Genomic DNA, 60,948 nt, shown 5'->3' with positions numbered 1-60,948 from the left:
TGTTTGTCCTTCTGGGTTTGGATTACCTCACTCAGAATGATATTTTCTAGTTCCATGTGATCCAGATCTTGAGGCAAGAAGATAACATGCTTTTGATCTGTGTCTTGAGGCTGGAAGGCACACGCCTTTAATCTGGGTCACATCTTCTACTAGAAGCCTATATAAGGACAATGGAAGAAGGAAGGATTTGTTGCCTTTGCCCATCAGCACATCTATTTCTTCTCTGGGATCCCAGAAGACCAGCTGAGACACCCAGCTCCTGGGACTGAGCAGCTACTAGAGTCTTGGACTTTTCATTCATAACTAGCCATTGTTGGACTGCAGCCTATAAGTCATTCAAAGAAGAGGTTTCCTAGTGAGAACTTACCCAGGATCTGAGAATCTGAGCTTGCTTTACCCAGCAGGGCTGCATAAGGGAATGATTTGACCACTGGTGTGGTTACCAGGTTTTTGGAAGGGTCTACACTTGGCTGTGTGGTGTGCTTTGATCTAGCAAGGGGGAGGTCTTTTGCTCCACCCCTTGGTATTGTTATAAAAAGCTCCTTTGAATGAACGGAAAAGGCTGTTGGATATTGACCCAGGTCCTCCCAAAGTTATCTTGTGTTTCTGTCTTTCTCCTCTTCACTATCTTTCTATCTAATATTTTCTTATCCCTCTCTCCTCCTCATAAGAACCCCTAAGAAGGTGGGAGCTGGCCTCCCACACATGAGAAAGATTCATTCCATAAATTCTGTGACTCTAGAGAGCCCTGACTAATACAGTGCCTTTGAGATTCTTCAGGCCTGGTTCACTCTCATCTGTGTGTGCTGATAGCAAACACAACACAGGTATGTCCCTCACATGCAATTCAAGATTCGACAGATGATATGAGATAGTCTGCCCTTGACTGTGAAGCAAGCAGGCTTTGGGTTAGCTGACTAGCCCAACTGTGATGTGGTGTAAGTCTTCTGAGCATGTTTAAGGCAGGCCAGGCTTAGTTCTCATATTGGGTACGATTGAGGTGCATTATTTTGGATTCATTGGCATTTTCAATTTAAGGTGGATTTATCACAAGGTAACCTCTAAGTAATGTCAATGGAGGAAAAGAAAAGACTCAGTTCACCCTCAAAATATTGAGTGTAAACGTTCATTGATGTGAGAGGTTGGTGTCCCCAAACTCCATGGCTCAGTATATGGGGGTCCAGGAGAATGCACCACATAGGGTCTGAGAATAGGTTTTTGTAGTTGAGAGTAGAGAGTGCAGAAGGCCTAGCTTTGGCAGGCTTAGGGACTGATTTTTTTTTTTTTTTTTGGGTGGTGGTGGTGGTGAAGTCTTTTCCAAACTCAGGCTGGGAGGCAGGTCAAACTGACTGCTTTTGCAGCCTCCATGCTCCAGAGTTCATGGTGGGGTTGACTGCTTCCCAGAATTCCATGAACAGCAGACCTTGGGTCTGTTTCATGGTCCTGGAGGTGTGTGTGTGTGTGTGTGTGTGTGTGTGTGTGTGTGTTGGGGAGCTGTGGGTTTGTCCTTTAAGCCCCATTGTAAGTCTAGCACCATCTTTACATCCCCAGGGAGTCTCAGGGTCAGATGGGATGTGATCTCTGTTCCCATCTTCACTGCCGGAGGGCTGAGCGTGAAGCTAAGCGGTGGTGCATTTGTCTGGATACGCCAAGACCTTCCTTCAACCACGAGCACTGAAAAACCAAGACTCAAAAGAAATATGCCATCTTCACTGCTGGAGAGAACAGCCAAAGCTGGCATCCCCGGTGAGCTCCTGGAGGGCCTGGGTTCTGATGCTGTTTGTCACATAGGGAACCATCTATTTATGTTTACTAATCTGTCTCATCACTCCCCTGCCATGAGGAGCTGTCCAGAATCTCCTTGCTGAAATTTCACAGTAGCTGAAACCCAAGCCAAGTTGGAGCTTTTATTGTGCAGGATCAGAAAATCCAAAAATTCTTTTCCCCCATCTCCATCTCTCCTCTCTTACAGGCAAGGAAAGACAAAACACAAATAACCCCATCCCCACCACAGGAAACAGTGTGACACCAAGTATATGCTCTCAAACTGTAGTTATATAAGTCTGGGCTCATAATTCTAGCTGTAACTGTAAAGACTTGTATGAGGGGCTGGAGAGATGGCTCAGTGGTCAAGCAAATGCACCACCCTTGGAGAGGGTTGAGTTCAGTTCCCAACACCCACATCTAGCAGCCTCAGAAGATCCAGTGCCCTCTTCTGGTCCTTGTAGTTACCCACACCCATAAGCATATATCCATACATATACAAGTATATGTAATTAAAAATAAATCTTTTTTAAAAGGTTTGTATGAGTTTACATTGATCACCTAAAATCTCTGAGCCTTAGTTTTTATCTGTAAAGTGGGGTTGATGTTGTAATATAAACATGTGCAGCGTTGTGGGTGTTATGTGGGAGAAATGTCTTAGAATTTGTCATGTGGAATGGAGTGGCTGACAGGCAGGCAGCTCTTAACAAGGTTAGCCAATATTGTATTACTATAATCATCAGAGTTATAATTTGTGTTTCTCAAGAATCAGATGACCTTGAGACAAGCACTCTTGAGTGCTTTACTTGTTGGGAGACACCGTCAGTAGATGCTGGCTTTCAGATTCTCTAGCTAATGACTGTGGCTGGGAACTGGAAGTCCAGTCCCTTTGGAATGCTGGGCCCAGTGCAGAACATTCACTCCAGTCAGCCCCTCAAGGAGCAAGGGAGCCGGAGGACTTCAGCTAAGGCCATTGCTCAAGCAATAGCTGGCCAACTGGGCCTCAGCACTCCTGCCGCATCCTTCAGACTGAGCAGGAAGTGCCCAAAAAGAGCCAGCCCTCAGGCTGAGTCTCAGAGTGACAGGATAGGCAGCCATGCTAAGACATAAGGAGTGCTGACAGGCAGTGCTTGCTTTCATTCTCTCTCTCTCTCTCTCTCTCTCTCTCTCTCTCTCTCTCTCTCTCTCTCTCTCTGTGAGCATTTGTAGTTACTTTTCTGTCACTGCAATAAAATGCCATGACCATGGCAACTTATAAAAGAAAGTTTATTTGAACTTAGGATTTCAAGGGGATAGAAATCCATCATGCCGGGGAGCATGGCGGCAAGTGGCAGCCATGGCAGCTGGAGCAGGAAGCAGCGAGTGTACGGCCTCAACCACCAGCATGAAGCAGAGAGGACAAACTGGAAGTCAGCAGGGCCTTTGTTCTTAAAGCCTCCATCAAATCACACCCCCGAAACTCCCCCAAACAGTGCCACAGCTGAGGACCAAGTGCTCACATATCTGGGCCTTTGGGGGACAGTCTCTTCCAAACCATCGCAGTATGGATAGGTGTATGGTGTAAGGACATGTTCCTGTGAGTGTGTGCATGTATGTATGTGTGTGTATGTATATGATTGCATGTATAGCTCAGATGTCAAATGTCTTCCTTAATCACTCCTCACCTTAGTTTTAGAAACAGTTTTTCTCTCTGCTTCTGCCTGCAGTTTAGGATGTAAGCTCTTAGCTACTTCTCCAGCACCAGGTCTGCCTTCCTGCTGCTAAGCACCCCATCATGATGGTCATGGACTAATACTCTGAAACTGTAAACAAGCTTTCATTTATAAACAGCCTTGGTCATGGTGTCTCTTCACAGCAGTAGAAAAACAACTGAGCCATGGTCCTTTTCACTGAATCTGGAGGGGATTGCTCTGGCCATCCTAGCTGGTCATCAAGCCCATGGGATCTGTCTCCATTCCTTAAGCACTGGGGTTATAAGCTCATTTACCATCATGCTGGGATTTCGTACAGGTGTTGCGATTTGAACTCACATCATCAGGCTTGGCAGCAAGTACCTTTACCCACTGAACCATCTTGCCAGTCCCAGGGTGAGTTTTGAGCAACACAATGCTGTCTTGGGGACACTTTGGATATCACTGCTGTGGTGGTATGAAATAAAATGGCCGCTATAGTCCCACAGAGAGCGGCTCTATAAGCAGGTGTGGCCTTGTTGAAGTGGGTGTGGCCTTGTTGAAGTGGGTGTGGCCTTGTTGGAGGAAGTGTGTCACTGTGGGGGTAGGCTTTGAGGTCTTCTAGGCTCAAGTTATGCCCAGTATGGCATAGTCTTCTGCTGCTGCCTGCGAATCAAGATGTGAAACTCTCAACTCCTTCTCCAGCACCATGTCTGTCTGCATGCCGCCATGTCCTGCCATGATGGTAATGGAATGAACCTCTGAAACTGTAATTGAGCCATCCCAATGAAATGTTTTCCTTCATAGGAGTTGCCGTGGTCACGGTGTCTCTTCACAGCAACAGAAACCCTGACTAAGACAACTACTATGATGGTGGGGGAAGGGAGGTGCTCTGCTTCCTGTAGGTGAAGGTGCTAAACATGGGTCAGTGCCCAGAAACCCTCCACAGCAGCCCAGCACGACCCAGGGAAACCTGCTCTGCCACACTCCTCCAGTTTGACAGGTAAAACCTCAGAGGTCCAACTCACCAGTCCATGATTAGCATACTCCCCTTGGCCAAGCTTTAACCTCTTGGAGCCTCAGTTTTTTCTCAGCTGCAGGATCAGGGTAAGAATCATAGCACTTACCCTATAGGGCTGTGTCAAGGTTCTAAAACTTTTAAACACAGCATCTTACCGAGGGGTGGAACACTTGGGGCTGGTGAACACACTCAGGAGCAAGGAGCAGGAGGAGCCCCATCTTGCCGTTATTCTGAACTCCTTCCTGTGTGGTTGCCCTCCCTCTCCCTGGAACATCCAGGTGTGTGTTGCCATAGAAACCTTTCAGTGCTAATGCTCTTAAGAACTTGGCTGATTTTTTTTTTCTTCCTAAAATAACCCACCTCATCAATCAAGTAACGCTTAGGCAAAGCAGTTAGATAAGTGAGATTGTTTTACCATCATTAACTTTTGAGTGTGGCACCTACTTGGGGAATTTCCATCACCTAGAAATAGGCAGTCAATAGAAACGAAACAGTAGGTGATGATGATGATTGTCTTAGGTACTTTTCTATAGTGTGACAAAACACCATGACCAAGGCAACTCATAATTGGAGGACTCATGGATCCCAAGGCCATCATGGTGGGAACATGGTATCAGGCAGGCAGGCATGGTGCTGGAGCAGTAGCTGAGAGCTTACATCTGATCCAGAAGCATAGGGTAGAGAGGGGACTTGAGGGAGAGAGGGAAAAGGAGAGGAACACACACACACACACACACACACACACACACACACACACACACACGGCCTAGTATGGGCTTTTGAAACCTCAAAGCCTGTACCCAGTGACACACCTCTTCCAACAAGGCCACACCAAATCCTTCCTAGGCAGTCCACCAACTGGGGACCCAGCATTCAAACATAGGAGCCTATGGTGGATATTCTCATTTAAACCATCACAATGATGATGATGATGATGATGTGGTGGTGGTGGTGGTGGTGTTGATGGTGATTATTGTTATGGTAATGCTGATGATGGTCATGATGGTGATGAGGATGGGGATGGCAGTGGTGTAAACCACTGTCATAAACTCTTCTGTTACATCTCACAGGATAGATACTGTGCTTACACTACCAGATGCAACCTTGACAAGGAAGTAGGAGAGGCTAGGACACTGAGATCAGAGGAATGTGTGTGGGGGTGGGCTTGAGTTTGGACGCCAGGTGCCATGTTTTAGCTACCAAGCTCTTCCACTTCTCAGGAAACCCCGGGGCGCGGGGGGAAGATGTGGGAAGAAAGCTTACTTTGTCTTTGGTCCTAGCATCCAAGCCACTGATTGGAGAGTCTTCCAGGTCACTTCTGAAATTCTACTAGCTGCATGTGAGACTTGCCTCTTTCCTGGGTGAGACCTGCAGCTCCAAACAAAATCCTTGCTTGTTTCCTGAATCCCAAGGAAGTAAGAAAAAGGCTGGACCCCATCTTATCCCTGGCAGGACTGGCCCTTCTACTCATCTTAGGCCAATGGCACAGCCAGGTATCCTGCCCACATGGCCCTTGATCTCTTGCAGACCTACAGTAGCCTTCACAGGCAACTGAAATGAAGAAGACACTGCACTTTCTCTTTCAAGATGATGGACCTTGGTTTAGACTACACACTTGCTATTTCTGGGTCCACAGCCTTGGTTGGCCCATTTAAGCCTTTGAGCCTTGGCTTACCAGCATCTAAAATGGGTGCAGAGTCTGAAGACGTGACTTAGAGGTAGTGTGTTACTGAGTAGGTATAAAGCCCTGGGTGCCAAACCCAGCACTGCCAGAAAATAAAATGGGTAATGAGTCAAGTTACCCAGATAACTGCAACTAATGGTTGGTAAATGCTTAAGATTCATGGGTGTGATCTGAATTAGGATACAGGAGTAGCGGGGTGCTAAGGGTGCTCAGAACTAGTGTTAGACAACTGTATGATATAGATCACAACAGTGCAGGCCTCTCAAGAGTCCCTGGGGTGTCAAGGTGCCAGATGTCTTTCAGATGTGCCCATTCATTCATTCATGAAGTTAGGCTGCCACCTCGTGGTGAGAACTGTTCCAGGCGCCCGTGTGAGCACTGGGTGAGGGAGTCTCCAGTCTTGGACCATAGGGGAGGAGATTCATCTCTGGGAGTCTTTCCCTGGTGATCTCCAAGGAGGGATCAAGAGCAAAGTCCAGGCTAGGACTGCAGTTCTGTTGGCTGAGGACTCGCCTGGCACCCAAGCAGCCCTGGCTTCCATCCCTACTACTACATAAACTACATGCGCCATTGGGTCTATAATCCTAGCACTCAGGAAGTGGAGGCAGGAGGATTGTAAGTTTAGATCATTCTCAGGTATATAGTGAGTTTGAGGCCAGCTTGAGCTAAAAAAACTGAGTGGGAATACATATCAAAGTCTTACTTACTTTACCAATGAAGGACTAGACAGGAAACCATGTTCACGAAGGTACATGAAAACCCAGGCGTTTTGTTAGGTCATGGGAGTGGGGGTGGAAGATGAGATACAATTGCTATGAGACATAAACCCAGTAATTGTCTTACAGGGCAAAAACATGGTTTCCATGGGGACTATCATCCCATGCAAGAAAACACCTTGCAGCTTTAGTTTTATGGCGTCATAAAACACATTCTAATCAATGGCTACAGAAACACTCTGGTCAAGGTTTTGGTCTAAGGTCACCTTGCACCTCACTTCTGGGCATTGAGTCATTCTTCTTTATGTTTCCTGGCATTATGGTATGGACAGCTGCTCAATTTACTGTGAAGTCTTGTCTCCACAGACCTGTTGTTAAGTTGAAACTATGTCAACGGAATGTACTTAGTACATCCTAATTTGCCCATTATCCTAAGAGCGTAACAAAAAAAAAAAAAAAAAAAAAATCAATAGCCCCATGGTGAAGCTGAGCCCCATGTTAGGGACTATATGTACTTATGCCAGATACCTTTTGGGTGTAGCTCCTCAGTGAGGTGTGGAAGCCTCCTCTTCCATGTCTATGTAGTTCCTAGAAAAATACCCAGCATTCACAAAGAATCTGATAGACATAGCATCAGGCTGGGAAATGAATGCAAAAGCCAGTCCCATGGGGTCTCTAAATCAGGCTGGCTTTGAACTCCCTCAGCGATGGAGGGGGAAGCCCACTGGTGGATCATTTCACATACTTCGGGACTGTACTGTGTTGAGTACAGGATATTGCAGCCTCAAACCCACCTGAGAACTGGTCTTCCAATGTCTTTCTTCAAGTCTTTCTGGAATCTCTGGGCTGAAATTGTTTTTGTTTTTCTAAATTGGCTATATAGCCATATTTCAAAAGAATGGTTAATTTGAACCACTAGTCTTGAAACTTGTCACTTGTAGAGGATTGCTTTTGAGGTGTGTGTAGTAAGTTTATTTTTATTGTATTTTTCCCTCTCCAAGACAGGGTTTCCCTGTGTGGCCCTGGCTGTTCTGGAACTCACTATTGTAGTTCAGGCTGACCTTGAACTCAGAGACCTTCCTGCTCTACCTTCCAATATTTTATCATTTTAATCAGAAAACAAAACAAGCAATAGACTCAGGAGGTTGGAATGATGGCTCAGAAGTTAAGAGCACTGGGTGCTCTTCTGGAAGACTCAGGATCAATTCCCAGCACCCACAGGGTATTTCAGAACGGTCTGTAAGTCCAGTTCCAGGGCATGGGATACTCTTCTGTCTCTGTGGGCACTGCATGCACATGGTGCTTAGCCATACATGAAGGAAAAACACTCAGACACATTAAAACAAAACTACCTCAGAAACAACACTGGCTATAACAAACTATGAGCATACAGCATGGACCCTAACATGTTACAGTTCTCCTTCCCTGGGATTAATGACACTTAGCAGTGTGGTGTGTAAGTTTCACATGTTAATAAGTTGCCATGTTGTGGTTACATCATGTGGGTAAGTTACTTGGAGTGGTGGATAGCCTGGCAAGTAAATACTCAGACTCTGGAACTCTGTGTCCTGGGTTCAAGTCCTGACTTCATGCCTAAGAATGTATATGTGACCTTGGAAGAGTTCCCCAGGCCCCTGACTATAGTTACCTCATTTACCGTTTCAGGACAGCACTCTCTGGCTCCCGTGGGCATGGTGGGCATTGAGCTTTGAATCTGAAGTCCCTAGAGCTGTTCAAATGAGACTCTGGTACCTCTTTGGTACGCTGTTTAATCTTCAGGGCATCAGGCCTGGCTGGGAGAAGCAAGTCCCTAGGAGTGAGCCTTGGAAGGTTCTGCTGGGACCCTGGCTCCTGTGCATCCTGTTTCACTGTGCACCTCCCCACCAAGGTGGGCTGAAGCCCCCGGAAACCAGGGACCAAAATGAGCCTTTTACCCCTTTAAGTTATTTCTGTTGGGCTCTGTGGTCACAGTGACTTGAAAGTAGGGACTAAAGGGAGCCATGGAGAAGGGACAATGTTATCATGATACATTGGTTCTCCAACAACATTTGTCTTTCTTCTTTTCTCTCTCTTTCTTTCTTTCTTTCTTTCTTTCTTTCTTTCTTTCTTTCTTTCTTTCTTTCTTTCTTTCTTTCTTTCTTCCTTCCTTCCTTCCTTCCTTCCTTCCTTCCTTCCTTCCTTTCTCTCTCTCTCTCTCTCTCTCTCTCTCTCTCTCTCTCTTTCTTTCTTTCTTTTTTCTTTTTTCTTTTTGAGGTCTTTCTATGTTGTGCTGGAACTCACCATGTAGACCAGGTTAACTTCAAACTCTCAGAGATCCACCTGCCTCTGCCTCCCGAGTGCTTGGATTAAAGGTGTGTGCCACCATGCCCAGCCTTTCTTTTCTTTTTTAAATTGAGATAGGGTCTGCCTCATTATGTAGCCCAGGCTGGCCTAGAGCTAACAATGTTCCTGCCTCTGCCTCCCGAGTGCTTGGATTACAGGTGTGCGCCATCATCTTTTCCAGGAGCTTCTGCCCTAGGCTGCTCTGAAGCCGTTTTCCCCTGGGTTTGGAGGTGAGGCTTGTGAGGAAACAACATGGCTGACTGCAGTGAGTTTGCGTCATGAGCACGTGTGCTCCCAAGCCTGGGTCAATACTCTCCAAGTGTGTCCTCCAAACCTACGTAATGGGGATGGGGAGGACCTTGTGTCTGCATCCTCAGCCTGCACTCACCTCTGCAGACTGAGTCTCAAAGTGACAAGCAGGTTTGCTGAACTTCAACTGATGAGGGTTTTACTGCCTACAGCAAGAAAGCTGTGTGGGTTTTTTTTTTTAATTTATTTTTATTTATGTGCACATGTGTATCTCTGTGTGTGCAGTGCCCACAGAGTCCACGAGAGGGCATTGGCTTTCTGGGAGCTGCAGTTATAGGGCATTTTGAGTTACAGATGTGGGTGCTGAAAACCTAAGTCAGGCCCTCTAGAAGAGCAGTAAGCACTCTTAACTGCTGAGTCATGTCTCCAGGCCGCTCAAGGGTGTTTTAATGCTCATAATGCTGCTGCTCAATGTCACCAGGTCCTTTCTGTGGGAAATCCATGTTGACTAGCTGGCTGTCAGTTATGCTGTTACCTTTCTGAGACATGCCTTCATGTAGCCCAGGCTGGCTTCTCTCTCTCTACATAATCAAGGACGACTTTGAATTGATCCTCCTGCCTCCATTTCCTAAGTACTGGGATTACAGGCATGCACCACTGTGCCTGGTCTATGTGATGCTGGGGCTAGAACCTGGGGCTTTGTGCATGCTAGGCAAACTCTACCAACTGCATCATCCCAGCCCCTCCTACCATAGGCTTTAATCACTGAGGGTAGCTATACCCCAGCCCCTGCTTCACATACCCCTGCCAATTACCCCACCAGTACCTTCCCACCAATGCACAAATCAGAGTCTCTGAGTATCAGCTGGGATTGACAAGAGGCTGTGTCCCCAGGTGAACCCAACTGAGTCCACATCCGCAGGTCTCAGAGTGATTTCGGAGGGCAGTACTTAGCCTAGAGGTGACTTCCCAAGTTTCTTTTGGGAAAGAGGACCAAACACAAGCTATTTCATTTAGTGAATGCTTGTCTTTTGTACAGGAAGCCATGATTCCAGACAATGAACAGCATAGACCACACAGGTGTGCCAGCCGAGAATATGCCCAAACTGACAACCACACTAGAACAGTACCTCACCCACTGAAACATCCCCAGCGTTGAAGATACTCATGGCGCCCCAGGGAAAGGAGTCTTAACTCTTCACAGGTGAATTGGAGGTTACAAGAGGCCAGGGCACTTGCCAGAGGCCACCTGGGTGGTATGCAACAGATCCAGAACTTGGAGTTAGTATGTATTGTTATTGAGCTAGGGTTTCATGTGGACTGGTCTTGAACTTGCAATATTGCAAAGGCTGGCCTTGAACTTCCAGCTTTCCTGTCCCTGTCTTCCCGATGCTGGGATTATAGGTGTGTGTGTGTGTGTGTGTGTGTGTGTGTGTGTGTGTGTGTGTAAATATTTTTTGGTGGTGGTGGTATATGTGTTCATATTCATGTGGAGGCCAGAGGTCAATATTAAGTGTTGTTCCACAGGACAACATCTACCATGTGCTTTTTTTCTTTAAATTTTATTCATTTACTTTAGAGACCGAGAGAGACAGTGTATACACATGTGCATGGCATGTATATGGAGGTCAGAGGACAACTTCCTGGAGTTGGGTTTCCTTCTACCATGTAGGTCCTTAGGGGTTGAACTAAGGGAACTCAGGTATCTTTACCTGTTAAGTCATCTCACTGGGCCCCACCTTTTTTTAAACTATTTTATTTCTATGTATACAAGTGCTTTGCCTGCATGTATGTATACATAGCATATGTGTACACTGCGTACAATGCTCACAGAAGTCAGAAGAGGGAGAGAGCACCAGATCCCCCAGAACTAGTTGTAGAAGGTTGTGAGGTGCTGGGAGTCAAACCCAGGTCCTTTGCAAGAGCAGCCAGTGACCTTAGCTGCTGAGCCATCTCTCCAGCTTTATCTTTTTTTTTTTTTTTTTTTTTTGAAATGGTCTCTCACTGGCCTGAGACTCACCACGCAGGCTAGGCTGTTTGGGCTGTGAGCTCCAAAGATCCTACCTCTGCTTCCCCAGACTTGGGATTTCAAGCACATGCCACAGTGCATTACATGGTGATGCCTGGGGACCAAACTCAGTTCCTCACGCTTACATTCTACTGACTGAGCCTTCACTGTTATCGAGACAGGATCTCAACAAGCTGGCCTCAAACTTACTATGCAGCCAAAGACGACCCAGAATTTCTGACTGTCTTCCCTCTACCTCCCAGGGCTGGAATTAAAGACATGTGCCTGGTTTTATGCAGTGCAGGAGACTGAACCCAGGGGTTTATGGATGACAGGCAAGAACTCCAGCAACTGACTCAAATCCCTAGCCCTTGAGTGTATCTATAACCAGGAATGACACATTCTAGCCTTGGTATTACCCATGTGCTCTGGACCATCATCATGGAACATATCATCGCATGTTAATTGCAGAGGGAGCCCCTATCTAGGAACCAGGTAAGAACTGATAGCACCTGGACCCCTACTAATCTAGATGTCATCATCTGAGAAGCTGGTGGGGGTGTAGAGGGATGTGGTACCATGTTTTGTTGATTGAACAAATCTTTCCTGTTCAGGCTATGGTTGAGCAGCTACACCATCTACTTGGGCCATATATTTCTCTGAAAACGTTAGAATGTGTCAAGAAAAAACTGACTCCAATGGCTTGGGTTAATTACCTACCATGTATCTCAACGGTTTGATGATTCTGAAATACCATTGCAAAAAATGCTCTCTGGAGCTGTAAGACAGAGGCTCGGCTGGGACAGGACGCCCTGGTTACACAGTAAATTACAGCCAAGAGGAATTCTGGGCTGTCAGGAGGAAGGTCTTAGGATGAGTGGCTTAGGCATAAAAGTGGCTTGCCCTCATGCGCTGGGTGAAGAAGCTGGCACTACTCTATTGCTTGGGGACAATTACACAATATGCGCTTCTCCCCAGAGAGCTAGGGAATTGTCCCTCACTGGGTCTCCTCTCTGATTTTTTCTTTGTTTTTGAGATAGGGTCTTTCTATGTAGCCCTGGCTGTCTTGGAACTATGTAGAGAAGGCTGGTCTTAAATTCACATAGATCTGTCTGCCTTTGTCTCTCAAGTGCTGGGATTAAAAGTATGTGCCACTATGCCTGGCCCTTTGTGGGGGTCATTTTGAAGAACATTTTTAGAGGGGAAGGCAGTGTGTGTGTGTGTGTGTGTGATGGCATATGGACTTGTTGGTATGGCTGTGTACTCATGCATGCAGGTGTGTGTGGAGGCCACTGGTAAATGTTGAGCATCTTTCACTGAGCCTGAAGCTTACTGCATTGGCTAGACTGGCTGGCCAATGAGCTTCAAGGTTGGCCTGAATGTTCTCCCTGGCGCCAGGCCGAGGGCATGAGTCCTCAGTGCTCTCTGTCTTGTTGAGATACGGGCTCTCACAGAGCCTGGAGCTCACTGCTTTGTCTTGGTTGCATGGCCAACGAGCTCCAGAGATCTGCCCGTCTGGCTGTCCCACTCCCCTCTGCAGAGCCAGTGTGGGGATCTGAACTCAGGTCCTCAGGCTCTGCTACAAGCGGCCATTTCACCAGACCAAGTGAACTTTTATTCTCCTGCCTCAACCTCTTGAGTGGTGGTGTAACAGACCCCGGACCTTGGCACAACTGATACCATGTTGGAAGTACCACCCAGGCCTTAGAACTCAGCATGTAGATACCAACATCTACCAAAATGAGATCAAAGACCTGATCCATCTAAGTCCATAGTGCTGAGAAAGTACTAACCTTGCCTTTTGGCTTCTGTAGTTCGCTTCTGGTTAACTGTTCTGGCTAACTGAGGCATGTCAACCCAGGATGTGGGTTTTGTGCTTTATAGCCCATCCTGAGAAGGGCTCAGGACTGCAGTTGGGTCCCAAACACTCAGTGTAGCCACCAGCTGGTCAATTAAGACCTTTATTTTTGAGACAGCCTTGGCTGTCCTGGAACTTGTTCTGTACATCAGACTGGCCTTGAACTCAGATCTGCCTGCCTCTGCTCCCAAGTGCTGGGATAAAGGCGTGTCCCACCACACTTTCTATTGGCTTGAACCCGTGTCTGAGTGGTTTCTCTGGTGGATACCTCTTAACATTGGTATTATAGCTATGTACTGCCACATCCATTTTATTCCGTGCTAGGGATGGATTCTCGGGTTCTGTGTATCTGCTAGACAACTATCCCACCAACTGAACTAACTCTCAGCTCACCTCTATATAATTTTCGATGGAACCCGGGACTTCACACACGCTGGGCAAGTGCCGAGTCCTACTAGCAGAGGACGTGTGAAAAGTGGTGACACAGTTATTGTCCCACCCCACACAAAGTTCACCACAGAAACAACCAGAGTGCAGCCACCCAGAACATTTGCCGACTTTGACCAAGAGGCTCGGGAGTGCCTGGGAGCTGTGTGACAAGCCTGACACAGCCAAGCCACCACACTCAGAGCAACAGTATTTTTGGGCGATTGCTGCAGGTGGTGATGGATCCCAGGAGGTCCCTGTGTTTAATGACAGTATCTCAGTGCACAGAGGGTTTGTTTTTATTTGAAACATATTGACAACAGTCAGGGGTCACACCTTTCAGAGGTGACTCATGCTGCTGGTTCCACTACGATCTTCCAGAGCTCCTGCAACACACAGAAATGAAAGGGTCTGAGGATTCACAGAGCAGAGACACCAGGGCAGGGACGGGGGCTCCTTCCTGTCTCCGAGGCTCTGGCCATTACACGGTGGCACAGAGGCTGTGCAGACTAAGTCTGGAACTAGCCAAAGGGATGGTCACAAGGGACTGGAGGAATGGCAGCAAGTGGCCTCAGTCTTGCCATTTTGGGGACCTTAGCCACTGTGGTCTGCAGTACTCCATTTCCTAAGGGACAAAAGGAGCGTGAGAAAGCTGGGCCCTCCCTCTGCCACCGTCCCCCCCTCTCCTGAGAACGAGGCCTGATCTCCACAGCCAAAAGGCAGAGAGAACAAGAGATGCCAGATGGGCTTCTGTGACTCCAGCTCCTAGTAATTTTCAGGGTAATTTTGAGTTTTCAAGTTTACTCTGAGTGCTGGTTTAAAAGCTGTAATAGCAGGGGCCTTGGCTCTAAGATGACTGTTCCAGGCTGGGTGCATTAGCTAAGACAGCGGACAAAAGGTGTGTGGCACGAGCACATGCTGGTTACAACTGTAGGATTATCAAGGGCCTGGTGTGAGCCTTCGTTCTTGGCCAGAGAAGCAGCAGCGTCTCCACAGAGCAGATGTAGCCATTAGCGTGACGGTTAACACTATCAATTGACAGGACCTACAATCACCTGGGAGACAAACTTCTGCACATGTCTGTGATGGACTTTCTAGATTGGGTTCATTAAGGTGCTAAGTCCCATCCTAAATGTGGGTGGCATTATACCGTGGGCTGGGTCCCTTGACTTAAAAGGGAGGAAGCCAGCTGAGCACCAGCGCTCACCTCTCTGCTTGCTGACCGGATGCATGTGACCAGCCGCCTCCCACTCCTGCCGCTGTCACTCCCCACTGAGATGGACGGTGCCCTCAAACTGTGAGCCAGAACAAACCTGCTTCCGTCTTTTGCTGTCATCAGACATCACCCAGGCCTGCCTTACAACTCCCAGATCCTTCCCACTGACCTACTGCTCCCCAGAGGACCTGCTTTGTTGTGGCTTGAGTTTGGAATGCCTCCTACAGGATCCTGTGTCTGAACACTTGGTCCCCACCTGGACACACTGGTTAGGAAGGGTGAGAAACCTTGAGCAGGTGGAGCCTTGCAGGAGGAAGAGGAAGTGGGTGACTGTGCAGGCTGGACCCACTTCCTGTTCATTGCTTCCTAAGGTGGGCGCAATGTGACCAGCTGCCATCTGCTCCTGTGGCCTCGTCTTCCTCAACGTGACTGTGCCCTCTTAAAATGTGATCCAGAATAAGCCTTCCTCCTGACGCTGCTTGGGGGAAGGAACTGATGCCTGCCCCTCTAGCTTCCTCTGGAGTCTTAACTGCCCACAGGGAAAGAACAGGAGATGACAGCCACAGAGCTCTTCTGGTCAGGTGACTACTGAGAATGGGTCGAACCCCCAGGGATCCCAGGGATAAATCTGCAGCCTCTCCTGGGCAGACTATGGATGGGATGGTAAGGCTGCCCATTGCTGTGTTTCCCACCACCCTCCTGGGGCTGCATCTACCAGTTGTCGGATGCGCTCATAGAGGAGCAGCTGCGGGAAGGAGGCCTCCACAGGCTCCACCGTGAAGCGCAACCTGCCATCAGCCAGCTTCTCCAGGGAGTCCAGGGAGGCACGGAAGTGATCATAGGCTTCACATGTGACGTCCAAGTGTCTGAGTGTGAAGTTGAACCTGTGGATTGACCAGCAGCAACACACTCATCATGACCAGGAAGGGCTGGTTCTGCTGCACCCGTCCTCACAGTCTGCTTCCCACTTAGTGCCCTTGAGTCTGGATTTAAGTGTCTCCTCTGCACCCAGCCTGTGAGCAAATTACTTCCAGAGCCTGCACAGAAGCCTGTTTCCAGAATGGCTATCGGCTCTACTCACAGCTGTAGCTTTAGGGAGCTGAGGTCACCTGCCAAGATGACACTCTGGAAAGGCAGATGCCCATCTCGAGACTTGCTGCAAATGGATTCCAGGGTAGATTTGCTGGCTGGGTGCTGTGGGTACCATCTATGGGAAGGGGGAACGAGGGGCTGTTGTGGGAGCCCATTCTCGGGTTCCTCGTGGCTTTACCCAGCAGGTCCGCATAGAGGATGATCAGGACCATGGGCCTGAGTGCAGGTGTCTGAGATGGCCTGCACTTGGCTGTGCTGGGGGAGGAGGTCTTTTGCTCCACCCCTTGGCATCTCTATAAAAACCCTGGGGCAGAGACAGTCGGGGCCCGTTGGAATAGGTTCCAGGTCCTCTCAAGGCTATCCTTTATTTTCTATCTGTTTATCTCCGCGATATTCTCCGCTATAAATCCTTCTATCTAACATTTCCTGCTGCTCACACTCAAGAAAACTCTGGGAAAAGGGAATCTGTAAAATGAATTACCTTGAATTCAGACTGTTCATCTGTCTTTTTCTTTTTGCATGTGTGTGCAGCATACATGTGTGTTCTTATGTTTGTGTGTGTTCATCATTTATAGGGTATGTGTGTGCACATCTAAGTGTGGAGGCCAGAGGCTGACATTTTCTTCTTCCTTATATGCTAAGACAAGGTCTCTCTCACTTGAACCCCGGTTTGTAATCTGGAGGCCACCCCACCTACTTGGCATTTTCCTGGGTGCTGGGGATGCTCATTGTCTAGCAAGTGCTCTACCTGTTAAACCTTCTCCACAACCCCTTCTTTTTCTTTACAAATCTTTTATTGTAGCAAACTGCCAGGAAGCCACTGGCAGCTTCCACCAGCACTGACTCAGCCACTCCGTCCCGTGTTTCCAGAGTTCCTCCTCTCACTCATCAACAAGCAAATACCTGACACCCCAGCATTTCTCCAGCAGATACGTCTGTACATATCTGGAAAAGATAATGATTCTTTCCTCAAATGAAATGAACAACCTTTCGTTTGGTTGTCTTTTTTGTTGTTGCTTTTGTTTTTTTGAGACAGGTCTGAATTCACAATGTAGCCCAGGCTGGCCTTGAGCTTCTGATTCTCCTGTTTCAATCTCCCAAGTGCTGGGATGACAGCTGTGAGCCACTATGCCCAGGCAAACAAAGACAGCTCCTGACACGTCTGTCCTTTACAGAATTCAGCGTTTCCTATCTGCTCTAAGTCTCCTGTTTACAGTCTCTGGAGTGAGGATCAAAATGAGGCCCCTGCTTCCCCTGGACACTGTGTCTGAAGGAGGAATGGGGTGTTACTGGGACAAACAATGCTGTGACAAGATCCAAGGATGTTTAGCTTGGAACCAAAATCTGGTGTGGAAGAGGCAAAGCTGAAGCAGATATTCTGCAGGGGTCCGGGCACAAAGACAATGGGAGGGGATATGTGGCTTCCAGAAAGGAATTCCTTCATTCCTATTTTTACTAACCATTCCTTTTTTTTTTTTTTTTTTTTTTTTTTTTTTTTTTTCCATTTTTAAGTTTCATTGAAGACATAGGAACAGGGTTGGGGATTTAGCTCAGTGGTAGAGTGCTTGCCTAGCAAGCACAAGGCCCTGGGTTCGGTCCTCAGCTCCCCCCCCCCCAAAAAAAAGAAGACATAGGAACAAGAAAACTTCCTTTTCATGGAAAAACAAAGTATAAGTGATACTAATGGCAGGCCTTAATGATGATGGCCTTAGCATGTGGAAGATGACAGGAAGTGGGCCAGCGGTGAGGGGCATGGTCTCAGGCAGGTCCTCATCTGGCATACCTCACTGTGTCTCTCAGCCTTGCCTGCTCCATATGAAAAATGGGGCCGGTCTGGCTGTGCCTGATAAGAGTTTAACACAGACTAAACGAAGGGATGGATGTGAGGGGGGGGGGGCCCAGCCCAGCACACAGTAGGGCGTGACAGACGCAGTGAATGCAGTGGTACCACAGTGAGGGCGCGGCTGCGGGGCAGCAGAGCTCACCTTTTCTCCACTGACAGGATGGCGGTGCAGGCATTTTTCAGTCTGTGGACGAGTCGGGAGAGCGTGTTAAACAGGGCGTCGGTTAAGTCATCGTCGTAGAACACTGGGGAGAGATGGGTATTGGGGAAAAAGTGTACCTTCGGGGAGACCTACTCAGAGGGACCCACAGAAACACCATGGAGTGGATCCTTATCACAAATAGTAGCAGCTGTGGAGGAATGTTCTAGAAGGGAGCTTCTAGGATGTCTCTAAGGGTGTAGTGAGACAGTTCTCTAAGTCCCAGCTAGAGATTCTCACAGCAAACACTGTTAGCTGTTCCACATGGCAGACCACAGCATTTCAGAGCCAGCCTCCTCACGGTTGGGCAGTGTTTGCTAAGACCTTCACAAGGACAAGGACGGAGCACCAGTGAGTATTTGACTTTCCCAGAAGTAAGTGTGTGTGTGTGTGTGTGTGTGTGTGTGTGTGTGTGTGAGCCTATAGTCACCTCCACGGCTTGGACACTGGCAATGATCTGAAGCCAGGTCTCTGCAATTCTGCTGTGGACCGACAGCCGCACGAAACAGGAGCTTGGCAAGGAGGGAGTGACCTTGGGGAAACACAGCTGGCCACTGTCCGTCCACAGCAGCTCCCATCTTACTCATCCGGATGAAGTTCAACGAGCCATTCTTAGGGCTGCTGGTGCCTTCCAGGTGCTAATTTGACATCTCTGAAGAAATCAATCAGAGCAGGTGAGGATCTGGGGTCTCTGCAAACACCAGGACTAGCAAAGTAACATCCGTGTGAGGCAAGAAGGAAATCTAGTTCAGCATGACTCAGTATCCGGTGTTGGTTCAAACTTCTAGAGTCTGACCCCAGGCAGTTTATTTTTGACATATTTAAGTTCAGCATAATTTTGGAAAAAGGTTCCCTGGTGACAATTACCACAATAAAGCTTAAGGAGTGAATACATCAAAACTCTTCTGCAAAGTACGTGTGACAAAGTACTCGTCCATGATAACGGTTCTATAGCTTAAGGGCCTAGGGGAAGATCTGGACATGGGACATCACCCTGGGAGGGTTCTACTGAGAAACAATGCTCAAGGTAAAGGTCTAGGGAGGAAGAGCCAGGGATAAACAGAACAGTCTGGGGGGTTGGGTGTGTCCTGGCTCGACAGACACACAGATAAGCAGACTGTTAACCACATCCACTCCCAGGTTTCTGGGCAGGAAACAGGTATACAGCTCCTCCGCTGAGGACAAACCCCGCGTGTTTAACATTCCTGCTTTCCCTACTGCTTATCTGTGAGCACAAGGAGCGCGTGCTCTCTGCACGAGGGATCCGGTAAGACACAGGTAATGACAAGGACGCAGGGTGACAGAGAACCACTCACCTTCAGCTGCCAACAGCACAGTGGTGTGATCATACAGGTCACGGATGTCTTCCTCGGACCAGCTGAAGGGGACTTTGGGATCTACCAAAGAAGAAAAGACTGAGTGGCCATTCCTTCCTTTGCTGGCCACCAGCTCTTACTGCAAACTGACCAAGGAAGCTTCAGGACAAGAGACAAGGCTGAGCTGGGTGTGGTGGTACACTCTGGAAATTCCAGCATTCAGGAGGCAGGCAGATCTTTGTGAGTTCGAGACCAGCCTGGTCTACATATTGAGTTTCAGGCCAGCCGCAGCTACCTAATGAGGCTTTGTTTAAAAAAAAAAAAGAGAGAGAAGGAAGGAAGGAAAGATGAGAAGAGGGGCTGGAGACAGGATGCCCTATACTAGGGACACAGTTAAGGGCACTCTTCCCACCAGTAAGGGGCAAGTGGGTTCCATCCTTCCTTGCCACTTGGCCAGGGGCCCTGTGAGAACATTATCTGTCTACCACCACCCAAACTGACTCACTGTGGGAGACCATGAAACAGGTTACATCACTCTGCGTTTACAGAAGGCCGACTAAAACCCCTCTCAGAAGATGGCTGGGAAGCCTCGGGTCAAGGTCACAGCAGAGTGCTTGGGAGGGACAGTCAGTTTCCTTACTGACAGGGAAGAAGAAAGAAGCTGCTGTATAAGTAGCAAGCATCAGGTCTAACAGTCTGTGGAAGAATTTAAACCCCGCTCCTTGAGAACTGATCCCTCAGAGACACTGGGAGGTGTGAGCAGCAGCACGCGGTTCAGGGCTCGGCATGTGCAAGAGGAAGAGAATGACTGCGGCTCAGAAGCCTGTGGAGGGAACCTCCACAAGATATGGGCTGTGGAGGGAACCCCCACAAGATGTGGGGCTGTGGAGGGAACCCCCACAAGATGTGGGCTGTGGAGGGAACCCCCACAAGATGTGGGCTGTAGAGGGAACCCCCACAAGATGTGGGCTGTGGAGGGAACCCCCCACAAGATGTGGGCTGTGGAGGGAACCCCCACAAGATGTGGGCTGTGGAGGGAACCCCCACAAGATGTGGGTTGTGGAGGGAACCCCCACAAGATGTGGGCTGTGGAGGGAACCCCCCACAAGATGTGGGGCTGTGGAGGGAACCCCCCACAAGATGTGGGGCTGTGGAGGGAACCCCCCACAAGATGTGGGCTGTGGAGGGAATCCCCACAAGATGTGGGCTGTGGAGGGAACCCCCACAAGATGTGGGCTGTGGAGGGAACCCCCACAAGATGTGGGCTGTAGAGGGGACCCCCACAAGATGTGGGTCTGTGGAGGGGACCCCCACAAGATGTGGGCTGTAGAGGGGACCCCCATAAGATGTGGGCTGTAGAGGGGACCCCCACAAGATGTGGGCTGTGGAGGGAACCCCCCACAAGATGTGGGCTGTGGAGGGAACCCCCACAAGATGTGGGCTGTGGAGGGAACCCCCACAAGATGTGGGCTGTGGAGGCAGCCGGGACTGTGGGTTCCACAGAGGAGCCACTGAACAGGTACCACTGCAGGAAGCACACACCTGTGCAGAGGTCGTCTTTCAGCCAGTCCAGTTCCTTGACCTTAATCACACCATCTGCAAAAAAGCAGGCAGAACTCCCAAACTGCACACCCCGGGGAAAAGCACCAACTCTCCCACCCATCCTCACCGTCTAACCAGCGTCTGTCTTTCCCATCCCCTTCTCTTCCCACATGTTTTCAATGCTCAGTGTCAGTGACTCTGTAGACACAGGGAATATAAACATCATCAGTCCTGGTCCCCATCCCCGGAGACTGGCCACCTTAAAGGGGCTGGCAGGTTAGCAGATGACTCAAGACTGTGACTAGGATAACACTAACAGAATGAGCAAATGCATGGAGGAGAGGACAAACTTTTCTGTCAGCCCAGGGACGTCAGGAGGGCATCACTGTGCCCAAGACAAGGTCATCTATGCTCCAAGGAAACACCTGATGCAAAGGGAAGCCACCCCAACACTGTGTCCACTGGGTGACAGTGTTGCCTGCCACCAAGCTCCCCACCCCCCAACACTGGCCCTCACCTCTAGTGGCAGCCAGGTGGCTGTTGAGGGCAACGTTTCGTTGGCACATGGCCAGGAGGTCTGTGCCGACATCTGGAATGACAGAAGGGTGCACCATGACACACGGTCTGTTAAGACACCATCTCCATCGTTTTTCATGGAGAGCCACCACCAGTAGCCAGACTGCTGGGCTACGGGCATTTAAGGTGTTAGCATCTCTGGAAGCTGGATGAAGGGTACACGACACATTCTGGATTATCTTAGGAACTTCCGAGTGAGTCTGATATAATTTCAAATTTAAATATTAAAACAGAAATCAAGTTTGCCACACAGAGGATCAGCTCATCATTATAAGGATTATCAGATGAGGTACAAAGGTGTTCATTTCTGCAATTGAAAAATGCGAGAAAGCACAGGATAATTAGAGTGCCTGGCAAGGGATGACAAAATGATAAAAATGATCTAGTTATTAAAAGTCATAGAATAATTTTTAAGGACACAGGAACATGCTCTTTTTTTTGTTTGTTTGTTTGGTTTTTTTTTTTGGTTTTTCGAGACAGGGTTTCTCTGTGTAGCTTTGCGCCTTTCCTGGAGCTCACTTGGTAGCCCAGGCTGGCCTCGAACTCACAGAGATCCGCCTGGCTCTGCCTCCCAAGTGCTGGAATTAAAGGCGTGCGCCACCAACGCCCGGCAGGAACATGCTCTTGAAGAAATACTTCTCAAGATTTTTGGCTCTCTCTCTCTCTCTGTGTGTGTGTGTGTGTGTGTGTGTGTGTGAGTGTGTGTACTCACAAAGTATATAGTAACTATTTATAGACATTTCAGTTATTCCTTAAGAGTATTACTAAAGGGTGATGGAAAGATGGCTCTGAGGTTGAGATGTCACATTGTTTTTTAAAATTTATTTATTTTATTTTATGTGTGTTGGTGTTTTCCCTACATATATGTCTGTGTGAGGGTGTCAGATCTTAGAATTATAGAAGTTGTAACCTGTCATGTGGGCGCTGGGAATTGAACCTGGGTCCTCTGGAAGAGCAGTCAGTGCTCTCAATCTCTGAGCCAACTCTCTGGCCCACCACACTGTTCCTGCAGAGGACCCAAGTTTGGTTCCCAGCACCTACATCAGATGGCTCACAATCAATTGTAATTCCAGTTTCAGGGGATCTGATGCCCTCTGAGGGCACCTGTCCTCATATGCACATACTTCAATATATACAATTTAAAAATAAGTTGGCCCACAGCAGTGTCTAACACATTGCACACTGCTGAATCACTCTGGGGACTGTAACATTAAGAGTAAATTTCATTTTATGTTTTGCACTTTATCCTAAGGAGAAGTCCTGTTTCTATCATCAGATACAAATGATAAACCAGTGTGACCCCTATGAAGAGAACTGCTTGGGGCTTCTTGGGATGTTTGCTCTTCCTTGGAGGGTGAGCCGGGAAAGGGCACCGGACACTGCATGCCCAGTGGGCTTGTGGCTCCGGGGTGACACTGGTGGCTGGGTGTTGAGGGCCATTTGGACAAAAAATGGAAGTGGGTGGAAGCTGGGGAAATCGGGAGCAGCCAGTGTCCAGCTCCTGGTGACCTTGTTCGCTTTTACAGATGGTAGACATCATGGAGCCCGCCAAGCACTCAGCTGAGCCACAGAGTTGTTACCTGTACAGTAAACGGTGTGCGCCATGGTGGCTGCCACAATGCTGGCAAGCCCTGTGCCTGCCCCAAGCTCCAGCACGGTGCGTCCCTGGAAGAGGTCCCTTCGGAACAGGATATAGTCTGCCAGGAACAGGGCGCCCCGCCACACCTGCAAGACAGAGGACATAGAGGCACAGGTGACTTGAGGCTCTGAGAGACCCTCAGGGGCCACAAGAAGTGAACAGGGCCTACCCACCTGCTTGCCAACATCCTCCAGGGGCGTGGCCATGGTATGCTCTGGACAGGACAGAAACCAAGAGAAAGGTCCATGGTGAAACAGGCAGACAGAAGACAACAGGGAGGGGCAGTGTGACAGTCTGCCAGCCTGGCTGGCTGGGCGGCAGAGCAAACGATCAAAAGAGAAGCCAAGGCTTGGACTGTGCTGCCAGATGGGAGCATCACTGAGGCCAGGTGTGTGGCCCACCAGGGGGCCAGGGGGCACATCAGGTCTGAACCCAGCTAAAGTACACACACGTATCATTCTATGTGAACTGCCACCTTAAAACTGAAATCTATTTACATGCTAATAATAATTATAGCTACTTCCAAAATATTTTCTTATGCTTACAACTGCACCAGAAGCTAACACAGCAAGTTTCAATTTATATCTTTTTTTTTTTAAAGTTCATGAGAAGCTGGGTGTGGTGGTGCATGGCTTTAATCCCAGCACTCGGGAGGCAGAGGCAGGTGGATCTCTGTGAGTTCAAGGCCAGCCTGGGCTACAGAGTGAGTTCCAGGACAGCCAGGGCTACACAGAGAAACCCTGTCTCAAAAACCCAAAAAAAGGAAAGTTCATGAGCAGAGTGGTTGGTATACACTCTGAATTCCAAAATATCTCAGAACAGAATTCTGATGGCTAGAAGGAATGGAAACAGGAGCTGAAGGAGAAAAAGAAACACTGGACAACACTGTCTCTGCCACTACATTAGAACTCACTCATGTTTCCTTTCCTTTTTTTTGAGGTTGGCCTGGGACTCACTATGTATTAAATGTTTGCAAATGGGCTGTGTGAGGTTAAAACAAACAAAGGGACACAGCAGAGAAGTTTCCAGAGCCTGCCATGCTCACACAAGCTCAAATACAGTCTCGGAACAAAAACTGAGGATCAAGCTGGGCACAGCAGTTCACGCCTGTAGTCCTAGCAGGATCGGGGTCAGTTTGGACTACAGAGTGAGTGAGGCCCTTCTAAAGACAGACAAAGCAAGGCCTGTGAGGAGGCTCCTCAGGCAGAGACGCTTGTTCTGCAAGCCTGACAACCCGAGTCCAATCCAGAACCCACTTAGCGGGAGGAGAGAACCAGCTCTACAAAGTTGTCCTCTGACCTCCCCTGACTGAGAGAGAACTTCCACCTCTGAAGACCCAAGGTCACAGGAAAGGGTGGGAGGGGCGGCTGGGAGTCTGCCATATTCCCCACCTTCCTGGTGGGAATTTGTCCTTAGCTTGTAAGACAGTGTTCCTAGCACATGCTCACCGGAAGCCAGAGTCACTGTGGGGCGACACTCTGTTACTCTAGTCCTGGAGGGGAGGGAAGCATCCTAGTTTACTTTCCCAGGGCTGTGATAAAACACTGACCAAAGCCAACTTCTTCTGTTTATACCTCTACATCACAGTCATAGTGAGGGGAAGTCAGGGCAGGCATATAACCTGGAGGCAGTGCCTGAAGCAGACTCTGGAGGAATGGTGCTTACTGGCTTGTTCCCCTTTCTTAAGATAGTCCACGACCACCTGCCCATGGTTAGTGCTGCCCATAGTGGCTGGGCTTTATTACATCAATAATCAAGAAAGGCAGCTAAATATAAGTTTACGAGCAGTGTTCCTCCCTGGTTCCTGCCCTGATTTCCCTCAGTGATGGATAGTGATCGACACATAAACTGAATAAAACTTTCTTCCCGGAGTTGCTTTTGATCATGGTGTTTATCACAGCAATAGAAACCAATCTAAGGGGCTAGAGAGATAGCTCAGCGGTTAAGAGCACTGGCTGCTCTTCCAGAGGTCCTGAGTTCAATTCCAGCAACCACATGGTGGCTCACAGCCATCTGTAATGAGATCTGGTGCCCTCTTCTGGCCTGCAGGGATACGTGCAGATAGAACACTGTATACTTAATAAATCTTTAAAGAAAAAATAAAAAAATAAACTAAACTAAAATCAGGGGACTGAAAGCATCCACGCTAATTATAGATTTATTGGTCTTCTGTTAATGTTGCAAACATTTGGGAGTAGGTGTGCCTTGATTCCTGGTGGCCCCCAGGACTACCAGAGGCAATAAATACTAGATGGTAGATGGGGTGGGCAGCTGTCACTCTTGAGTAGACAGCACACATTCTGTCCTGGGCAGTGAGCTCCAGGGCTGCAGTTTCGGGTGGGGTGGGCTCCAGTGACGCAGCTGTCGGCAGTGGTTTCTGAAGTAACCCTTCACCCACACTCTTGTAAGTAAACCCAGCACAGTCCACTGGCTCACTAAGGTAGACTTTGATGGTATCCTCCCTTTGGTCTGTCATGTTTGACCTGGGATGGCAGACATTTGTTCGAGTCTTCCTAGAAACAGTGTCACACAACACCTGGGGTCCTTAGACCCTTGCTCTGCCTGTTGAGCCCAAGCAGCAGTGTCGCCTCTGAGGATCTATCAAAACCCCTTAACTGGGCGGTACCACCTCTCCCTCTCATTGCCCACTGCTGCCAGCTCCCACCCTTTGACTGGCCCACTGCAGGTTGCTGGGAACTGACGCCCTCTCTACTCCACACTCTGGCTGCAGCATTTCCTAGGCTTCCTGTTTCCACGGAGCCCAGCCGAGCATCCCACCAACTGTTCTGACTCTCACTCCTGCGCACTGGGTTAGAGAACATGGGAGCCAGAGGCAGGAGAGCACTTTCTGGAGGAAGTGGGACCTGAGCTGGGACCTGGGCCACTTAGGAATGTGCTAAAAAGTAGAGGTTGGTTGCAAGCACTCAAGAAGGAAAGTGCAGCCCAGCAGAGACCCAGAAGGGAGAGGAACATGTCAAAGTCTGGGGTCACAAGGTCACTGGTGGTGAGAGGTGAGTGGGGACTATGTCACCCCAGCTTTTTAAGCTGAGTCATCTGGATTCCATCCCCAGGGCAATGGGAGCCAGGGAAGAGTCCTGAGCAAGAGAAGATCTACAGGTTTGGAACAGACTCTGCTGGCTGGGGCATCGCCTGTTCCCAGCTCACTAGAGCCACTTCTGAACTCAGAGCTGATACCCACAGCTCTGTTGTGCACCACCAGCCACTGTGACACTGCCTTGGTGGCCAGAGAACAAGACCTTTATTTACCTATTTTGATGATGTCGTGGGGGCAGCTCTCCTGTGCCCGATCTCCCATGAGGTCATCTTCCTCCTGTGCTAGAATCATGGGATGTACCTTGTCTCTTGCAGGCTCTGCTGGGTTGGGGTCAGAAGCAGCCCGTGGTCTTCGCACCACATCCAGGTCCCCATCCTCATCCAGGGGAACACCCAACCCTTCCTGGATGGTGATGTCATCGCCAGCCTGGAGGGACAAATCCTCATGACTGTGGCCACTTCCTGACCCAGCAAGAGGCGTCTCCTGTGTGGAGACATCTCTGGGACCATTGTCCTCAGCCCCCGAGTCTGTCCAAGAGTCCTGACTCCACAGGAGCTTGAACTGGGACAGGAAGACTGTAAGCGAGACAAAAACAAAGTGAGCAATGCCAAGGCTCTGTCTGTCTCCTCTCTGAGAAGTCAGACTGCTAACTGGAGACACTTAATTTTTCTTCGGAGATGGGGTCCCTTGTGGCCCTGGCTAGCCTCAAACGCATTATATAGTTGAGGGTGACCTTCAAATTCTGATCTTCCTGATTTTACCACCCAGTGTTTGGATCATACACAAGCATCATCATGTCCAATTTTGTGTGGTGCTGGGGTTCAAACCCAGGGCTGAGTGTGAGTTAGGCAAGCACTCTCCTAGCTGCGTCACATGCCCAGCTCAACTGGAGAGACTTTTAAAGGCTAGTGGGGTGGCTTGTTGACTCAGCAGTGACCATCTGGGAGGCCGAGGTAGCAGCTCCCTGATGGAGCAGCCTCTGCTGAGTGTCTGCAGGCACCTGGCCTGTGTCATGTGACCAACTGCAGCGTCACCATGAAAATAGTCTACCAGCTCATTTCATAGACGTGGACACTGAGGCTCAGAGGTGAGTGAGCTGGGAAAGTGGCCAAGGCTACAACCCAGGCTGCCTGGTGCTTCAGCAGCTTCTTAAAGGCAGCGGGACAAGAACGCGGGCCATCCCTCACCACCAGGTGGCCAGAAAGTCACTGAGACAGATTTCAGTAAGTGCATGTGCCAGGGGAGGTGTGCCAGAGACAAAAAGAGCGAGGACTTCAGAATGCTCAATACTAGGCTGGGTCAGGCACCTGTTTGCTCTGAGCCTGTTTCCAACCTTGCATGCCGGGAATAAGGGCATCTACCACAAGCCAGCCAAAGCCAACACCAGTGACCACAGAGGCTGCCCAGTGTCCCCAGTCCTCTCTACCTCTGTTCCCTCACCTGACTTTACATTAGGCCCAGCTCACTGTTCACCACCTTCTCCAGGAAAATGGCCCTGTGACATCATTGAGGAGCAGGGGACAATGGCAAGGCCTGATGACAGTTCTTGCTGCCTTGTGGAGCTGTTTCCTCTTTCTGGAATGTCTTCCTTAGCTCTTGAGACAGATCCTTCCTAGCTTTTAGTGCTCAGTCAGCTGACCCTCCTTCAGTCTCCTACAGTATCATACCCCATACCAAGTTTTAAGCATCCATCTACCTACCCAACCACCCGTCTATTCATCCACCCATCATCTATTCATCTACCCTTCCATCCATTTTACTTATGTACCCATTCATCCATCCATTTGTCCATCCAACCATCCACTTCTCCCATGTATCCTTCTATCATCTAGTCATCTACCCACCCATCCATCACCCATCTTAACCATCTACCACTGTCCATCCATCTACTTACCTGCCACCCATCCATATATCAATTCATCTACCCACCCTGTCCATTCATTCATTTCACCCACTCATTTACCCATTTGTCCATCCATCTACTCCCCATCCACTCACCCATCACCTACCATCTACCTGTTTATCTTTTCATTCATCTTACCCATCCATCTATTCATTTACCCACCCACCCACTCAACAAACATGCACCGACTGCCGACTGTGCTGAGTACAATTTTAAGTGCTGGGGATACAAAGCGGAATGGAGCATCTTAGGGTGATAAAGCAAACAGGATAATTACAGACTGTGACACACAGTGGCAACCATGTACGGCTGGGGCCAGCAAATCTTTTCTTCAGTAGGTCAAGAAACAAATATCCTAAGCTCTCTGAGCCATATGATCTCTGCTGCAACTGCCCAACTGTCTGTAGTCATAAAAGCACACAAACAAGCAGGCCTGGTGCTGTTTCAGCAGAATGTCATAAAAACAAAGCAGGGCCTGGTGGCCACACAGGCTGCAGTTTGCCAATGCCTGGTATAATGGCATCCAAACTGGGACAGCTATTAATCAACACACCCAACAATGAATGAATGCTGGGTAACTGACTAGGGAAGGTGGCTGTGAGGCCCAGAGACACCCCAGGAGTTACGGCCGAGAGGGAGGAAAGTGGTGCAGAACCGAGGGACAGATGGAGGTGAAGGTGGCTACAGGGGTCAAGGAGGGCAGGATGGCTGGGCTGGGCACACTGCCTAAGGCTCTCAGGCCCAGTAGAGGGCCACACGTTCCTTAGAGCCACGGGGACCACGGGGCATCCGAGTCAGGGCCGTGCTACGGCTGGGTGTGCATTTTTGAAAGCTATGCTTGGCCGGAGGGGGAGGAGCCAGCAAGGCTGTGTAGATGAAAAGACGGGACACTAAGGAGGAAGGGAACAGAGCAGCCAGGCACAGGACGAAGGTGACTGTCTGGGGCCTGCGGTCACACACAGCCCTGGCGTCGTCCCTGCATGGACTGTGGGCTCACTCACTCGTGCATTCCTGTGCTAGGTCAGGGTGTGACACTCAGCAGGTCCTCAGTGAAGGAAGTACACTTAGGTGACACACTGAATGTAGATAAGGAACCTGATTCACTAAAGAAAGCCAAGTTTGTTGTTGTTCTAGCTTGAACTGTATCATGGATTTTGTTTTTGTTTTTGTTTTGTTTTTGGTGGAGGATAAGTGGGGGAAGAAAGAAATCATTTGATAGTAAAATCATAAAATCCAATGTGAAGCTTCACAGCTTCAGAATGGCTATTCTATATAGAAATATACAGAATGGCTAACTGTATAAAAGTTCACTGAAATGTGTAGATTTTGGGTCTGGTTAAATTTGGTGTGTGACTTTTGTTTAGTCAGTTTTTTGGCAATAAAATTTTAATTAAAAAAAAAAGGTGACTCCCCACTCCCCTCCAAAAAGACAACAGCTCAAAACAATTCAGTCTTTACCCCCAAAAGAAGTATGAGAAAGAGAGAGAAGATAAAGTGGGCCCCACCAGGCACCAAGCCCCAGGCCTGGATCTTACCTGGCTGTCCCATGCCATTCAGCCGCACCATGAGGTGTCTCTGGTTGGGGGTGTACAGGTGGACATCTGACAGCACAGTGTCACTTTTGAAAGTTATCTCATCCATGGCTGGCCCATGTCACTCCTGGGATGCACCTGAGAGGGAAGAAGAGCAAGTGCTCAGGATGCTGGATCCTAGAGGGAACACTAGAGTCACCCAACCAGGTGGCCAAAGGAAGCCTCAGAAGCCTGGACAGTGTGGGGGGTAGGGAGAGACGGGTGGGGGGGGTGGGGGAGGGGTAGGGGGAAGGTGGGGGGGTGGGGGGTAGGGAGAGACGGGGGCAAAGCGCTGTGCAGAGTCCTTCAATCACAGCAAGTGTAAACCAGCAGCAACTTCTTTGCTCTGAGGTTGGTTCCAAGTGTTTGACTTCAACCTGACCTCAACTGCTGCCTACAGGAACAGTTCCTACCTGGCTGGTGTATGTACTAGCGGTGTGTTATCAAACCTTGTGGGACCTCCATGTTTGCAAACTGGAAGATAGAAACACTTTAATTTTCCTATCATAATTCAGACGTCTTCATGCTCCAACTACCCGCAGCTGGAGCGCCTGTATTCCGATGACTGCCAGGGAATGGCAAACACCAACACAGAAAGCTGTTCTCCCAGCTTGCTCTCTCCTTCACAAGATGATAAGCCAGCAGAACAAGCAGGTTGTGAACAGCGGCTGGCAGTCAGGCAAACTACAGCTGGATTTCACATGAATGGCATGGAGGAAGTGTTCAGCCACCAGCCAAACCACTGGCAACAAAAATCAGACAAGATGCAGGCAGAGGAAACACAGCCCAGCCTCAATCAACCGACTGGTTCGAGGTAGACTGGCTCCCCTGGTTCTGCAGGGAAGACAAGCCTCCTGCCTAGAGTGTTTTGGCTAAAAAAAAAAAAAATCCTCTCTGCTGTCTTTGGCAATGTTGAACATGAATAAAAAGATAGCATGTGTTGCTATGGTGCACTTTTGCTGGAATTAAAAAAAAAACAAAAAACTATACCCCAGGGAATGAATGCTCATTGCGCTTTCTGAAAATGGGCATTATTACAAAGACCAAATTGTCTTACATATAGCTGGAGAAGAAATTTATTACTAATTCGTGGTCAATTTCTTCCACAAAGTCTCAACTAAGCCGGGCGGTGGTGGCGCACACCTTTAATCCCAGCACTCGGGAGGCAGAGGCAGGCGGATCTCTGTGAGTTCGAGGCCAGCCTGGTCTACAGAGCGAGTTCCAGGAAAGGCACAAAGCTACACAGAGAAACCCTGTCTCAACCCCCCCTAACCTCCCCCCCAAAGTCTCAACTAAGCAGGCTTCCCAGAAAATGTGGCCTAAGATGGAAGTCCCTTTAAGGGATTCTCCTGGGAATCAGCATTCTGGAAATTGGGCGGCACTACTGTCTATTTGGGGGCCTCTGTGAGGATTAAATGAGACAAGCACCCCTTTCAGGGATCAGCAGTAAACAATAAATAACTCTAGTGTCATGGTTATAGAAGAGGGTGCTGGGAAGATAAAGACCTTGGGCCAGTTTCTCTACTTAGAAACAGCAGATGCAGTTTCCACCAGGGAATGTCAGGGTTGGGGGGTGGGGGGTGGGGGCGGGGTTTCTGACTCCTCCTGGGAACTGCTGAAAAAGTAGCCCCAGGTTGCAGGCTGCAAATTCATCCCTGTAGGGGAGGCTCTTGGAAGACTGCGGAGCCAGATTCCCACGAATTTCTTTAAGGGCCTGCGCTGTTTTTCCCCAAACCAATCTGTTGGGATGGCGAGACGCACTCCCACTTGAACCATCAAAATGAGGAGCTGGGTAAGGGAAAGCCAGGTAGCTGGAGCGCTCAGGGTGCAGGGGTGCGAGAAAAGGCTGGCCACGCGCAGAGTGGCGTCAGGGGTCCAGGGACCTCCTCCCTTCCCGGCCGGCCACTGACCTGTGGGCTAGCCTTAGAGTCCGTCAGTGACCCGGCCTCTCCTTCCCTTCCGAGTCCCACACCAAGTGGGTCGGCCACTCAGTACGGAAGCCGAGAAGAGGTCCCACAGAGGAGGGGAAACTGAGGCTGAGGGAGGAATTAGGGTTCAGGCTTCAAGGTCGTGGAAGCTTGGCTCCCAAAGCCACGATGCTCCCTGGGTCCTGCCCAGTCCCGCCGCCTCTCCCGGGCGCTTACCCGCCATGACCCTGGGCTGGAGTCCCACGCGAATCCCTCGCCGTGGAACTCAGGAGGCCGCCATGACAGACAATCTGCGCACGCGTGGTACACGCTCCGGCTTGGGTCGCGCATGCGCATGCGACTGCCGGCAGCTGACACCTGCAGCTGGCCTGCCGGAGAGGAGGAGTCGCATCTGCGTTTGGTTGTCGGGAATCCCTCCTGTAAAGAATTTAAATAGGGCCGAGGATGTCGACGGTGTAGAGAGCTTAGCACAAAAGAAAAAAGAAAGTTGATTTGCTTTCGGTGTTACCAGGGTAGAGTCATTGAAGGTCAGAGCCTAGGCGCCAGAGCTCCAATAAGCTAGGTGTGGCCCCTGGTCCTAATATGCCAACGAAACAAGTAATAGTCAAAAGCAGACAAAGGAGCTTTAGTCAGTAACGGCCACATTAGGAAGAGGGACAAAAACATCCATCCACTGACCCACCCAAGTACATCTTCGGGGCCCTGATAGGACACTTATTTTAAAGTCGAGAGCTAGAGTTATGCAGAGCTAAGGAGTCTTGCTCAAGGTGTGGTCCTGTCCACCATTGCTCCATCATAGTTTTGGCTCCAATCTCTCCTGCAAGGTGTTCTGAAAAGCTGTAAATCTCTTTCTGAGAGACAAGTTCCCCCTGTGGTTGGTCTCTGGCTTTAGCCTTTATCTTCTCCTAGCTTGAGATTCTTGGGGAATTAACATTTTGGGGGTCCATGGTTTCAATAATCTGATAGCCAAAGGGAGGAAGGAGCACAGGCGTCTCTTTAGACCAGCACTTCTCAACCTGTGGGTTGGGACTCCAGGGGGAGTTTTATGACCCTTTCACAGGGTCGCATATCAGATATCCTGCATATCAGATATTTACATTATGATTCATCACAGAAGCAAAATTACAGTTATGAAGTAGCAATGGAAATAATTTTATGGGAATGGGTTGCAGCATTAGGAAGGTTGAGAACCACGGTTTTGGAATAGTCTCATTCCTGCAAGGCAGGCAGATTGGAAGGGTCATTCAGCTACTAAGTAATGAGGCTTCTGTTCAAATTTGAGGGTAAGGGATCCAGCCTGTGCGTTAGCTAGCACACTCCTTGCTTCTTCTCATTGTTATTTATACCTCTGCATTTAGGATCCTTGTTAGCATTTGGCAGGTACTAATGCATCTACTCATCAAGTCTCCAGCAACAGGGTGATTCCAGAATCTTTCTAATTGGAGTCTAGCATGAAATGAAATATGAGGCAAATATTACACTTTAGGTAATGCTCAGAATGTTGAAAGTGGGAGGTGCCTAAGGTTGGAGGCTGTGTATTAAATCATTCATTTTTGTGGTTGTGACAAATACCCAAGAAAAAACAAGTTAATGGAGGAATTATGTATTTTGACTCATGATTTCAGAGGTCCAGTATTGCTGGCTCCATGGCTTTGAGAGAGAGAGAGAGAGAGAGAGAGAGAGAGAGAGAGAGAGAGAGAGAGAGAGAGAGCTGAACCCACCTATAGACCATGGGTCAATGAACACATAGACATGCACACTCATACCAGGCCATGTGTAAAATGCACACTCCTGTCTGAGCATGTGTACGCACACGTGTGGGCACTCCTTTGCTCTCCCCAAGCCCAGCTGGCATCCTTTTGGTAACTGCATTTAAGCCAAGATTTGTCTTTTCAGAGCAGAAGTGAGTCAACACCAATTTCATGGCTACTGCTGCTACAACACAAGAGTCAGCAGGGTGACCAAGCAACACAAACGGCCCGGGGGGGGGCGGGGCGGGGGGAGGAAAAGAAAACAGACTGTGTTTTACAAAATATCCCAATGTAGTGATCCAGCTGGGTGACTTGGGATCGAACTCTGGCCCTGGTTCTCTCTGAGTGATCCTATTTTATTTTATTTTTAGTTGTTGTTAGTGGCACAGCCTTGTTAGCTCAGGCTAGTCTCCAACCCACTGTGTGGCCAAGGCTGCTCTTGAACTGATCCTCATGCCTCCATCTCCCAAGTGCTGGGATTATAGCCTGCAACACTGCCCCAGGCTGGAGTGAGTCTTTTAAAGCAAAGGTTACAACAGATGCCCCCCATCCCACCCTCTGCCATCTCATCTAGTCTTCCTGATGCAGCCACACTGGACTTACTGCCTCTCATGTCCCAGCCATGGTCCCCTCTGGTTCCTTTGCATTAACTGAGGAGCTGCACCCCTTGACACCCACCTGCTTGGTCCCTCACCTTCTCCAGGCCTTGTTTCAGCACTGAGACCTTCCCTGGCCATCCTCCTCAGAGCTACCGTCTCACCTAAGCATTCCCAGCACCTTTGTTGTTCTCTGTAGCACGTCTACTCTAGCAAAACAAATATTTTACCTGCTTATGTGCTTGTGGTCTGTCCCACCCATCAGGATGTAGGCTCCAGCAGGGCAAGAGTCCTGTCCATCAGTCACTGCTCCTTCTGCAGTGCCTGGCAGGTAGGGTCTCATTGGCAAAGGTTTATGGAGGGAAGGAATTAAGGAACAAAGGGAGGAAGGAAGGAGCGCAGGCAGGCAAGTGTGTTCACAGGTGAACAGAAAGAGTGCAGAAAGAGTAGAGAGCAAACTTGGCATTGATGGGTACCTCTGGACTGCCCAGATGTGTTAAGTGCATTGATGGGTACCTCTGGACTGCCCAGATGTGTTAAGTGCATTGATGGGTACCTCTGGACTGTCCAGATGTGTTAAGTGCATTGATGGGTACCTCTGGACTGCCCAGATGTGTTAAGTGCATTGATGGGTACCTCTGGACTGCCCAGATGTGTTAAGTGCATTGATGGGTACCTCTGGACTGCCCAGATGTGTTAAGTACATTGATGGGTACCTCTGGACTGCCCAGATGTGTTAAGTGCATTGATGGGTACCTCTGGACTGCCCAGATGTGTTAAGTGCATTGATGGGTACCTCTGGACTGCCCAGATGTGTTAAGTGCTGTGGAATAATCCTAACTTCTTCCTGTCTAGCTATTGGCCAGCCAGCTCTTTATTAACAATCATGGCAATACCTATTCACAGTGTACAGAAGGATTATTCCACAGCAGTTAAGCAGTTGAACAGAGACAATCTGGTGGTCTGGGCAGCTTGACATTGTGATCTTGAGGTGATTAATATCTTTTAATGCTTCCTATCATTTTCAGAGCCAAGTTTAAACTCCCTCCTGGGCTCTGTTGACCATTCCAGTTTCACTCCCTTATACTTCCTTCATAGGGCATGGACAGCATCCCTTTTCTTTTTCTTCTGTAACTGAGTAAAACCTCTTCAGAATTTAAAACTACATTTCCCAGCCTTCCTAATGGCTAGCTAATAGGGATAATGGGAAGTGAATGTGTCATGGAGTAGTTCCTGGGACTTTTTCCTTAAGAGGAGATGGCTGAGATTAGAGCTTGGTGGTAGGATGCTTGCCTAGCATGCATGAGGCTTGGAGTTCCATCCTCAGCCCTGAGAGGAGGGGAAGGATGGAGGGGAGGAGGGAGGAATTGACTTATTCCCCCTCCCCTCTCCTTTCTTTTGGTAATTTTTCTTGGACCAGCCTCAGGCAAGCCAGGCCAGTGCTCTTCTGTTTCTTTATTTCCAGACAAGGTCTTGTGTCTAGAGCTTGTGGCCATCTTACCACAACCTCTCAAGTAGCTGAGACCAGTTGAGAAATTTATTTTCTCTCTAACATATTTTTATTGACTCTTTGAGATTTTCACATCATGCACCCCAATCCCATTCATCTCCCAGTCCTTCCATATTGTCCACCACCCTTGTAACTTCCCCACAAAAGAAAATACAAAATAACTGATAAAAATAGTCCTCTATCAATCGTAGCCTTCTGCGCATGTACCATTCCTCTCCTCTGTCTTTCCCACCTCTCCATCACATCTTTGTTTGTTGTGGTGGCATTGGAAGCTGCAGTGTGCCATGTAGTATACCTTTTTCCCCAATGGCTTTACTTTCAAATGTTTATTGCAATGAACTATTAGTCTAGTTCGAGGCCTCTGGCTTCTGCTACACCATCAATATTGGACCCTCACAGAGATTCTCGGACATTTGCTGCTGCCCTGAGTCGTGGGGATCCTGCGGCTGGCTGTGGATCCACAGGACTGGCCCTTTTACGCCCTCCAGCAGCTCACAGATGAGGAAGATATTGGGGTGGGCCAACCTAAAGGCCTGGATCAGGGTCTGGGTGGCAGCTGAATTGGTCAGCCTGCCAGCTCTCCTGCGCCCACGTCCACAGGAGCCAGCTCTCTGACTGGTGAGGTGCGGGGTGGGGCCAACTCCCCTACTCTCCAAAGGCCCAACACTATATTTTCTTTTCTTTTCTTTTTTAAAGTTGTTTGTTTTATATAGGGTCATGTAGTCCTGGCTATCTTGGACCTCAGTGTATACCAGGATGGCCTTGCTTCTGCCTCCTGGTTGCTGGAGTCAAAAGTGTGTGCCACTATACCCTGTGAGGTGTTTGTTTTGTTTTTGACAGGATTTCACATAGCCCAGGTTGACTTTGAACTTGCTATGTAGCTGAGGATGACCTTGAACTCCTGATCTTCCTGCTTCTACCTCTCAAGTGTTAAGATTATAGGCATGTGCCACCATGCTTGGTTTTAAGATACATTTTTTAAAAATAATTCCTTCCACAATTTATCATGTCTACTCTCTTGTGCCTTAAAGGCCCCACCTGAGGGATGGCGTAGCAGGCCAGCTGGGCAGTGCCGAGGACTTCATTCAGTCAGCACTGTGTAACTGCCTCTCGCCTCGGCCTTTAAGCAAGGTGACAGTAAATGTCCGTGTGTGTAGGCCACAGTTACAGCTTTTCTGTTGCTTTCAGTCACACCCCCTGAAAACTCATTGGTCCTTTTCACGCGAGGAGTCCAACCAGCTCTTCTGTTGTCCCTAGAAACTCCTAATTCATTGACCAAGCAGCTCTGTGGTTGATTAACACCATCCATCTGGTGATTGGTTGCCCATTCTGTTGGAACTCCATGTTACATGCTGGCAGTGCCACACGGGGTAACAGGACAACACATCTACCCTCATGGAGCAATGGGGGGTGGTGGTGGTGGTTAAGATTCAAGTCATCTGTTTGTAATAGTAGAATTCCTTTTTTCCTCTTCTGTGAGACAGGGTTTCTGTATATAGCCCTGGGTGTCCTGGAACCCATTTTGTAGACCAGGCTGGCCTCAAACCTCTGCCTCTCAAGTGTTGGGTAAAGGCATGTGCCTGCACCCAGCAAGAGTAGAATTTCAACTGAGCTGACAAAAGGCATGTCCTGTGTGATGTTTACCAGGTGCCAGACACCATTCAGTTCAATGAGTTTCATGTCTTTAAATTCACTTAATTCTCAGAATAAAGCAATCAGGCAGTACTAATGCTAACATCTGTACTCTAACATCTGGAAGCACAACATGCTGGCATGCTTCCCATTATGTGAGCATACTTGTTTTCATCTTGCAGGAACCATTCATGGGGAGGAAATGACATCTTCAGAGATGTGCGATCCAGTGAGGTGGCTGCAACCATAGGTGACCTGCACATTTCAGCTCGAAGGAGTCAAAACACAGCAAAACAAAGAACTCAGTTCCATTATCAGTGAACCAGTCTCATGTCAAGGACTCAGTGGCCACATGCGGGCTGGTGGCTGGTGGCTGCCACGTGGTACAGCTCATCTCTAGGACATCTCCATCAGCACAGAAAGTTCTGGAGACAGTGCTGTTACTCGTGTCCTGTGATTTCTTGAGGCATTTACTGGAGAGTCAGTGGAAAGCACTCACCTTTCAAAGACATCCTCAGATCTCAATTTAAAAAGTAGCCATTTCTCTGGGATCTAAGGAGCCCATGAGATCTGTGACCTTAACTCCTGAGCCATCTCTTCAGACCCCCTCACTTCCTTCCCAACTTTTCTTCCTCGCTTGGACACACACACACACACACACACACGTGTGCGTGCATGGCACTGCATGTGTGTGGAGGTCAGAGAACAACTTTGGGGAGTTCTTGTTAGAATTCTGCCCTTACTCCAGCTACACATACATAGTTCAGGGTCTTGCGTCTTACATCATCAGTGGGTGCTGGCGAATACATGTGTGCGGCGTGGTCACACTATCTGGGCCTTAAAAAAGCCAGATGGAGACCCCACCTTCTCTCTCTTTCTCTGCTCTCTCTCTCCCCCCCTATCTTTCTCTCTGCCCTCTGCACATGCTCCTTCCCAGGTCTGGTTCTCTTGTACCCCACCCCCCTTCCTCCTAATAAAGCTCTCTGTCACAGGTAGTCATGGCCATGGCTTGTGACCTTTCCACATGGTAACCAGCACCGCCACCAGCATCATTTATCATCCTTTCAGTTCTCTTTTTCCATCTCATTGAGCCAGGGTCTGTCTTGCTTCTGCCACTGTACTGGTGGCAGGATCAGCTGGCCTAGGGAACTCGCAGCCAATTCTCCTGCCGCCGCCTCCATCTCCCTGTAAGAGTGCTGGGCTTACAGATGGGAATCACCGAGTCAGCTCTTAGATGGGGCACAACTCAGGACAGCAGGCTTTACAGTAAGCACCTTTACCCCCCAGTCATCTCAGTGGCCCCCTAAGTTATTCTGTGCTCACACACTTCTGAGGCTCAAGTGGCATCTTGCTCACTCTTCTCTAGCAAGCTGCAGAGCTGGGATATGGACTCCAGGCTCTGACATGTCCAGGCCCTGGACCAGGTCTTGGAGCACCTGGTTCTTTCTTAGCCCCGGGGTCTTCTTTTTCTCTAAGCAGCTTCCTCGGGCTTGGCAATGCAAGGGTTAAAACACATACTCAGAGGCTGGACTGCCCCTTATTCCCACCATCTGCACAGATCCTGCCTGCACCAGAGGGAAGGCATAGACAAAGGGGTGAGAGGTGGAAACCAGCTTTCAGTTTCTGCTGCTATCAGGTGATTGGTATTAGCTTTGTTAGTCCACAGGGACCTTCCTGGAAGTCCTTCACTTTCTGCCAGCCCAGGGAGTTGCTGTCCTCTAGGAAAGCGAGCTTGTCTCCAGGACTACTGAGGGCAAGTGGTTGGAATTCTGTGAGTCGCTTCCTGCAGCTGCTTTAATTGTTCAAGGATGTTATCCTGGCCCCTGATTGCACACAGAGATGTGAGAAGGTTCACCTTCAGATGCACAGACATGGGTTCAAATGTCCTGCTCAGCCACCCATGAACTCCATCATTTCCTCCATGCCTGATTGTAGAGACTTTTTCACGTGAATGACTTGGGTGGTTGCTTCTTTAAGTCCCATTTTCTAGTTTCTTGCATACAGATAGCAACTGGTACCTTGATGTCTGCCTGAGAGTGAATGACATTGCACACACAGAGTCACAGACAGTGTCTCTTCACTACACAGAGTGACCTGCAGTACCTTCTCTCACTTTACTGAGTCCTGTTATTTGACCAAGAAAGCAACTTACAGTACTATACAGCTAAGAGCTTATAAAAAGTAAAGGTACAGGATTGGGGATGTAGTTCAGTGGGTAGAGTGCTTGCTTGGCATGTATGAGGCCCTGGGTTCTATTCCCAGCACTGCATAGACCAGGTATGTGCCAGCACTTGCCAGATTGAGGAAGGAGGATCAGGAGTCTGAAACTAGCCTAAGCCACAGGAGACCCTGTCTTGAAAGACAAGACAGAACCACAAAAAAGAATCTGTATGAACAAGTGTGAACAAATGCTTGTGCACAAACTGTGGCACTACCACCATGCTACTCTCCAGAGGGGAAGCAACTCAAATGTCACCAACTGAAGAAGCCTGAATAACACTCAGTGATCCCTATCACGTGTGCTGGGTAACTTCTGTGTCAACTTGACCTAAGCTGCAGTCACCTGGGAAGCAGGAACCACAATTGAGGAAATGTCTCCATATGACTGGCTTGTAGGCAAGTCTATGGGGGCATTTCCTGATCGGTGATTGATGTGAGAGGGTCCAGCTCTCTAGGGGTGGTGCCACCCCTGGAAAGATAGTTCTGAGTTGTATAAGAAAGCACACTGAAGAGCTGGAGAGGCTGCTGCTTGGTGAAGAACAGTGGCTGCTCTTGCAGAGGACCCAAGTTAAGTTCCCAGCACCTCTATGGTGCTGACGCCAGTTCCAAGGGGGTCTGATGCCCTCTCTGGCCTCAGTGAGCACATACATACATGCAGACAAAACATTCATAATCTATCTATCTATCTATCTATCTATCTATCTATCTATCTATCTATCATCTATCTATCTATCTATCTATCTATCTATCTATCTATCTATCTATCTATCTATCTATCATCTCAAGCAAGCAGACAGAGCAAGCCAAGGAGAGCAAACCAGTAAGCAGCTTTCTTTCATGGTCTCTGCTTCAGTTTCTGCCTCTAAATTCCTGACTTGAGTTCTTGCCTTGGCTTCCTTCAGTGATGGACTATAAGCTATAAGACAAATAAACACTTTCATCACCCAAGTTGGGTTTGGTCAGTGTTTTGTCACAGCAACAGAAAACAAAATAAGATATCATCAAATAGTATTCAGTTGTAAAAATGAATGGAGCCTTGATACACATTGCCATAACCTTGAAAACAATATGCTGAGTGAAAGAAGCCAGGCACAATAGTCACATGGTATAGGATACCATTTATAGGAAGTGTCCAGAGGAGGCAAAACTTCGTACAGATGATAAGTAGGCTAGTGTTTATTCGGGGGAGGGGGATGTCGAGAAAAAGAATGGGTGACTGATTAGTGGAGGCTGAGCCTCCTGGGGGTCGTCAAGGTGAAGGGGGCAGCTGCATTGTGTTGTGAATGTGTTCAGTGCCACTGTTCAGTTCCCATTTTCCAATGCTGATGGTTATGCTGTGCAAGTTTTTTTTCAGTTACAAGACAAAACACACAAGTTCTTGGGGACATGATACTGAAAAGGAAACTTTTGAAAATGTGAGGGAAGACTCAGTGAGTATCTAGAAGAATGAGCAGAGACAGAGTGTTTCCACAGAATGATGACAGGGACTGGGGAGATGCTCAGTGGTGAAGTATTTGCATGAGGACCCAAGTTCCACACTTAGCACCAACATAAAAAGCCAGACGTGCTGGCGATCCTGTGATCCCTGTACTGGGGGGTTCATTGGCCAGCTGGTGTAACTGAACAAGTGAGTTCCAGGTTCAGCAAGAGGCGTTGTCTCAAAAAATAAGGTGAAGGAGGTGGAGAGATAGCTCAGTAGTTAATAGCACTTGCTGATCTTTCAGAGGCCAGAGTTCAGTTCCCATCACCCCATATTTTATTTACTTACAACTGCTTGTAACTCCAGCTCCAGAGGATCTGGCACCCTCTTCTGGCCTCTGTGTACACCTCCACCCACATGCACATTCCACATGTAGACACACACACACACACACACACACACACACACACACACACACACACACACACGAGTGAAGAGTGATTGAGGAGGATACCTGATATCAGCCTGTGCCTCCACATGTGTATATGCACACACATGCTGTTCCTATGGTATGTTGGCAAAAACAAGTACCATGGTTTGCAGGATGAAAAAGACCTTGGAGATACCACCTCATGCCACTGGGGGCGCTGCTGCCTTGGATGCCTCTGGGAAGAGACAGCTTCTGAGAAGATGTCGTGATCAGCTTAGTGGGAAGGAGAGGTTTTAGCCACTCATTGACAACTGGATCAACGTGTTCCCTTGAGAAATAAGGAGAAACCACTCTGTTCCTTCCAGAGTCTGGCTTTGGGAGAATAATATCCACTTCCAATTGTTACCAGCCAGCTCTGCTCTCCTTCCTGGGATTCCCCAGGTCCCAGGGGAATTTATGCAGGCTGGCAGAACATTGTGAGTAACTTTGATCATTTTCAGCCATCTCCTTCTAAATTCCCCATTTCATGTCAGATCTCTGCATAGTCTGGGGAGTCTTCAGGGCAGAGGCACATCACCGGTGGATGTGGAGATGGGGAGCAGTGTCATGGTGGACTGGAGAATACTCCTGCTTATCCAACAGTCATTGCCTATGATTGTCAACTTGACAGGACCTAGAATCACCATGGAGACAAACGTCTGGGCATCTTGATCCTGGGGATCAGACTCAGGTCCTCATGCTTCACGGCAAGAGCTTTACTTTAGGCTGTCCAGCCAGCCTAGTAAACTTCCCTTTAAGGGGGGCAATTTTAGGTTCCATTGAGAAGAAGAAAAGGGAGACATCCCCCTTACTCCTGAGCTTCCATCTATCCCAGCAGTGATGCTCACAGCAGCTTTGATAACAATGTATTTGCCCAACACACTGTTGTCACTTGAAGTCTGTGGTTTACACAAGGATTCTCTCTTGGTGATGTGTATCTTAGGGTTTGGAATACGTGTGATGATATGTGTCTACCATTACAGTATCACACGGAATATTGTCACTCCTCTGAAAGTCCTCCTGGCTCTGCCTAGTTATCTCTGCCTCCCTCAAACCCATGCATGGACTTTAAACTCGTAGGAGGAACCACGCAACAGGTAAACTTTGAAGCCTGGCTTCTTTCACTACATGCATTTGAGTTTCCTGTGGTGATATACTGTCCACCCCAATAAAACTTATCAGGGGATCAGAGGACAGAACCAGCCACTAGATTAGACATAGAGGCCAGACACTGATGGCACATACCTTCAATCCTATCACTCGGGAGTCAGAGAGCTCTGTGAGTTCAAGGCCACACTGGGAACAGAGCCAGGCAGTGGTGGCACACACCTTTAATCCCAGGAAGTGATGTCTGGGCGGAGAAAGGTATATAAGACAAGAAGAAACAGAACTCACTCTTTTGAGGCTAAGGATTTCATAGAGGTAAGAACTTGTGGCTGAGCTGGGCGGTGGTGGCGCATGCCTTTAATCCCGGCACTCGGGAGGCAGAGCCAGGCGGATCTCTGTGAGTTCGAGGCCAGCCTGGGCTACAGAGTGAGCTCCAGGACAGACACTAAAACTACATGGAGAAACCCTGACTCAAAGAGAGAGAGAGAGAGAGAGAGAGAGAGAGAGAGAGAGAGAGAGAGAGAGAGAGAGAGAGAGAGACTTGTGGCTGACTTATTCTTTCAGCTTTCACCATGATATCTGGCTCTGGGTTTTTTCTATTAATAATACTGTTTAGCAATTCGTGTTAGTTTCCCCCATTTCTTTTCATGGCTTTGTAGCCCATCCTTTTCGTGCTGAATAATTTCACGTTATTTGAAAAACCACGGCTGGGCGATCCTTTTCGTGCTGAATAATTTCACGTTATTTGAAAAACCACGGCTGGGCGGTGGTGGCGCACGCCTTTAGTCCCAGCACTCGGGAGGCAGAGCCAAGTGGATCTCTGTGAGTTCAAGGCCAGCCTGGGCTACAAAGCGAGTCCCAGGAAAGACGCAAAGCTACACAGAGAAACCCTGTCTCGAAAAACCAAAAAAAAAAAAAAAAAAAAAAAAAAAAGAAAAGAAAAAAAAAGAAAAGAAAAAAAAAGCAAAGAAAAAAAGAAAACCCACTATTTTATTAATTCACAGGATATTTTGCCTCCTTTAAGTTTTTTGGTTATTATGAAAAAAGCTGCTATAAGTATCACTGTGTTAACTTTTGTGTGGAAATAAATATTCAGTTCATTTGCGTGAATAATCAAGGAGCACAGCTGTAGGATCTCATGGAAAGAGCATGTTTAATTTTCTTAGAAATCAATGCATCTTCCAAAGTAGTTGTACCATTTCTCCTTCCCAGTAGCAAAGATTGCCAGTTCTCATTGTCTCTCATCTGTTCGAATCTTAGATGGTCTTTTAATAAAAAACCCAGAGCCAGAGCTGGGCGGTGGTGGCGCACGCCTTTAATCCCAGCATTTGGGAGGCAGAGCCAGGCGGATCTCTGTGAGTTTGAGGCCAGCCTGGGCTACCAAGTGAGCTCCAGGAAAGGCGCAAAGCTACACAGAGAAACCCTGTCTCGAAAAACAACAGCAACAAAAAAAAAACCAAAAAACAAACAAACAAACAAACAAAAAACCAGAGCCAGATATCAGGGTGAAAGCTGAAAGCTCAGAGACACAGAGCAGCCAGCTACTAGTTCTGACCTCTACGAAATCCTCAGCCTAAAGAGAGTGAGTTCCTGTTTCCTCACGCCTTGCATTACCTTTCTCTGCCCTGCCATATCACTTCCTGGGATTAAAGGCGTGTGTGCTTCCCAAGCAAAGGCATGAGATCTCAAGTGCTGGGATTAAAGGGTGTGCCACCACTGCCTGGCTCTGTGTCCACTCTAGAGGCTGGCTCTGTCCTCTGATCCTCAGGCAAGTTTATCAGACTATACAATGTATCACACTTATCCTTGATAGCATCTGCTGTTCCCGTGTTCTGGATTTTGGCCACTCTAAAGGTAGGTAGTGCTATTTCATTAATGTTTTAATTTGCTGTTACCTAATGACAGTCTGAACACATTTCTATCATGAAAGATAGTGAGTTCCAGGCCAGCCTAAACTACACAGCAAATTCCAGGCCAACCTGGGCTACACAACAAGATTCTGTCTCTGTAAAGCACAGCACAACAACAACAATAATAACAACAACATTACAGATAGCATGCATATACAATAGCTGTAAAATAAACAGCCAATTGACAACCCATCCAAGAGGCCTCTGTTTATTCCCATGCCCTCCTTTACAGAAACCCATCACCCTTCCTCCCAAGGTCCTCAGTTGTTGGCTGGGTTTCATCGTATTATTGTGTGTGCATTCACCTCACAACATAGCTTGGCTCTGCTTATTTTAAACTTAATAAGAACCAAAGCAGGCATATGTTTTCATATTTGGACCTTTTTGTTTCACTTTCATGAAATTATTCTATTCCTATGTGGTGCCCAGTGAATGTCATTCCTTTTCATTGCAGTATGGTGTTTAGAAGAATGACCATAACGCAACCGCTTACTCAAAACAAATCCAATGGATGTCGGGCAGGCTCCATGAGCTGCTCTTTCCTCTGTGTTGACCTCTTGGGGAGCAAAAGTAATGTGAATGACATGCCCGAATGACTGTTACTTCCACCCTGTGAGCTAGGGGGTGACATAGACCTAGCAACATTCTAAACACTGTCCAGCTCATTCCCGTGAAGCAGGGTGCAAAGCTGCTCCATTCCCAGAGTTTTGAGAGACCCATGCATCCAAGACTGGTTGATGTTACTAAATTAGGCTAAGAGGCATGATGTTCTTTGTGGTTTGGGCTGGTGCTGGTGCTTGGAAAGTCCCCAAAACCTTGCTGGGTAAGGGGCATGTAGAAAATTCCACAGAACAATGGGTCTAGTTAGTATATAACTTATGCAACCTGCCTCTTATCCTCCTGCCTCTGGACCTGGGTAGCAGTGAAGCTGGGTGTGTCCTTGCCCTGCCTGCAACCCTTGTCATCTAGGGCTTTTCTACTTGCAAGGTCTGTTTCTGAGAGTTATAGATTCCCATTTAAATCACCTGACAAAAACATTTGTTTATTTTTCTGTTTCCATTTGTGTGGTGGGCATATGTATAAATGAATGTTCCACATGTGTGTGGGTACATGTATGTGAGTGTGTGGAAACCTGAGGTTGATGTTGGGAATTCTCCTCCACCCTTCCTCTTTATGCACTGAGGCAGCGTCTCTCAACCAAACCCAGATATTCTGGGTACGTCTAGTCTCACTGCCCAGCTTGCTCTGGGATCCCCTGTCTTCTTCTGAGGCTAGAATTCCGGGCAGGCCACTATGCCCACCCAGCATTGATGTGGATTCTGGGGACATGGACTCTGGTCCTGACACTTTCAGGGCAAGCACTGTGGCTGTGGAGCCATTGTCCCAGCTCATTGAAGGCTGATCCAGCTGAGCCCACCAGTTTCCCAGTCCGCGAGCCATCCCAGCCCCACACCCGCCTTTTAGGGGCACCTTGAGATTCTGTGTGCAGCCTGCTCCCCATATCCAGTTAGAGGGCAGCGTGATGTTTGGCCAAGCATCCATGGCCAATGTGTGGAGATGTGAAGGACTGCCTCAGATGTGTTTTCTCATTTCTTTCTCTTTTTAAATAATTTTTGCTTGACAATTTCCCATGTGCACACAATGTGCTCTGGTTTTCTGTTCCCTCCCATCCAGTTCTTCCCTTATTCCTCCACACGTCTCCCCCTCAGCTTCACAGTGCTCTTTTATCTGTCTCTCTTCCTCTCCCTTCCCCAGCCCTCCCAACCCACTGGATCTGCTTAGTACCGGCTGTACACACATGGGTTTAGGCCATCTACCATAGCCCCCTCTCAGGCGCTGAATCCTTGAAGAAACTGCAGCCCCTTCAGTTGCCCAGGATACCTGGGTTCCACTGCTGCATTGTGCAGGGAGCACACAGACACACTGTTTGGGCAGGGGTGAAACTCTGACTGACTTGGTGGTTGGAAAGCAGACTTCAGGATGGAGAAAAGAATCAAATATGGCCAGGAAAGGCCCTGGGCAGCAGAAGGAAGGCAAAGGGTGAGATCTGAGACCTGGCTTTGGGCAGACTTGGGAGTTATCCTTACCATCTCTGAGTGCCAGCTTCCCCAGTATGGGAGGGATGGACAGGCTTGCCCCTCCCCCTCCCCATGTATGTGACTCAGCGGTGGGAGGGCTGCTGCTGCTGCGGCTCAGCCTCTTCTGTGGTCTTTTGTCATTTTTCTCTTTTCCAGCCAGCGATAGGAACTTCAGGTCACAAAGAAGCTTTGATTATCTGGCTCCCTGGCAGCTCCTTTCATCTCCGGAACATTTTGCAAGCCAAATCTAATCGATGCAGGGTGGCAGGCTCGCCAGGAGGGTCGCATCTTCCGCGCTTAGCTTCCAAAGCTTTGCTTAGGGAATGGGCTCTCACATCCCCTGGACACACGGGCCCTAGGCCCAAGGCTCAGTCCTGCCGTGTCCTCCCCACGTCCCAAAGGCCTCTGGTTTGAAGATCAGGAATCTGAGGTTCACTTACTTGGGATGGGGAAGGAGTGCTGGGGAGCCCCAATCCCCAGGTGCCAAACCTTAGTCCCTTCTCATTTCTGCTGTTCCTAGCCCGACCAAGCCAGCTTCTGGCTCACGGTGCAGATTCAGTAAATACTGACTTGGGGGAGGCCGAGCTCCTACCTTGGTTTCCAAATGGCTTTGGATATTATCGTTCTGTGCGAGGCTTTTAGCCATGGGTGAGAAGGGAAGCTAGAGAACAAAATTTTCGATTTCTTCTTTCTCAGTTGGGAAAATGTGTTCCAGACAGCAGGGCTGAGTGCCATGGGGAAAGCAGAGGAGGAACTTAGGGGAACGGGGGAGGCAGATGGTCCGATACCACGACTTTGGGCAGTGGGGCTGGCAGGGAGGGGGACCTAGACAACCAGGACTCACATTATTGACTTGTCCCACAGATAAAGGAGCCAAGTGAAGGACGCCGGAGTGCTGGGATAGCAGGGGAGCCGAGGCGCCAGGAATGGACTTCTCGCACACTTAGGAGAGACAGTATGTTGGAAGGCACACAAAGTCCTGGGCTTTGGAGTCTGGGATGCCTTCCTAAAAGTACAAGCCATGAGGCCTGGGCAAGTTACTAATGTCTCAGAGCCTCTGTTTCCTCATCCGTAAAGTAGACAAACAGCACCCACCTGTGTGTGTGTGTGTGTGTGTGTGTGTGTGTGTGTGTGTGTGTGTGTGTGGTGGGGGGCTCTCTTTAGAAACACAGCAAAGTAGCAGAATGTAGCCGAATGTACAATCTGTCCCAGCACTCCGATCCTTCAGGCCCTAAACCAACAACACCGCAGTTAAAGCCCAGCGCCATCTTTGCTGCTCCAGGGGCAGGGTGGAGGAGCGAGCCCAGCCTCCCATCGCCTGGGGTCTGAGGCTAAGCGAATCCTAGTCACACATGAATCTCTCTACTCCCCATTGGGTGTCACCCCAACTCTTAGCAGGCGACCAAATCATGAGAGCACAGATCATGTATTATCTTGGAGCCCACTCCAAAGAGTTTTCTTTGTCTAGCTGTTGGCCGGTGCCATTAAAGACCTTTTATCTGGACTCATCTCTGCATCTCTCTTAAACCTGCTATTCAGCCCAATCCCCTATCCCCACACAGCACAGTACCTACATTTTGCTGTGGAAACCTAGGATCAAAACAGGGACCTTTAGATACCAAACAGTGTATTTTCCTTTCTTTCCCTGGTATTCTCAAGCAGAAACCCCGGAAGAATTCACATTGCACAGAGTTAAAAAGGCAGAGTACCCAAGCCATCCCAAGTTTACGAATGAACATCTCAAGGTCACTTTGGAGCTTGGCCAGGTTTTTTCATTTCTAGTTGCTATGATGCACACATGCTTATGTTACTCACCTTTCCATTGAATGAGAAAATACTAGAAAAAAATAATGTAAGAGGAGAAAAGGTTTCTTTTGGCTCGTGGCTTTAGAGGTTCCATTTCAGGCCATTGCTTTTGGGTGCTCAGCTCTTTTTCTCCTGCACATGCATCCAAGTACCCAATCCCAGGAATGGTACTGCTTACGCTTAGTGTGAGACTTCTCCCTTTCATGAACCTAATTGGGACAATCCCTCCCAGGCATGCCTGGAAGCATATCTCCTAGATGATTCTAGATCCTGACAAGTTGTCAATCATATTAACCATTACAGTGGTATAACCACTACAGAATCCTACTATTTGGGAGACTGAGGCAGGAGGACCACAGGTTCAAGGTCAGCCTGGGCTGCATTTCCAGAGTCTCTTTCAAAACTCCTGATAAACAGCCAGATAGGCAGCCACCAATGACTAGTGGCTATCATGCACAGAGCAGCCATATAAGATCCATAAAGTCTGCTCCCAGACATCTTTATGGTTTCCCCCTCAAATCCAGAGCCTAGTTATTTACTCAATATTTTTGTTTAAATCATACCTTGTTAAAGGGACTTTAGAAATAACTCTATTTGCTTCTACTATATGAAAAAAAAAACACACCCTTTCTTCCCATGGAGAGATCTGTGAAAATGAGTGTCACTGGATTCCAGCCTGGACCATTTTGTTTCGAGTCAGAACCCAGGCACACTCTCACTGTGAAGGGAGAAGCTCTGGTGTTACACACTGAATGGGATTTAGAGTTACCATGGAAACATGTTTCTGGGAGGGTCTGGGAGGGCATTTCCAGGAAGAACTGACTGAGGTGGGGAGACACACCTTGAATGTGGGCAGCGCTAGCCCATGGGATGAGTCCTGGTTTGAGAAAGCGAGCTTGGGTTATATATCCCTGGTATCTACTGTTTCCTGGTACCAGGAACTGGGCCAACCACCTTCATGCACAGGCTCATTGAAGCCACATGCCTTGGTCCACAGGCACTATTGCTATGAATTCGTTCCACAGGATTCCCATGGGGATTAAATAATGCGCTACAATGAGACCAGTGCTTGGCACGCATGACACGTCATGTATATAATAATTAGTATTGCTTATAAAGGACCATGTGCCAGGTTATATGTTGGTCCCTGGGTAGGGGACAGGGGACCCTGAACAACAGATACAAATACCCCTCCTGCACTCATTTGTGGACAGTTTCCCAAAGTAGGGCTAAACTCAACGGTCAACTTTACTGGACTAAAAACTACCTAGCATATTTGTGCATGCCTCTGGTGGTGTCCATGAGTCTTCCAGAGAGGATTAGAACACAAGGGCTCTGGATGTGGGGCTGATCTGGCTGTGACATCAGTCACTCCATTGATTACCAGAGTTGATCTGCTGACCTGGCTGGCTAGGCAGGTGTCCCCTTCCTCCCTCTCACCATCCTGTATGCTCTGTCAGAGGTTGGCCTTCCTTGACAGAAGAGGACTAGTCTTTGTCACGGGCAGATGAGGAGCTTCAGTCCCTTGCTGGAACCCCCAAATTAGTCTCCAAAGTCCATTTGTAGGACAGAGGGAAGTTAGGCCTCCAAGACTCCAGGCATACCAGATGAGGCGCTGCATGTGACTGTCTGGTCTTCGAAAGAAAGAAAGAAAGAAAGAAAGAAAGAAAGAAAGAAAGAAAGAAAGAAAGAAAGGAAGAAAGAAAGAAAGAAAAAAGAAAGAAAGAAAGGACTCTGACCTGATCAATGGGTTAATCTCTCGCTGTCTTTGTTATAGGATGGCATTATTTGGAGGGAGAGAGAGGTAGGTGGGGCCTGGTCAGAAGAAGTAGGTTTCCAGGGCCATGTCCTTGGGGCCCATTTCCTGCTCGGATTTTCCTTATAGTTTCTCTCTGTTTCTTGTCTGCTATGATATAAACTGCTCCATGCCGCCCTCCTCACCACAGTGAACCGACAGGTCTGAACGGTGAGCCAGGACAAACCTTGCCTCTCTTTCCTACTTGTCTGTGTCAGGTACTCTGTGATAAAAACAACTCAGGTAACAGTCAGGAGATGTTGGGAACCGTGCTTTCTGTCAGCGGTGACTGATTAGAGCCAGTGCTCACCTGTGGAAGAGGGCTGGCTATGGGCGTTGGAAGCGCAGAATCCCCTTACGGAATTTCACCTCAGTAACACTCAGTCTGTGGGGTGGAGCTACAGTAAAACTCCCAGGGCTGCAGTGGGCTGGTGTGTACTGGTTCCAAGATTCAGTCTCCTTGTCTTTAAGACCGGAAAGGGGCTGGAGAGATGGCAGTGAGTAAAAGTGCTTGCCATACAAGCATGAGGATCTGAGTTCAAGGCTCAGGGCCCATGTAGAAATCTAGGTGTGGGCCAGCAAGATGGCTTAGTGGGTAAAGGCGCTTGCCGCCAAGCTGAAATGACGCAAGTTTGATCCCAGGGATCCACACTGGGGAAGGAGAGAACTGATACTACACGCTGTTGTCTGACATCAACATGCACGTGGCATGCATGCACATGCACACACACTCAAATAACAAATAAGTGAATGAAATTGTTAGTTAAATTAAGTAAAGGAAAAATGAAAGATTTATTTTTATTGTATGTGCACAAGTGTTTTGCCTGTACATCATACGCCTGTTGAGACCAGAAAAGCCCATCAGATGCCCTGGACCTGGAGTTAAAGTTAGTTGTGAGCCTTATGAATTCTGGGAATCAAACTGGGGTCCTCTGCAGAGCAGCAAGTGCTTTAAGCACTGGGCCATCTCTCCAGCTCCCCCACCCCCAACAAATTATTTTCTTTTTTTTTTTTTAAAGCCATGCATGGTGTTACCTACCCCAGTGCTGCAATGGCAGGGACAGGAAGATCCTTGGGGCCTGCTTGCCACCCCCCAACTTAATTGGTGAGTTCCAGGTCAGTGAGAGACCCATCACCAAAAAGCCCCCAGGTCAACAGCGTCCTGAGGAATGATGCCTGAGGTTGTCCCCTGGCTTTCATACGCAGGCAAATGCATGATGCACCCCACCCCACAGAGGACTCAGCCACTGCAGTCTTCACAGGGTTAATAGAGTCAGCATGACTGAAGAACGGGGCAGGACCTAGCAGGAAGTGCTCATTACTGAGCACTTTGTCATTTTAATAATCCTTACACTCAGCAGGGGACTGGGGAAGAGGATGGCATCCTTGGCCACAACAGCAGCCTCCAATTCTCAAGCCCCAGTGCCTGAAGGCATTAGAAGACATGCCCTTGACAGGTTAACCGCATCCACCTGGTTGCGGGACACTAGCTTTTATTTCCCTTTTCTCCCAAGCTAAATGAGTGGCATACCATTTTTATGATGCACCTTTCTGCTCATCCGCAGCCCAGTGACCCAGGAGTCTCACTCCTAGTCCTCTAGGGGTTTCTGTGCAGACTGTGAGTCTCGACAGAGGATGGATGAGGCAGGCTCATCTGGTCTGTGTCTAGACACTTTATTACCCTAGCTTGCTGTAGAAATTCTGAGAAAGTGCTTCTCCACAAAACTTCAGGCTCTGGGTGATGGACATGGGTCAAGGGGGCTTACCTGTGTAACCATTGAGGCCCTCTGATAAAAGATGTGGATAATGGGAAAGGCTGCATGATGGCACAGGGGTGTATAGGAAATGGTACTGTCTCCTCTGTTTTGCTGTGACCCTAAAGGGCTGTAAAGATAGTCTAACAAAAAGCAAAACAACATCAATTCCAGGGTCTTGGAGAAGCCCGGAGGTGGATTGCGCAGAGGCTAGCTCATTGGCACCAGCGATCAGCCGTGGTGTCCAGTGGGGAGACCAGGGCTCACAGGGCCCTCAGACATTCACATGACTGAGCTGGAGATAAGTGGCCTAGTTCTTGGAGTCTTGATGGCGTGTGGCCGCATGTGGCCTGGGGTGCCCTGAGGACACCGACTGGCTGCTTAAGCTTCTTCTCTGGCCTTGCATTCACAGATATACCTCTGGAGGGCAGTGGTACAAAGAGAAGCCTGGCATCCTGCAGGCCAGCCCCAGCATGCCTGATCTGTCACGCACAATTTGTTTTTCCTTAAAGCCTTCTTTCAGTGACCTGCTTTTTGATTCCCCTGGCCTTGTGTTAGCGCAGTGTTAGGATTTTAGTAGAGGGACAGAACCCACAGAATGAATGTATTTTCCTAAGGGTGTTTATTTGATTGACTTGAACAATATTAACTGAGTAGTCCAACAATACCATCTGCACATTGGAGAGGCCAAGAACCCAGTAACTGCTCAGTCTATGAGGCTGTATGCCTCAGCAGTGCTAGTCTGGTACTGAAGGCCTGGGGAATTCCTGGAGATCAGCAGAAGTAGATGAACTTGACAGCATGATTAGAAGGCAGACAGGCAAAAACCCAAATGTTTTCTCTTTGGTCTCCTTACATATGGGCTGGTAGTGGAAGGTCCCACTCACATTTGGGTGGCTCTTCCCATTCTAACCATCCTAACTAAGAAAATCCCTCCCAAGTGTGTCCAGAGGTATGCCTTTCAGTTGACTCCTGATCCAGTCACGCTGACAACAAAGGACAGATGAACACCGTTAGAATCCCTGCTCTGCTTTTGACTTTGGATCTGACTGTGCAGCCCAAGTTCCCTTGAACTTTCAGTGTTTTTGCCCCTGCCTCCCAAGTAGTTGTGATTGATGGGTCCATGCTGCTATGCCTGGGAAGTCTTTGTTGTTTTAATGACTTTGCCTCAGTTACTCATTTCACTGGAGGCTGCCTAGCTTTACAGAGTAAGGCTGTTTATTGAGCTAGCTGGTATGGAGCTAGCCGGTATGGAGCCCGCAGGAGATGAGTTCTAGAGAGGGCCCTTGGCTGCACTGTGTCATGGTGGGTGGTGATGGCAGGAACACATGGGGAGAAAGCAGCCCCATTTCCAACAGGAATCTAGAGTGGGGAGCATTCTTGGGCTTGCTCCTGGTATGAAAACCCTTCTCAGAATGCCAGGTTTGTGATTGGATGCTGAAACACTTGCCTAGCTTTTGTGAGGTCCTGGGTTCTATTCACATCACCACAAAAACAAACCATCAGAGGTACTCAGTTCCTTGAAGGGCACACCCTTGGGGACCTGAGTCTTCCAACCTCTTCAAAGTCCACTATTTGAACATTCACATTGGATCAAACTTCCAACACAGGAACCCATCAAGACACATCATATCCAAAACCTTAGTACTGTCCAGAGTGTCCTTCATCTCTGACACGTGAGTCACTGTAAGTCCATATACAGTTAGGGTTCATGGAGGACAGAACCATGACACATAAAATATTTCCATAGCTCAACCTCTAAAAATTGTGAGAGTATTATCTGATAAGGTAAAGAGGACTTTGGAAGGAAAGCTAAATGAAGGCTTTTGAGATGGAGAGATTTATTGGATGCTATAGGGGGCTGAATGGGGTCCTAGGAACATTAGAGTGAGGTGAGTGAGTCAGAGTGATGTAAGGATGGACCAGATGTCAGAGAGGAAATTTCAGAGTGAGGATGAACTGCAGTTCAAAAGGAGATGCTGGATACGGCTGGACCAGAGGTCAGAGAGGATATAATGCTTGGATATAAAGTGAGCCAGAGGTCAGAAAGGAGATGCTGAAGAGGGTGAGCTGTAGGTCAGAGAGGAGGAGATGCTGGGTTAACTTTCTCTGCCCTTCCTCCCAACTTCTTATAGCTCTCCCATAGGAAGAAGGGCCAAATTCATTTCTTGTCATCTGTCCTTGCAGAGCCTGGCTGGGGAAGGCATGCGGTGTCCCTGGGGGCTGGCTGCGTCAAGGCAACAGGATCCGGCTGGGTTCTGATTCCAGTCTTCCACCTGCCATCCCTGCGGCGTGCAGAATCTTGATCAGTGAATTTCTGGCATGGGCTCCTTTGGCCCAGCTTAAGAGGACCTTAGGGAGCTGGCGGGAGGCAGTGCTGGGTACTGATGTGGCACTCCTGGCATTAGCTGTAGGTAGAGACATAGGACTCCTCTAGAATTGTAAATACTTTCAGGAGGAGATGGTGCCCACTGGCTGCTGTCCAAGGTTCTGGAGTAGGAGCCAATGTCAGACCTAATCGTTCATTTTAATACCTGGGCACCTGCGATGGCTTTGAACTCTGAACCGGCCCTGGGGTTGAATGTCAGCTCATATTTCAGTAGCTGTGTGAACTTGTTAGGTCACACTCCAAGCTCATAACTGGGTAATCATTGACCATCTGCTCCCATGGGCCACGGAACTCAGTCAGCTCTTTGCTACTCTTTCTAGATCATGGTCTTGCAGCCTTGAGGTCAGGAGCAACTTCACACTGACAGAGGAACTGAGGCTCCACGAGGCTCCTGACTTGCTGGAAATCCAAGGCCAAGGAAGACAGCAGGTCCCAGGGACAGGCAGCCAGCCTCCTGAGGCCAATGGTGAGTGCCGATGCTGCAGACCTAACAACGGCCACAGCTGCTTCCCGGACTGCTGTGCTGACTCAGCCAGTGCTGCAGTGGGTGTCTGGGATACAGCAGGCATCTTCTTTTGGGCCCTCCTCCCAGCCCCTCTCCTTCTTTCTTCTCTTCTCCTCACTCGCCTCCCCTCCACCTCCCCTCTCATTTGTTCTTTCTTTCAGTAGGGTCTCCTGTAGTTCAGATTGTCCTCTAATTCTATGGCTGTGGATGACCTGGAGCTCCTGATCCTCCTGCCTCCACATCCCGAGTGCTGGGATCACAGGTGTGTCTCACCTGTGATTTTGGGGATGGAAGCCAGGCTTTTTGCCTGCTAAGCAAGAACTCCGGCCATGGAGCCGGCATCTGCCACCGGCATTTTCACTGTACGGCGGGTGCGGCAGTCATTTCCATCTTTGTCACTTCAACCACTATTGTCCCCAATCTTCAGCGTTATGGTTATTCCTGAGCACCCCCCTTCCTCCACCTCATTCAGGCCCAAGTAAGGCAGACACTGGCTCCAGAGTGTGCATGTGTTCAAATGACTCAATGACTTGTCTGTCATCCTTCTGACCATAATCTATTTAAATAGCACTTGTGCCACTCCCAGATCACCTTCAAGTCCACGTACGGTCATTCTTCACCTTCTCTGTGTCCCCAGGCAGCTGTTAATTAGCCGGCCTCTTCTGGGTCATTTTACACAATTCCCTTGTTTTAATTTTATGTGCTTGGGTGATTTGCCTGCATGTGTGTCCATGCACCATGTGCATGCCTGGTACCTGAGGAGGTCAGAAGAAGGCATCAGACACTCCGGAACTGGAGTTACAGATAGTTGTGAGCCATGGTGTGGGTGCTGGGCACTAATTCTGGGCCCCTCTGCAAGAGCAGCAAGTGCTGTTAATCACCGAGTCATCTCCCTGGGCCTGCGACGCCTTTTGACATTGTCTTCCTGCACTTGGAATGACGGTGTTTCAATTCACCCGTGCTGTGCCATGCACGTGTCAGCATTTTGTTTGCTTTCCTAGTTGTAGAATGTTCCATTGCTCAGGCAGACCAGTTTCTTTACATCTCTCAGGTAAAGGGCTTAGAGTTGCTTATACTTTACAACCCCAAACATTGTATCCCTTTACAGAAGAAGCATGGTGGTCAGAGGGGAACAGTTTTCTAGTGTCATTCAGCTAACATGTGACGGGGGTGACATCTGAAGTGAGGGGGGGTTCTCCAGTATTCTCAAACGCGCCAGTGAGAGCATGCTACTCTGTGTTGACTGATCAGCTCTTACATATTAGTCTGACTTGATGCTACTGGAATACAAAGGCATGGAGCCAGCTCAACATTCCAGGTGTGCCTCTAGGTTTAGACAGACTCTTGTCTGCATCCTGCCTCCTTTACTTGAGCGCTGTGTGATGTCCATCCACTTGTCAACCTCTCTGAGCCCTAGTGTTCTCACCTGTAATGGACTTGTATTAGTGGAATTTTTTTCATAAGATTGATGTAACGATTCATAAGGGAGATTCCCTGGAGGTGCCTGCCACATTGTAATGTTCCAGCACATTGACTAGCTGTTGTGGAGCAGGGCGGGGGTGGTGGTGGGGGAGGTAATGCTCAATAGATAAGCTACGTGATAAGCAAATAAAAGCACCAGAGTTCAGATTCCCCAGAACCCAGGGAAAGCTGGATGTACGAACACCATCTGTAATTCCAATGTTACCATGGAGAGATGGGGGCCAGAGATGAGAATCTCAGAAACTCCAGGGCTGGTGAGTGCATCTGGCCTATGCTGTGATGAATAGCAAGAGGCCCTGTCTCAAACAAGGTGCAAGGTGGATTGATGTTTGAGGTCGTCCTCTGCCCTCCTCACATGTGCCGTGACATATGTACACCTATATTAACCCTGTACTCATGAACACACACACACACACACACACACACACACACATACACACACACACACACACACACACACACACACACACACACACACACGCTGCTGGCATGAATTTCTAGAAGAGGACTCTTTTAAAGCTCTTCTTACAGATGAGTAAACAAAGGCTCAAAGAGGCAACTGGTTCTGGGTCTACTCTGAGCTCCTCCCATCTGTCTGTGTCATCTGCCAGCATCTTTTTCTGGACCATTCAATTTGGGAAAGCCTCTGGAATGGAGAGAAAGTAGCTCCAGCCTTGTTTCCTGGCATTACAACAGGCATGTGATGGGAAAATGGGATGTAGGTCCACGATCCCTTTTTATTCCAAGGTGATTACATCATACAGTTCATGGACAGTGTCTTCTCTGGAGTCTCTAATGGATAGGGAAGGCTCAAGCTGAAACAGCTATGTGTGGGTTCAGGACTTCAGAGTCCAGCTGGCCAGCAGCACATCATGACCTCAGGCACACAGAGTGTGGCAATCTTAATAACCATGTAGACATCCTGGCTATAACTCTTAGAAGCCTCAGTTAGCTTCTGATGGGTTTACCACATAAAGTAGGCACTATGCTTTCAGTAAGAGGCCTTTCTCTGGGTGTGTGTGTGTGCAGAGTTCATTTATTCATTTCCTAAGTCAACAAATCTTTATCAAACATCTACAGTGTGTTGTGGACAAGCCTAAAAGCCAATGTTATGAACTGGATAAGATCAATGTCATCCCTGTCTGATCAATTCACGGTGCATCCAGCTGTAAGTACCAGACACCCTAAGATAAGGGGCTTTTTTAATGCTCTAATGGAATTTTGGGGTGGGTATTTCAAGGGTGGGGTAGCTCTTCAATGGTGTTTTCTGTTTTGCCAATTGAATGATGGTTTGTTCTAACGGTTGCAAAATGGCCACCGTACTTCCTAAAATTACATTAATATTCTAGCTAGACAAAAGCCCCCTCTTCTGATTGATTGATTAATTGATTATGTTTTTTGAGGCAGGGTCTCATTCACACCAGGCAGGCCTCCCTCAAGCTCTCTGTAGCTGATGATGACCTTGAACTCTTGATCCAACCAACTAGTTAGCCAAACAACTAAAAAGCAAACCCTTCCCTGCTCCGTGTTCCACAGACCATCCTCTTTCCTGGTTCTCCAGGGCAAGTTCTTTTCATCAGCTCCTCCATCCTCCAGGGAAGAGCAACTGCTTCTCATCATCTGTCTTCCGGGGAAAAATACCTGTTTCCTAAGAATTAAGGGCAGAATCATTTGTTCTTGAAAACAAAACAAAACAAAACAAAACAAAACAAAACAAAACAAAACAAAAAACCAACAACTAAAAATTCAGGAGTCACAGGTTTTCTAATTAATGACTTTTATCTTCTTTCCTTCCTCTTTATTTTTATTTTTTATTTTTTTGCAGCGTTAGTAGTTGACCTGAGGTTCCACACAAGCTAGGTTAATGTTTACTTTCCAACTTCCTCTACTTAAAACAAAAATTGAGACAGGCTCTTGCTAAGTTGCCCACGCTGGCCTTGAACTTATGATCTTGGCTCAGCCTCCAGCACAGTTGGGATGACAGGCCTGCACCACCAGATTGATCTTAGTTACTTTTCCTTATATTTATAGGAGCCATGTCAGAAGAAGAGGCCACCAGTATGGTGATATTTTATTTGTACTGAAATGTGATTTTAATTGTATGTTAATAAATAAAGTTGCCCTGGGGTCAGAGCTATTAGAGCCATAGCAAGAGCGTGGTGGTTAGAAGAGCTAGGTAGATTTCTGTGTGTTCAGGGATACAGCCAGTATTGGAGACATACGCCTTTAAGACCTGGAGGGCGGTACTTACAGGCAGTGACAAGGCAGTCATGTGTTTGGGTTTACAACCAATGAGAAGGCAGAACAGAAAGACTATTTAAAGACAGACAAACAGGAAGTAGTTCTCTCCCGGGGAAGCTAGGAGCACTGCAGGAGGTAAGATTTTAGCTCTGAGACCTCTCGGCTTTCTCTTTTACATTGGCTCTCTGTTTCTTATTTTAATAAGACGATTGGTTACATCTACACACCAGAATGAATAACTTCCCTGGCATGTGCCTATCTGGTCTTTCCTGTCCCCTAAATGCCTGTAAGAGCCTTATACTTGCAAACCCAAGGCAAGGGGCCTTTGTGTTTTGTGTGTGTGTGTTTTGTGTGTGTGTGTGTGTGTGTGTGTGTGTGTGTGAGGTGTGTGTGCAGATTAAGTATGGGTGAGTGTATGTGCACAGATGTGCACTGACTAGAGGACTTCTTTGGATGTCTTTTCTCAGGCACCATCTATCTTTTCTTTTGACAGGGTCTCTCATTGGCCTGGAACAGGCAGATTAGGCCATGGAGCCCCAGGATCCACTTGTCTGGCCTCCCCAGGACTGGGATTACAAGCACACATCTCCACTTTTTTATTTTGTTTTTCCCTTGTTACTTCTGGGGATTGAATTCAAGCCTTCACACTTGCCAGGCAAGCACTTGACCAGCTACACTGTATCTCCATTTTTTTTTTTTTAAATTTATTTAAGGGAGAGCGTTATGTGGTCTCCAACTTGCTATATAGATGAGGATAATCTTGAACTCCTGATCCTCTTGCTTCTTCCTCTCTAACCCTGGGATTATGGGCACACACTACCATGCCTGGCTGTAAGATGAACAGGGATCGGAAGCGTCTCACTTGCTGGCTTGTTGCCAGCTTCCCCGACCGCACATCATTCTACCTCTGGAGTGTTTGGCTCCACCAGGTGGTAGTGGAGCCAGACATTTCAAGAACACTGCAGTCTAAGGAGTCAGTGGTTTAAAGGCCCATAGATGAGAAAGACTTTCATAAGTCCAGGAAGCTCAAAGACTGTGTTGTGATGCTGGAGGAACGAGCCAGGATTGGAGTTGCCCATGTGCTCTGGTCCTGCCACCCCCTCCCTCACCCCCCACCAAGTGAAAGGCACTCCAAGGTCGTGCTAGGAGAGAGCACTGGGCAGGGAGACCTTGTCTATCAAGTCCAGGGGTTTAGTTGTCATTAGAGGTGCATGCCCGTGTTCATCTCCTTACGAACAGGCAGACTTTCCAGATGGAGGAAACTCAAAGGAACCTTCTTATTCTGGACGAGGGGGTTAGCAAGCTGCAGACTCACGGGAGCAGGGGAGAGTAACTAAGCCACAAGCCATGACCATTTCTGCCTCAGCAGCTCCTTGGATCAAGAGAGCTACAGCTGGCCGGAGTCCCTGCAGATCAGGTCTGGCATGTGTGCTTGCTTGACTAGTGTTCTTCCCAAATTCACAGGCTCCAGAACCCCAGAACACAACCATGGCAACAACACTTTCGACTCTAATGAGTTCAGATGAGGTCACAGGGTCAGGTGACCTCATACAAAGGCTGGACACCAGGAAGAGGGCCCTGTGATTGGAGGGATGCTGCCAACCAGAACTTTACAGATAGGTAAACTGAGGCTACCAGAAAAGTGATCTACTCAAGTTCATGTGCTGGTAAGCAAGAAGGAGAACAGCCAGGCATGAGTCCTGTTGACTCAAACATATGATTTTTGGTGATGCTCCGGGCTTCATGTTGAAAGACCAACTTCTCTGTGATGGACATAGGATTCTCTAGCAGGAAGACCTGGCAGAAGGAATGTATATCACATGAGGGGACTTATTAAATTGTCTTACTTGGTACGGGCTGGGTAGATTAACAATCCCATCTTCTACACCAGAGAGACTGAGAATCCAGTAACAGCTCAGTTCCACAAAGCATGTCTCAACAATCCCAATCTAGCAGTGAGGGGCCTGGAGATACCTTGAAGCTGGGTTCTGATGTCAGTGAATAATGGTAATGTGACTGCAGCAGCAGCAGCAGCAGCCTCACCAGAGGAAGCCCAGCCAGGCAGGTAGGGCACTGTTTTTTGCTCAGATCTCTTTTCCTCTTTACATTTGCTCTCACAGCTGGGCGGGGCTACCCCATTCCTTCCCCTCAGCTAACCCTCCCCTAAGTGCCCTCACAGACCCATTCACAAGTGTTTCTTAGCCGATTCCAGATCTAGACAAGTTGATAATCACTGTTAGCCATCACAGTGTCTGTCCTGACATCCTCCCCTTCCTATTAAAGCATCTCCCGGGTCCACTGTTAGTGGTGCACCCCACATACTGTGATGTCACCGGTAGAAAGCGCCACACAGGACCTTCACCCACAGCAGGTCATTTCCTCTCTGTGTTGTCCTTCTGGGTTGGTGAGGAAACCAGGGCTCAGGGAACCAAGTTCTCAGTGCTCACACAGCCTGTTGGATGCTGATTTAAGACACAGACCAGCTTCTGGAGTCCATGCTGGGCACTGCTCTCCAGTGCTCCATCCCTGACCAGCAGGGTGCCTGGTACCGGTATTTGGCTCCTCTGTCAGGAGTCAGCATGTTTGATCAGGGCTCTGCGGTTGACTGGCTGAATCATGATGCTATACGGCATTTGATATGACCCACTCCAACACACACCTCAGTGTTATTAAGAACATCACTGA

The 60,948-nt window shown here is 48.5% G+C and overlaps 1 protein-coding gene across 3 annotated transcripts; it reads right to left on the bottom strand.

The window, feature by feature from the left end:
• Positions 1-13,995: 13,995 nt before the first annotated feature.
• Mettl22 (methyltransferase like 22) lies at positions 13,996-31,920 on the bottom strand. Of its 3 annotated transcripts, none has more exons than XM_028872863.2 (11): positions 31,815-31,920; positions 29,635-29,769; positions 26,409-26,771; positions 23,315-23,355; positions 23,083-23,227; positions 21,444-21,515; positions 20,927-20,980; positions 19,385-19,465; positions 18,012-18,114; positions 15,650-15,818; positions 13,996-14,104 (listed from the first exon to the last, which is right to left on the bottom strand). In XM_028872863.2, the coding sequence occupies exons 2-11, from the start codon at positions 29,738-29,740 to the stop codon at positions 14,069-14,071; spliced, it is 1,170 nt and encodes a 389-aa protein (XP_028728696.1). In that variant the 5' UTR covers positions 29,741-29,769; positions 31,815-31,920; the 3' UTR covers positions 13,996-14,068. The 3 variants fall into 3 exon arrangements, with proteins under 3 accessions (XP_028728696.1, XP_037056515.1, XP_037056516.1); XM_037200620.1 differs by lacking the exon at positions 13,996-14,104 and adding an exon at positions 14,111-14,343; XM_037200621.1 differs by lacking the exons at positions 13,996-14,104; positions 31,815-31,920 and adding an exon at positions 14,112-14,343 and having other exon boundaries at positions 26,409-26,622.
• Positions 31,921-60,948: the final 29,028 nt, after the last annotated feature.

Source organism: Peromyscus leucopus, chromosome 8b, assembly GCF_004664715.2.
Source record: "Peromyscus leucopus breed LL Stock chromosome 8b, UCI_PerLeu_2.1, whole genome shotgun sequence".
Lineage (NCBI taxonomy): Eukaryota > Metazoa > Chordata > Mammalia > Rodentia > Cricetidae > Peromyscus > Peromyscus leucopus.
Note: the sequence above shows the minus strand (reverse complement) of the source record. Positions and strands in the feature narration are given on the sequence as shown.

Coding starts and splice junctions, on each gene's coding strand:
- Mettl22 (XM_037200620.1), bottom strand. CDS start 29,740: ATGGATGAGATAACTTTCAAAAGTGACACTGTGCTGTCAGATGTCCAC. Junction 19,466..20,926: donor GAAAGACGACCTCTGCACAG/GTGTGTGCTTCC, acceptor CTTCTTTGGTAG/ATCCCAAAGTCCCCTTCAGC. Junction 14,344..15,649: donor ATGAGCGCATCCGACAACTG/GTAGATGCAGCC, acceptor TTTGTCCCTTAG/GAAATGGAGTACTGCAGACC.